The sequence below is a fragment of the Rattus rattus genome, chromosome 1 (genome assembly GCF_011064425.1).
Source record: "Rattus rattus isolate New Zealand chromosome 1, Rrattus_CSIRO_v1, whole genome shotgun sequence".
Taxonomy (NCBI): Eukaryota; Metazoa; Chordata; class Mammalia; order Rodentia; family Muridae; genus Rattus; species Rattus rattus.
Window position 1 is genome coordinate 161,953,389 of NC_046154.1, and position 72,089 is coordinate 162,025,477.

At 37.5% G+C, this 72,089-nt stretch overlaps 1 protein-coding gene and 3 pseudogenes across 1 annotated transcript; 2 read left to right on the forward strand and 2 right to left on the reverse strand.

Moving 5' to 3' along the window:
• The first annotated feature begins 3,556 nt into the window (after positions 1 to 3,556).
• LOC116889963 lies at positions 3,557 to 4,529 on the forward strand (annotated as a pseudogene).
• Positions 4,530 to 49,106: 44,577 nt separating this feature from the next.
• LOC116889964 lies at positions 49,107 to 53,348 on the forward strand (annotated as a pseudogene).
• Positions 53,349 to 54,364: 1,016 nt separating this feature from the next.
• LOC116889965 (olfactory receptor 6C74-like) lies at positions 54,365 to 55,312 on the reverse strand. The gene has a single exon (XM_032890763.1). It carries the CDS (start codon positions 55,301 to 55,303, stop codon positions 54,365 to 54,367), a length of 939 nt encoding a protein of 312 aa, XP_032746654.1. The 5' UTR covers positions 55,304 to 55,312.
• A 12,592-nt stretch (positions 55,313 to 67,904) lies between these two features.
• Positions 67,905 to 68,859, reverse strand: LOC116889966 (annotated as a pseudogene).
• Positions 68,860 to 72,089: the final 3,230 nt, after the last annotated feature.

Consider the following 72,089-nt stretch of genomic DNA (forward strand, 5'->3'; position numbering starts at 1 on the left):
AGGAGCAATGTGTGCTTTGAACTTTAGTAAGATTTCTTTTATTTATGTAGTTGCCCTTGTATTTGGAGCATAGAAATTTAGGATTGAGAGTTCATCTTGGTGGATTTTTTTTTCTTTGATGATTATGACGTGACTTTCCTTATCTTTTTTTTATGATCTTTGGTTCAAACTGGATTGTACTCGATATTAGAATGCTACCCCACTTGCTTCTTCAGACCATTTGCTTGGAAAGATGTTTTCGAGCCTTTTACTCTGAGGTAGTGTCTGTCTTTGTCTCTGAGGTATGTTTCCAGTAGGCAGCAAAATGCTGGGACCTCATTACGTATCTGGTTTGTTAATCTGTGTCTTTTTATTGGGGAATTGAATCCATTGATATTAAAATGATTCCATAATAATCATTATTAAAGAATAATGATTATTGCTTTCTATTATCTTCATATTTGTAGGTATGGTTATGTTTGTGTGCTTGTCTTCTCTTTGTTTTGTTGCAATACAATTAGTTTCTTGCTTTTTCTAGGGTGTAGCTTGCCTCCTTTTGTTGGGCTTTACTATTTATTATCTTTTGTAGGGCTGGATTTGTAGAAAGATATTGTGTAAATTTGGTTTTGTCATGGAATATCTTGGTTTCTCCATCTATGTTAATTGAGAGTTTTGCTGGATATAGTAACCTGGGCTGGCATTTGTGTTTTCTTAGGGTCTGTAAGACAACTGTCCGGGATCTTCTGGCTTTCATAATCTCTGGTAAGAAATCTGATGTAATACTGATAGGTCTGCCTCTATGTGTTATTTGACCTTTTCCCCTTACTTCCTTTAATATTCTTTCTTTGTTTTTGGCATTTGGTGTTTTGACTATTATGTGACAGGAGGAGTTTCTTTTCTGGTACAATCTCTTTGGAGTTCTGTAGGCTTCTTGTATGTTTATGGGGATCTCTTTCTTCAGGTTAGGGAAGTTTTCTTCTATGATTTTGTTGAAGATATTTACTGCTCCTTTAAATTGAGAGTCTTCACTCTCTTCTATACTTATTATCCTCTGTTTGATCTTTTCTTTGTGTCTCATTGTGTTTTGGGCCAGTAGTTTTTTTCCGTTTTACATTATCTTTGACAGTTGTGTCGATGATTTCTATGGAATCTTCTGCTTCTGAGATTCTTCTATCTCTTGTATTCTGTTGCTGATGTTTGTATCTATGGCTCCTTTTCTCTTCCTTTGGTTTTCTATATCCAGGGTTGTCTCCCTTTGTGCTTTCTTTATGGTTTCTCTTTCCATTTTCAATTCCTTCACCTGTTTGATTGTGTTTTTCTTTAATTCTTTAAGAGGTTTTTGTGTTTACACTTTAAGGGCTTCTACTTGTTTACTTGTATTTTCCTGCATTTCTCTAATGGAATTCTTTATGTCTTATGTAAAGATATCATCGTGATCAAATATGATTTTAAATCTAGATCTTTCGTTTCTGGTGTGTTTGAATATTCATTGTTTGCTTTGGTGGGAGAATTGGCCTCTGATGATGCCATGCAGTCTTGGTTTCTGTGGCTTAGGTTCCTTCCCTTGTTTTGCTATTTCTGACAGTTGATTAACTTTCATGTAGGCCTGTGTGTGAGGAATGCTGTAGACCTACTTTTGTGTTTTCTTTCATCCATTTATGGGAACAGAGTGTTCTGCTTTCATGGGTATAGTCATTCCTCTCCACTGGCTATCAGCTGTCCCTGTGGGCAGGAACCAGAAGGGCTTGCCCCTCCTTCTCCTTGGTCCCTGTGCACAGGGAGCCCAGATGGCACTAGGCATTTTTCTCTTGAGTCAGAAATGTGGGCAGAGAGTAGTCTCCTCTGATTTCACAGGTATGTCTGCCCCTCTGAAGGTCTACATTTCCCTCTCACAGGATTTGGGTGCAGGAAGCTCTTTGGCAGGTCTGTTCAGATCCGGTTGCAGTCTGGACTGCAGGGCTCCTGCAGCTTGATTACCCCTATCTTTCTGTGGCCAGAGGCCCTATACAGTTTTCTCTTGTGCCAGGGATGTGGGAAAAGGTGGGCAGAATGGAAATCTCTCCTGCCCTGCAGTCTCAGGATTGCCCACATATCTGGGCCATCAGCTTTCTCTCCCACAGGGTTTGGAAGCCAGGATCTGTGGGCCAGGATCAGCAAGGTTCAGGTACCAGCTAGAAAATGGAAGTGCTTGGTCCCAGAGGAATTTTGCCTTTGTGTGTCCTAAGCCAACCAGGCAGGTCACTTGAAGCAGATAAGTTGGTCTTACCTCTGGTCTTGGGCCTGAAGTCTCTCCTTGGGGCTGGGTTTCAGCTCTCTGTGAGGGCAGCAACTAGAAAGGCCTGCCTCTCCTTCTCCTGGGTCCTTGTGCACAGGGGGCCCATATGGCACTAGGCGTTTTCCTCTAGAGTCAGAAATGTGGGCAGAGAGTAGACTCCTCTGGCTTCCCAGGCGTGTCTGCCCCTCTGAAATTCTAGCTCTCCCTTCCACTGGATTTGTGTGCAGGGAGCTGTTTGACCGGGTCCGTTCCATTGGTAAATATTTTCATGTTGTTTATATTCGATGTTTCAGCTTTTTTTTACTATCCTCTTATGCAGTTTATTTATAGCTCATCTTCACATACATACATGTGTGTGTGTGTGTGTGTGTGTGTGTGTGTATGCATACAGTGGATATCATATATATATATATATATATATAAAATGTGCATTATCTTAATTTTTTAGTATCAGTAATTTACACGGAACAAGTCAATTTCATATTACTGATACAAGTATTTAAGAGAGTACTAAAGATTATATTAAAGTATCTTTATATATCAGTCATAATTATGAATTATTGTTATATGATGTAAAAATACTTTCTTTCCTTGCCGTTTGGTGCCTAACTAAATTTTAAAACTTTTTAAAGCAATTTCATACACATCAACCAAAACTGACATAAAAGCTGAATTTAATGAGAAAGAACCTTTTTATTACAGAAATAAGAATGTAGGTAAAAAATTGAAAGTCTACTATAATACAAGAAGACAAAATTTATACTGGAATTTTTAAAGGAATGAGGATATGATTTAATTGTTTAAAATACAAAAGTACTGACATCATTTTCTTAAGAAAATACATATTGAAGCTACACTGCTTACTTTTCTAGTTTGATATTTAGACTATCTCTGTATATAATTAAACTGATCACTGATTTTCTCAATGATCAAGAACTTTGTTTTCTAGAAAAGGTTACATAAGAAAGGCATAATAATATTAAAGAACTAGATGAATTTACATTGAACTACTATGTTTTATACAACAGTAAGTGTAACAGATGGTGGCAGAATGAAAAGAGAAAAAAATGTGGCTTCAAACATAGAAGATGAATCTTCAGAAAAATGTTCGACAGAGTGAGACCAACACAAGGGTACACATGCACACACACACACACACACACACAGAGAGAGAGAGAGAGAGAGAGAGAGAGAGAGAGAGAGAGAGAGAGAGAGAGACTCAGAGACAGAGACAGAGACAGACAGACAGACAGACACATCTATCCTTGTTTTGTGGCTCATGTTCATGTATTCATGTTTTCTATGTGGATTTTCTCAATTAGATTTGTTGTAGACAAACTGTCTGAGATAAAGAACAGAACTTCAGTGACAGACTTCATCCTTCTGGGTCTGACAGACGATCCTGAGCTTCAGGTTCTGATTTTCTTTTTTCCGTTTCTCACAAATGTGCTGAACATTACTGAAAAATTAAGCATCATTGCACCCATTCTACTGGATTCCCACCTGAAGGCCCCCATGTATTTCTTCCTTAGTAACTTCTCTTTATAAAAATCAGTTACTTCTGTTACCCTAGGTTTTTGGTCAGCATCCTAAGGACAAGTCAATCTCCTATAATGCTTGTGTTGCCCAACTATTTTTCTTTATCTTCCTTGGCTCAACAGAGTTTTTCCTTCTGGCATCCATGTGCTGTGATCACTATGTGGCAGTTTGCAAGCCCCTGCACTATACAATCATTATCAATATCAAAATCTGCCACTGGCTCATCATCAGCTCCTGCATGGCTGGTTTCTGGGTAATTTTTCCTCCACTGGCCATGGGCTTAGAGTTAGATTTCTGTGACTCTATTATTTTTGACCACTTCACATGTGACTCTGCCCCTTTGCTGCAAATATCCTGCAACGACACTAGCACTTTGGAGCTCATGAGCTTCATATTAGCTTTGGTCACACTTATGACCACACTGATGCTGATAATTCTTTCTTACACCTGTATTCTCAGAACTATTTTGAAATATCCCTCAATCATACAAAGGGAAAAGGCCTTCTCAACCTGTTCCTCACCCATGTTTGTTGTCTCCATATCTTATGGAAGCTGCATCTTCATGTATGTGAAAACATCTGCTAAGGCTGGCGTTGCTTTGACAAATGGGGTGCTATGCTCAACACCTCTGTTGCCCCCATCCTGAATCCTTTTCTGTACACTTTAAGAAATGACAAAGTGAAAAGCATTTAAGGATCTTGTGAGAAGAAAGCTTGCTTTGAAAGTGCTTATCTGATATAACTTACAAGTGAATTGTTGAGCCGTAAAACTAATGAACATATCCTTGTTTTAGTTCATCTCAGAAATAAAATTGTATGCTACTCTTAATGGAGTTACTTTACTCATGTTTCAATTCACTTTAATGTTTGCTTTGAATTTCTCAGCATGATTATTATGGGATGATTTTATTAATACATTATATTATAAATCAGGGGTGAAATAATTTTAAATTATAATTTATATATCTCAAGTAATACATATGTCAATGGCATCATACATATTTTTGGAAAGATTAAAACATTGAGCCTCCTTGTGAATCACGTGTATGTTATAAGTCCATTTACTATAAGATAATACAGAACGGATATTATTCTTTTTTGTAGGCAGACAACCCCCATTTAAAGAATCTAAAAAAAAAAAGTCTCCTCCAAATGAACTCATTTATTCTATGACAGCCTGTTTTTAGACTTGCAAGGTTTGTAGTTTTAAAGCACACAGAACAGAAAATATCTGAATCAGTCTTTTTATCAGTAGCAAATACTAATACCTAACTTCTTTTACTGTAAGTTTCACTATCTAATCTATAAAGTAGGAAACGTTTTATTTTAATCAATGTACCCTATTTACTGAGTTTTGTTCTTCCAAGAATGTACCCTGTTGACCCTCTATCTTTAAACTGCATTTTCAGAAAGTGCTAAGCCTATAATGAATACAGACCTTAAATCTGTAACCTATTCTCCTGGCCTAGAAGAGTTTGTCATTTGTCTCTGTTTACTCCTCACCATTTATACTGTTTGACATTGCTCAGTCACAGATATGCTAAGTAAGTTCCTAGAGTCTCATCTAGCTATGTGCTTATCTGTGCATAATGATCTCAAAGCATAAGGAAGCTTTCCAAATAGTGGCCATAAAAAGTTAATTTTAGAATTTTCCTAAAAGACTCATAAGTAATTTTCTCAGGAAAAGAATAAAATGAGTTATAGTGCAGAAAATCCCCCACAATGCAACATGCAGAGAGCAAAACCTAAAAGTTAGAGAAGGAAGGACAATTGTAGCAATCTGCTCTATTTTGATGGAACTGTGTGAAGCAGCTGTGCTGGCTTCATGACTCTTGCTGTTTCCAAAGTTAATGGCGGTGCCAATTCAGATGTATGATATGGGAATTACCAATACATAAAGAGAACGTTAAAAGTGTGAAGTTCTTGAAAGAGAAAAAATGAAAAATAAAATAAATTAAAATGCTATGTTAAATGGAAAAAGAGATGCTAATTTTTGAACTGAACTGGAAACAATTTAAAACCTCTTACAGGGAGTATTCTGCTAGCAGCCTTCAGATGAAGATGTAGGACTCTCACCTCCTCCTGCACCATGCCTGCCTAGATGCTGCCATGCTCCCACCTTGATGATGATAGACTGAACCTCTGAACCTGTAAGCCAGCCCCTATTGTGTTGTCCTTATAAGAGCTGCCTTAGTCATGGTGTCTGTTCACAGCAGTAAAACCCTAACCTAAGACAGAAGTTAGTACCAGGGACTCAGGTATTGCTGTGATAGGCCTGACCATGCTTTGGAGTAATATGGATCTTGGGACTTTGGATTTGGAAAGCAGTGGAATGCTTTAAAGGGGGGGTTAATGGGCTATTTTAGTTGGAAATATGGAAGACTTGGTTGCTGAGGGTGATTTGAATTGTGGAAGCCTGGCTCTACAGGTTTCAGAGAAGAATTTTAATATGTGGCCAACAGACTGTTTTTGTGACATTTTAATGAAGAATGTGACTGCTTTTTGCCCTTGTCTGAAGAGCCTACCTAAGCTAAGGTAAAGAGATTTATATTGTGTGAGTTGTCAGACATTCACACGGAAATCATCACTCACTGATTTCATGTAGAAAACTTGCCTCTGGAGAGACATGGATCAGCAGTTAAGAGCATCAGAGTATTGCCAGTTGTTCACAGACAAACTGGCAGGGACATGTAGATCCCCAGCCCCATACCACCAAGCTCCACTCCTCTCCACTCTTCCCCCTCCCCACACACAGGGAGGAGGCATTGTGGGGGGCGAAGGGAGGTGGAGAAGTTGAGGGAGAATTGAGGTCTCTCAAACAAATAACTGGAACGAGAGAGAGCGAGAGAAAGAGAGAGAGGAGAGAGAGAGAGGAGAGAGAGAATTATATTAATTGCATTGACAAAGGAAGTCTCAGAAACGCCCATCATAGATTTGATTCTCTGGTTAAGTCTCATGAAAGCCGTTTTGAACAAGCATAGGAAGCTTAGGAAAAATATAAAATATATGGTTTAAATATTAAAGGGCACCAGGAAGTAGATTGGAGCTAAATCCTATGTTCTAGGAGATAGCAGATAAAGGGAGTGGGACTTTGGGGCAAGATCCTACCCAGCTAAACTTAGATCCAGGCATGGTGGTGCACACCTTTAATCCCTAGAGATAAAGCCAAATAGATCTCTGAGTTCAAGGCCAGACTGGGACAGAACAAGTTCTAGGTGGAAAAAAACTTTTAAGTCCAGGTGTGGTACACACCTTTAATCCTAGCATTGATAAAGTTGAATGGGGGTGGGGAGGGCAGAGCGGCAGCCATGTTCAGCCCCACCAAGCATCAGAACTCAACAGTTTCAGCCGTTTGGCTCTGGCTTTAGAATCGAGTATAGAAGGTACGACTGGGACAATGGAAGCTGGTGAGCTGGAGCTAAGAAATTAGCAGTGACTAAGAAGAGACCAGCATCACTGAGGTGAAATCTCCTGCCAAGTGTTTTCTGAGAGCACAAAGGAGCTGTGTTCCAGAGATAGCCAAGGTTGTGCCTCATGCTGCAGCTGGACGTGGTAATGTGTGAGAGTCACCCAGGTGGTACTGGTTTTGACGACATGAGGGGGTCGTGAAGAACAGCTGAGGCTCGGCACTGTGAGAGGCCATGGAAGGCCATTGATGAAGCTCAAGTCCCAGTTGTAGTGATGGCCCAGGACTGAAGGGGTCATGTAGAGAAGGTGAGGCTCAGCACCATGAAGAGAGCCTGTGAGAGGCTATTGGTGAAGCCAAGTTTTAGCGGAAGATCCCAGTGTATTGCAGACGCCAGTACCATGGGATGACCACAGAACAGCAGCAATGGAGTGGATCAACCTGAGCTTAGTGTGCTACAGAGGGCAGAGCTGGAGAAGTGACGTCAGCATTTTGGAAGAGAACAAAAGATGATGTGTGGATCCCAGGCATTGGAATAAGCTGTAACACTGACATTGCCTTGGAGACCTCAAGATGTTTGAGATGCCAAGCCATGAGATATCTGCTGAGGAAAGCTGCTAGCAGGGAGAGGAACCAGCCCAGGAGAAAGAAGTTTGTTGCAGTCAACAAAGATGAAAAGGAGTAGAGATCTGAAGACCGCTTTGACATCAGACATGGAGATGCAGAGTTTGGAGTTTACCCAACTGGTTTCCTGTCTTGCTTTGGGAATTACAGTTAAGTGGTTGGATGGATGTCAGAAGTGACTTTGAACTTTGGACTTTTAAGACTGTTGAGGCTGCCATAAACTGTGGGGACTTTTGAAATATTTTGCATTATGCTATGTTTAGGTATGGCCCCATAGACTCATATGTTTGAAAAAGCCTATGGGGGCCAGGGAATGGAATGTGATGATTTGTACATGCTTGGCCCAGGGAGTGGCACTATTAGAAGGTGTGGTCCTGTTGGAGTAGGTGTGTCACTGTGGGCATGGGCCTTAAGACCCTCATCCTAGCTGCCTGGAAGTCAGTCTTCTGCTAGCAGCCTTCAGATGAAGATGTAGAACTCTCAGCTCCTCCTGCACCATGCCTGCCTGGATGCTGCCATGTTCCCACCTTGGTGATACTGGACTGAACCTCTGAACCTGTAAGCCAGCCCCAATTCAATGTTGTCCTTATAAGAGTTTCTTTGGGGGGCTGGAGAGATGGCTCAGCGGTTAAGAGAACTGGCTGTGGGTTTGGGGATTTAGCTCAGTGGTAGAGCGCTTGCCTAGCAAGTGCAAGGCCCTGGGTTCAGTCCCCAGCTCCGGAAAAAAAAAGAAAAAAAAAAAAAGAGAGAGAACTGGCTGTTTTTCCAGAGGTCCTGAGTTCAATTCCCAGCAACCACACAGTGGCTCACAATCATCTGTAATGGGATCCGATGCCCTCCTCTGGTGTGTCTGAAGACAGCTACAGTGTACTTTATTTATTATACATAAATATTTTTTAAAAAGTAAAAAAAAATAAAAAATAAAACCTCTTACAGGCTGCTTAAAGCTTCACAAGAGAACCCAATCTATGGTGACGATTACACATTAATATTTACTTTTGCAAATTATTGTTTTTATAATACTCTTATATTTACTGTGGTTTTAATTATTACTTATAGTAGCTTAAACAACAACACAATGCAGTAGCAAATTAACAATAATTTATTAATTATAATTTTTACAGGAAGAAAGCGAAGTGAAAGTGGTGATTCTGATTCTATGTAAATATATTGGAAAGAGAATTATTGAATAATTGTCAAAAGTTTTCCAATTATAACTGTTACACTCATTACACAAATAAATGGGTGATAACACATTTTTTATTAAAACTTTTCCTAAATGGTCAAAAAATCTGAATCTTTGAACTAATCCTGTCTAGGAACTTTCTTTACCAAGGGATGTGATTTAGTAATCAATATTTGTACTGTGCCTTTGATAACTCTATTTTCTTCATTTCAGGTATCCTAGTCTGCTTTTGAAAGATTGTATATTATAGCATATTAAAAATATTGGAATTAGGCAATAGTGGCCCACACCTTTAATGACAGAATGTAGGAGGCAGAGGTAGGTGAATCTCTGTGAGTTCAATGCCAATATAGTCCACAGAGTGAGCTGCAGGACAGCTACTCATCAAAGGAGAAACCGTTCCCCCAAAACCATACACACACGCACATGCACACGCACATGCACACACAAACACGCACGCACACACACAATATTTCTAAATAAACATTGAAAATAATCAGAAATGAAGCAAAATACAATGAGATCAATTGAAAATGGAAGGAAGAAACTGATCCTATCCCACAGCTCCCTGCTCCAAAATACCATGAGGTAGAGAGCTGAAAACCCAGAAGTTCAGATCATTCTGAGACCACAGGACAGATGACCAATTCTGCCCACCTTTGCCCAAATGCCTGGCCCAAGAGGAAATTGTGTAGTGCCTCTTGACACAGGAATAGAGGGGCAGTCAGCAACAGGTACCTACAGTTCTGGTCTGTGCCTAGAACTGAACTGAAGGGGTCCAACAACTCCATGCACCCAAATCCCATAAGGGAGATGTCTGGACCCTCAGAAGTGTGGACTCTCCTGAGAAATCAGAGGAGACTACCCTCTGCCCAGATTCCCAACCAAGAGGGAATCCCCTAGTGCCATTTTTCCCCTGGGTACAGAAACCTAGGAGCAGTCAGGGGCAGGACAATTCCAATTCCTGCCTGCACTAAGAGCTGAAAGACTATCACCATGAGCACCTACACACCCGGGAGCAGAGCACAATGTTCCCATAAATGGCTGAAAGAAAACAGGAATACAGGTCTACAGGAATGCTGACACATAGGTCTACAGGATTGTCAAGTCACTGTCAGAAACAGCAAGACAAGCTAACACCAGAGACAACCTAATATTAAGAGGCAAGCACAGAAACAGAAATCAATACTTTAGCATCATCAGAGCCCAGTTCTCCCACCAAAGCAAATACTAGATATCCAAACATGACCAAAAAGCAAGATTTAGATTTAAAATCATACTTTATGATGATGATAGAGGACTTTAAGAAGGACATAAATAACTCCCTTAAAGATATACAGGAAAATACAAGTAAACAAGTAGAAGCACGTAAAGAAGAAACACAAAAATCCCTTAAAGAATTACAGGAAAACACAACCAAAAAGGTGAAGAAATGGAACAAAGCCTTCCAGAATTTAAAAATGGAAATAGAAAATACAGAAAGCAAAAAGGGAAACAACCCTGGAGATAGAAACCCTAGGGAAAAGATAGAAAAGAGAATCACAGGGGAAGAAGATACCAAAGAACACTAGATGCAACCATCAAAGATAATATAAAACGCAGAAGCTCCTAGCCCAAAACATCCAGGAAATCCAGGACACAATGAGAAGATCAAACCTAATGAAAATAGTCTAGAAGAGAGTGAAGGACCAGTAAATTTTCTTCAATAAAATTATACAAGAAAACTTCCCCTAACCTAAGAGAGATGCCCATAAATATACAAGAAGCCTACAGAACACACAATAGATTGGACCAGAAGAGAAATTCCTCCCATCACATAATAGTCAAAACACCAAATGAACAAAACAAAATACGAATATCAAAAGCAGTAAGTTAAAAAGGGCAAGCAATATATAAAGGCAGACATGTAACAATTACACTAGACTTCTCATTGGAGACTATAAAAGTCAAAAGGTTCAGGGAAGATGTCATATAAACCCTCAAAGAACACAAATGCCCAGGTTACTATAGCAAGCAAAACTCTCAATTAACATAGATGGAGAAACCAAGATATTCCATGACAAAACCAAATTTACACAGTATATTTCTACACCTCCAGTCCTACAAAGAATAGTAGATGGAAAGCTCTAACACAAGAAGGGAAACTACCCAGTAGAAAAAGCAAGAAAGTAATCTCCTTGCAATGAAACCAAAAGATGAGTTATACATAAATATAATTCCACCTCTATATATGAAAATAACAGGAAGCCACAATCACTATTCCTTAATATCTCTCAACATCAATGGACTCAATTCCCCAATAAAAAGGCATAGAATAACCTACCGGATACATAAAGAGGACTCAGCATTTTGCTGCATACAGAAAACACACCTGGAGAAAAAGACAGGCACTACCTCAGAGTAAAAGGCTGGAAAACAAACTTCCAAGCAAATGATCTGAAGACACAAGCTGGATTAGCCATTCAAATGTATTGAACAAAATCAACCTTCAACCAAAAGTAATTGACAAGGATAAGGAAGGACACTCTATGTTCATCAAAGGGAAAATCTACCATGATGAACTCTCAATCCTAAACATCTATGTTCCAAATGCAAGGGCACCTACAGTTATAAAAGAGATCTTGCTAAAGCTCAAATCACACATTTACCGCACACAGTAATAGTAGGAGATTTCAATACCCTACTCTCATTAATGGAAAGAACACAGAAAAATAAATTACACAGAAACATAGAGAAGTGAACAGGAGTCATGAACCAAACGGATTTAACATATTTATAGAACATTACATCCTAAAACAAAATGTTATACTTTCTCAGCACCTTATGGTATCTTCTCCAAAATAGATGAAAAAAATTGGTCATAAAACAGGCCTCAGCAGATACAGGAAGATAGCAATAATCCCATGCATCCTATCAGATCAGCAAGGATTAAGGCAGGTCGTTAATAACAACAATCATGGGAGAATACCCACATACACATGGAAATTAAACAATTCAATGACAACATGGTCATGGAAGAAAAAAATGAAATTAAAAACTTCTTAAAATTTAATGAAAATGAAGATACAACATACCCAAAATTATGGAACACAGGGAAAGCCAAGCTCAGAGGAAAACTCATAGTTCTGAGTGCCTGCAAAATGAAACAGGAGAGGGCATACATCAGCAGCTTGACACCTAAAAGCTCTAGAAGAAAAAGAAACAAATACATGCAAGAGAAGTAGAAGGCTGGAAATAATCAAACTCAGTGCTTAATTCAACCAAGTATAAACAAAAACAACGGTACAAAGACTCAACAAAACCAGGAGCTGGTTCTTTGAAAATATTAGCAAGATAGATAAACCCTTACCAGACTAACTAAAGGTCACAGAGAGTTTATCACAATTAACAAAACCAGAAATGAAAATGGAGATGTAGCAACCGAATCTGAAGAAATTTAAATGATCATCAGATCCTACTACAGAAGCCTATATTCAACAAAACTGGGAAATCTTGAGGAAAGGGATAATTTTCTAGATAAATACCAGGTACCAAAATTAAATCAAGAACAGATAAACCATCTAAACAACCCCATGATTCTTAAAGAAATAGAAGCAGGTATAAAAAGTTTCCCAACAAAAAAGATCCCAGGAACAGATTGTTTTAGTGCAGAATTCTAGCACACCTTCATAGAAGACCTCATAGTAATACTGTCCAACTATTCCATAAAATATAAACAGACAGAGCACTACCACATTCCTTCTATGAAGCCATGATTACTCTTAGTCCTAAATAACACAGAGACCTAACAAACAAAGAAAACTTGAGTCCAATTTCCCTTATGAGTATTGACAAAAAATACTAAATAAAATTCTTGCAAACCATAGGAAGAACGTATCAAAAGGATCACACATCATGATCAAGTAGGTTTCAGCCCAGTTATGCAGGGAAGGTTCAATATATGGGAATCTATCAACATAATCCACTACATAAACAATCTCAAAGAATAAAACTAAATGATCATTTCATCAGATGCTGAGAAAGTATTTGACAAAATTCAACACCCCATCATTATAAAGTCCTGGAATGATCAAGAATTCAAGGCCCATATCTAAGCATAGTAGAAGCAATATAAAGGAAACCAATAGATAACATCAAACTAAATGAAGAGAAACTTGAAGCAATCCCACTAAAATCAGGGACTAGACAAGGTTGCCCACTCTCTCCTTACTTATTCAATATAGTATTCAATGTCCTAGACAGAGCCATCAAAAGACAAAAGGTTGTCAAAGGGATAGAAATTGGAAAGGAAGAAGTCAAAATATCACTATTTGAAGATGATATTTTAGTATATTTAAGTGTCTGCAAAATTTCCCCAGGAAAACTACTAAACCTAATAAACACCTTCAGCAAAGTGGCTGGGTATAAAATTAACTCAATATATCAGTAGCCTTCCTCTACTCAAAGGATAAACAAGATGAGAAAGTAATTAAGGAAATGACACCCTTAACAGTTTTCCCAAATAATATAAAATACCTCAGTGTGACTATAACCAAGGAAGTAAAAGATTTTTATGAGAAGATCAAGTCTCTGATGAAAGAAATTGAAGGTCTCAGAAGATGGAAAGATCTCCCATGCTCATGGATTGGCAGGAATAACATAGTAAACTTGGCCATTTTGCCAAAAGCAGTCTATAGATCCAATGCATCAATAACAAAATTCCAACTCAATTCTTCATAGAGATAGAAAAAGCAATTTGCAAATTTATTTGGAATAAGAAAAATCCCTACAAAGTGAAAACTATACTCAACAATAAAAGAACTTCTGGAGGAATCACTATCCCTGACCTCAAATAATATTACAGAGCAATAGTGATTAAAAAAAAAACCTGTATGGTATTGGTACAAAGACAGGCAGATAGATTAGTGGAATAGAATTGAAGATGCAGAAATGAACCCACACACCCATGGTCACTTGATCTTTGACAAAGTAGATAAAATCATCCAATGGAAAAAAGATAGCATTTTCAATTAATAGTGCTTTTTCAACTGGTGGTCAGCATATAGAAGAATGCAAATTGATTCATTGTTATCACCCTGTACAAAGCTTAAGTCCAAGTGGATCAAGGACCTCCACATCAAACCAGATATACTAAAACTAATAGAAGAAAAAATGGGGAAGGGTCTTGAAAACACGGGCACTGGTACAAATTTCCTGAACAAAACAACAATGGCTTATACTTTAAAATCAAGAATCAACAAATGGGACCTCCTAAAAGAGCAAAGCTTCTGTAAGGCAAAGGACACTGTCATTAGGACAGATTGGCAACCAAAAAATTGGGAAAAGGTATTTTCCAATCCTATATCTGGTAGAGGACTAATATCCAAAATACACAAAGAACTCAAGAAGTTAGAATTCAGAAACCCAAATAACCCTATTAAAAATGAGGTACAGAGCTAAACAAAGAATTCTCAGCTGAGGAATATCAAATGGCTGAAAAGCACCTAAGGAAATGTTCAATATCCTTAGTCATCAGGGAACTACAAGTCAAAACAACTTCACACCGGTCAGAATGGCTAAGATTAAAAAATAATAATAAAACAACTCAGGTGACAGCAGATGCTAGTTCAGATGTGGAGAAAGAGGAATACTCCTCCACTTCTTTGAGACTGCAAACTGATACAACCACTCTGCAAATCAGTCCGGAATTTCCTCAGTAAATTGAACATTCCCCTACCTGAGGATCCAGCTATACCTCTCCTGGGTAAATAACCACAAGATGCTCCAACATACAACAAAGACATATGTTCCACTGTGTCCAGAGCAACCTAATTTAAAATAGCCAGAAGCTGGAAAGAACTCAAATGCCTTTCAACAGAAAAAGGCATACAGAAAATGTGGTATATCTACATAATGCAGAACTGCCCAGCTATCAAAAACAGTGACTTCATGAAATTCATAGACAAATTGATTGAACTAGAAAATATCATCCTGAGTGAGGTAACTCAATGACAGAAAAATATACTTGGTATGTCCTCACTGATAAGTGGTTGTTAGCTGAAAAACTCGAATTACATAAGATGTAATCCCCAGACCACATCAAGCTCAAGAAGAACAATGACCAAAATGCAGTTGCGTCACTCCTTCTTAAAAGGGAGAACAAAAATATCCATAGGAGTGGATATGGAGGCAAAATTTAGAGCCAAGAATAATGGAATGGCCATTCAGGGCCTGCCTCACATGTGGCACACACACACACACACACACACACACACACACACACACACACACACACATATATCAAACATATATATCAAACATATATATGTACATATTTCAAACATATATATATATACATATATATATATATGTATATGTATATCAAGAAAGGTCTCAGGCACAATGACTAACATGTCTTGGGCACAGAAGCCTCCCTTCTCACCTTCTCAGCTAAGGAGGTGAAGGTTCCTCAGAAAATAGGAAATAGACCTAACCAGCGATACAGAAATCCCACACTTGGGAATATACCCCAAAGCTGCCTCAACTTTCCACAGAGGCTCATGCTCCACTATGTTTATAGTGGCTTTATTTGTGATAGCTGGAAACTGAAAACATCCCAGATATCCCAGGACAGAATAATGAATAGAGAAAATGTGGTTCATTTACACGATGGAATACTACTCATCTATTAAGAATGAGAACATCCTGAGTTTTGCAGGAAAATGGATGGAACTAGAAAATGTCATCCTGATTGAGGTAACTCAGAACTAAAAGGACATGCAAATATGTTTTGAACAGTAAGTAGATATTAGTACAGAATGCCCAAGATACAGTCCACTGAACCCAAAAAGTTCAACAAGCATAAAGGCCCAAGTGAGGATGCCTCAGTTCCACTTGGGAGGGAGAAGAAAGCAACCACAAGCGGGGAGGGATAGGAGTACAGGGGAGGGAAAGGGGATCGGGATGGGAGAGAGAGGAACATGATCTGCTATTGGGTGGAGGAAAAGAACTGAAACCCTGAGTGTCAGTAGAAAGAATGGAAACAGGCAATTTTGGCAGGAAGGGGATTGGGAAGACCCTCTAGAATATACGAGAGATCTGGGAAGGGAGAGACTCTCTCAAACGTGTGTATCCTAGATGCTTTCATCTACAGTGGGGAGAGGGAAATTTTTGAATTCACCTCCAGCAGAAAAACAGGGCATCAAGTGAGGGATAGTGTTGCTATCTCACAGCCAAAGCTCTGACCCATAATTCTTCCTGTCTGAAAGAAATGCAGGCATGGAAATGGAGAAAAGCCTGAGAAAAAGAAGTTCCAGTGGCAGGCCCACAGTGTGTTCCAGCTCAAGAGGGGGCCCCAGGACCTGACACCATTACAGAAGTTATAGGTGTTCACAAAAAGAGACCTACCATGACTGCTCTCCAAAAAACCCAACAAGAAGCTGAAAGACTCAGATGCACATATGTGCACCCAACCAACTAACCACCCTGGCTGAATTAGAGAAAAGCTGGAGGAAGCTAAGGAGAAGTACAAACTTGTAGGATGACAAGCAGTCTCAGTTAACCTAGATCCCTGAAATCTCTTAGACGCTGGATCACCAACCAGGCAGCATACACCAGCTGAGATGAGGTCTCCAACACATATACAGTAGCAGACTCCCTGGTCTGTTTTCAGTCAGAGAAGATGCACTCAGGAAGGCCCCAGGAAGTTTAGAGGTTTGGTGGGGTGGGTGAGGTGGGGAAATCTTTGTGTATTTGTGGAGACTCGGGTGGAGCATGGGAGAGGGGCATGGAGGAGGTATGGGATGTGGAAACCTTGGGGGATGGACTGGGAGAGGAATAAAATCTGGAGTGTAAAAATAAGTAAGTAAGTAAGTAAACAGATAGATAGATAGATAGATAGATAGATAGATAGATAGATAGATAGATAGATAGATAGATGGATAGTGTATCTCATTTTCTCACTATATTTTATTGCATGAATCCATTTGTACCATATGCATATATTCCTAAATAAAACCTGCTCAGTACATACAATGTTACTTGTATGTATGTTTTCAGAGATGACCATTTGTCATTAGAAAACAAACTGGTGTACTCTTCCCCAGTGATACACCTTTCCTGTACACAGATGCCCTCAATTGCTTCTAGTTTTATTGTGTATGGTTGAATACTTCTGGCACTTTGGCATTTTTCCCAATCCATGACGGCATGCCCTTTGGTGTCTGTAGTCATATGTTTTCCCACCTGGCCATTTTGTTCCTAGAATATTGACTCTGAGAATAATCTTCTTTAATAAATGACTAAGCTCTAAGCTTTGGCTTGCTTACTGACTAGCCTTTAACTTACTGAAACTGTCTATTCTATGTCTTCCACATGACTAGTTACCTGTCCTCAGATTCATGCATCCAGTTTCCTCAGTTCTGGACTAATCGCCTATGAATGACTCTTTCTCCCCTCCCCTCCCATCCCCCTCCCCCCCCCTTCCTCCCCCCCTCTTTTTCCCACTTTCTAATGTTTCTTATTCTTCTTGGCTATAGAATTTTTATTTACAGTTGATGCTTCCAAACAATACTCAAGATATTCTTTCCACAGGTATCCTCTTTGTTGAGCTTGGTCTGGGTGATTATTTTGGTGAGAGTATATTGGCTTTGCTTCTGATCTCACAGGAAACTACCTGATTCTTTGGCTCCTATGGCCTTTTAATCCACTCTTTTACAATAAACACTGTCCTGAGCCTTTGGTAGGGAGGAGTCTTGTACATGTTTCCTCTGGGACTGGAATTCTTCCTGTTGTTAATAAATAGTATGCCCTATAAAAAATGCAGTGTCCTCACTTTTAAAGTTCCCTGTCTCTAACAACTGTAATGAAACTGAATTGATATATTAAATATTCCATGTAGTTAACACATGAGACCATATTATCTGCTGCAAGTACAAATCCATGCAAGCATTATTATAGTCAGTGTTAAAAACAGAAAGGGCAACAACAATAGATTTAGTCTAAATGTCACAAAACTAAAATGTAGAGCATAATAAACATTATATTGTTAATATAACAAGCTTATTAGAATTGCAAAATTGATATCAGAGATCTTCAATAAATTGGAATTAAGTGATTTATTACACAAAATATGAAGTATTCTTTAAAATAAATAATTTTCCTATTAAAATACTTAAATGAAATAATTAGTTAATTGATAGACAAAATTCATTACGTTTTTGCAGATTTGGTTTGGCATTTAGAACATATTGTTTTATATATATGAAACATGACCAAGGGGACCCCTCCCAGTGACGTCAGATAAGGCAATCCTCTACTACATATTCAGTTGGAGCCATGTTTCCCACACATGTGTACTCTTTGGTTGGTGGTTTAGTCCCAGAAAGCTATGGGGGTTCTGGGTGATTGGTATTGTTGTTCTTTTCATGGGGTTGCAAACCCCTTCAACTCCTTCAGTCTTTGCCCTTACTCCTCCATGTCCTCACAGTCCAATGTTTGACTGCGTTCATTCGCATTTGTATACGTCAGGCCTTAGAAGAGACTCTCAAGGAACAGGTTTACCAGGCCCATGTCTGCAAGCACTTCTTGGCATCAGTTAAATTATATCTAAGTAAACTTGAACATAACCAAAATTAGGGAAATTCAAAATAAACAACTTTAATGTTTGGGGGATTTTTGTTTATTTTTGGTTTCATTTTTGGTCTCTCTCTTTTATTTTTTTTTTGTCTGATTCATAAAGAAATTTCCTTTTATTGCTTATTTTATTACTTTATATTCCAGATGTTGCCATTCCTTCCAGTCTCCATTTCCAGGAACTCTTTGTCACAAATCCCCTCCACTTTGCCTCTGAGAGGATGCCTCTGCACACCTGGGGGCAACAAGGATTAGGTTTATCCTCTCCAACTAAGGCCATACAAGGGAGTCCTCTGCTATATAATATGTCTGGGGCCTCAGAACAGCCAGTGATGCTCTTTGGTTGGTGGCTTAGCCTCTGGGGGCCTCCAGGAGTCTTGTTTATATGCTCTTCTTATAGAGATGCCCTCTCCTTCAGTTATTCAATCCTTCCCCTAGCTCTTCCATAGGGGTCTTCAACCTCAGTTGGATAACCTTATCTGCACCTGTCATAACTGCTGGTACAGTCGTTCAGAGGACATCCATGCTAGACTCATATTTGTAAGAACAATATAACATCAGCAATATTGTCATGGTTTGGTGCCCACTCATGGGATAAATCCCAAATTGAGCCAGTCACTGGACAGCCTTTCCTTCAGTATCTGCTCCATTTTTGTCCCTACATTTCCTTTAGACAGGAGATATTATGGGTTAAAAATTTGAAGGTGGTTTGGTGACCCCATCCATTCACTAGGGGGTCCTATCTATCTATTACTGGTGGTCTCTTCGGGTTTCCTCTCCCTGCTGTTGAGTATTATGTCTAAAGTCATTCCCATTGTCTCCTGGGAGCCTCTCACATGTCAGATTTCTGAGACTTTCTAGAAGTTCCCACATGCCCCCATGCCCTCTTCTTGTTGCAAAGTTCCATTCATTCTCCTGGCCCTCTGTGTTTTCTGATGTTTTCTCCCCTGCCTGATGATGCACCTCTTCCCTTCTCCCTCCCACCCTCAGTCTCTTGTGCTTATTTTGTTCATGCTTCTAAGTGGGATTTAAGTATCTTTACCTGGGCCTTTCTTCATGTTCAACTTCTTAGGGTCTGTAAGTTGTATCCTGGATATTCTGTACTTTTTGGTTAATATCCACTAATCACTGAGTACATACTATGCATGTCCTTTTGAGTCTGGGTTATCTCACTCAGGATATTTCCTAGTTCCATCCATGTGCCTGAAAAATTTATGGTGTCCTTGTTTTAATAGCTGAATAATATTACTTTGTGTTAGTGAAACATTTTTTGTATCCATACTTTGATTGAGGGTCATCTGGTTTGCATCCATTATCGGGCTATTATGAATCAGACTGCTTTGAATAAAGTGAAGCATATGTCCTTATGTTATGGTGGAGCATCTTTTGAGTATATGTCCAGGAGTGGTATAGCTGGTTTCTTAGCTAAAAATATTGTCAAATATCTGAGGACCGACCAGATTGATCTCCAGAGTGGGTATACCAGTTTGCAATCACACCAGCAATGGAGAAGTATTCCCCTTTTCTCCTCATCCCCATCAGAATGTGCTGTCACTTGAGTTTGATTTTAGCCATTGTAATGAGTATAAGGCAGAATTCCCTGGTCTTTTTGACTTGCATTTCCTTGATGACTAAGAAGGATGTTGAACATTTTGAAAAATACTTCTCAGTTATTCAAGATACCTCTGTTGAGAATTCTCTGTTTAGCTATGTACCCCATTTTTAATTGGCTTATTTGGCTTTTTAGAGTTTAACTTCTTGAATTCTTTATACATTTTGAATATTAGCTGTTTATGCAATGTAGGGTTGGTGAAGATCTTTTACCAAACTGTAGGTTGCCATTTTGTTCTATTGACTGTGCCCTTTTTATAGACGCTTTACAGTTTCATGATGCCTCGTTTGTCAGTTGTTGATCATCAAGCCTGAGCCATTGGTGTCCTTTTCAGTAATTTTTCCCCATGCCAATGCATTCAAGTCACTTTCTCAATTTTTTCTAATATTAGATGCAGTGTATCTGATTTTAGGCTGAAGTTCTTAATCCACTTGGACTTTAGCTTTGTGCAAGGTAATAAATATGGATGTACTTTCATTCTTCTACATGCAAACTGCCAGTTAGACAAGCACCATTTATTGAAGATGCTATCTCTTTTCAACTCTATTGTTTGGCTTTTCTCACAAATGAAAAGGTCACTGAAACAGAACTTAAACAGGAATACATTGAAACTAACAGAAGTTATGACCCAAACAAATTTAATACATATCTACAGAACTTTTCACCCGCAAACAAAAAATAACTTCTTAGTACCACAGGGAACCTTCTCTGAAATTGACTATATAATTGGACACAAAGCAAGCCTCAGAAGACAAAAAAAGATTGGAATAATTCCATGCTTACTATCATATCACTATGAAGTAAGGCTGGAATCCAATAACACAAAATCAACAGAAAGTTCACATACTCGTGGAAACTCAAAAAATCTCTATTCAAGTATAACTTGGTCAGGGAAAACTAAAGACAGAAAATAGAGATGTTCAAGAATTCAATGAAAATGAAGGCAATGCATTTCCAAAATTATGAGACACTGTAAAAACACTTTTTTGTTTTTCTTTTTTCTTTTGGTTTTGTTTTGTTTTGTTTATTCAAGTTCAGGTCTCAGATCCCAGGCAATGCTGATGTACAGCAATAGTGGGCTTTTCTTTTGCTTTTTTTTTTTTTTCTTTATTTTTTATCTACCCCCATTTTTGAGATTGTGCTATTTTGTTCCTGTTTTCTTTTTCTTTTTCTTTTTTTTCATCTTTATTAACTTGGATATTTCTTATTTACATTTCGATTGTTATTCCCTTTCCTGGTTTCCAGGCCAACATCCACCTAACCCCTCCCCTTCCCCTTCTATATGGGTGTTCCCCTCTCCATCCTCGCCCCATTACCCCACTCCCCTCAACAATCACATTCCTTGGGGGTTCAGTCTTGGCAAGACCAAGGGCTTCCCCTTCCACTGATGCTCTTACTAGGCTATCCATTGCTACTTATGCGGTTGGAGCCCAGGGTCAGTAAATATATGGTCTTTGTGTACTGGCTTAGTCCCTGGAAGCTCTGGTTGTTTGGCATTGTTTTTCATATGGGGACTCAAGCCCCTTCAAGCTCTTTCAGTCCTTTCTCTGATTCCATCAACCGGGGTCCCATTCTCAGTTCACGGGTTCCCTGCTGACATTCGCATAAGTATTTGCCTTATTCTGGCTGTGTCTCTCAGGAGAGATCTACATCCGGTTCCTGTCCTCCTGTACATCTTTGCTTCATCCATCTTATCTAGTTTGGTGGCTGTATATGTATGGGGCAGTCTCTGAATGAGTGTTCCTACTGCCTCTGTTCTACACTTTGCCTCCCTATTCCCTCCCAAGGGTATTCTTGTTCCCCTTTTAAAGAAGGAGTGAAGCATTTACATTTTGGTCATCCTTCTTTAGTTTCTTGTGTTCTGTGCATCTAGGGTAATTCGAGCATTTGGGCTAATATTCACTTATCAAGGAGTGCATACCGTGTGTGTTTTTCTGTGATTGGGTTACCTCACTCAGGATAATATTTTCCAGTTCTATCCATTTGCCTATGAATTTCATTAAGTCATTGTTTTTGATAGCTGAGTAATATTCCATTGTGTAGACGTACCACAATTTCTGTATCCATTCCTCTGTTGAAGGGCATCTGGGTTCTTTCCGGCTTCTGGATATTATAAATAAGGCTGCTATGAACATAGTGGAGCATGTGTCATTGTAGCATGTTGGAGCATCTTTTTGATATATGTCCAAGAGAGGTATAGCTGGATCCTTAGGTAGTGCACTGTTGAATTTTCTGAGGAACCTCCAAACTGCTTTCCAGAATGTTTGTACTAGTTCACAATTCAACCAACAATGGAAGAGTGTTCCTCTTTCTCCACGTCCATGTTCTCCTGGGCTGTCACCTGAGTTTTTGATCTTAGCCATTCTGACTGGTAAGAGGTAGAATCACAGGGTTGTTTTGATTTGCATTTCCCTTATGACTAAAGATGTTGAACATTGCTTTAGGTGTTTCTCAGCCATTCGGCATTCCTCAGCTGTGAATTCTTTGTTTAGATCTGAACCCCATTTTTAATAGGGTTATTTGTCTCCCTGCAGTCTAACTTTGTGAGTTCCTTGTATATTTTCGATATAAGCCCTCTATCAGTTGTAGGATTGGTAAAGATCTTTTCCTAATCTGTTGGTTGCCATTTTGTCGTAATAACAGTGCCCTTTGCCTTACAGAAGCTTTTCAGTTTTATAACCCATTTGTCGATTCTTGATCTTAGAGCATAAGCCATTGGTGTTTTGGTCAGGAAAATTTCACCAGTGCCCCTGTGTTGGAGATTATTCTCCACGTTTTCTTCTATTAGTTTGAGTGTATCTGGTTTGATGTGGAGGTCCTTGATCCCCTTGGACTTAAGCTTTGTGGACTTAAGGGTGATAAGCATGGATCGATCTGCATTCTTCTACATGTTGACCTCCAGTTGAACCAGCACCATTTGCTGAAAATGCTATCTTTTTTCCCTTGGATGGGTTTGGCTCCTTTGTCAAAAATCAAGTGACCATAAATATGAGGGTTCATTTCTGGGTCTTCAATTCTATTCCTCTTGTCTACCTGCCTGTCTCTGTACCAATACCATACAGTTTTAATCACTATTGCTCTGTAATACTGCTTGAGTTCAGGGATAGTGATTCCCCCGGAAGTCTTTTTACTTATGAGGATAGTTTTAGCTATCTTGGGTTTTTTATTATTCCAGATGAATTTGCAGATCGTTCTGTCTAATTCTATGAAGAATTGGATTGGAATTTTGATGGGGATTGCAATGAATCTGTAGACCGCTTTTGGTAAAATGGCCGTTTTTACTATCTTAATCGTGCCAATCCATGAGCATGGGAGATCTTTCCATCTTCTGAGATCTTCTTCAACTTCTTTCTTCAGAGGCTTGAAGTTCTTTTCATACAGATCTTTCACTTACTTGGTTAAAGTCACACTGAGGTATTTTATAATATTTGGTACTATTATGAAGAGTGTTGTTTGCCTAATTTCTTTCTAGGCTTGTTTCTCTTTTGTGTAGAGGAAGGCTACTGATTTATTTGAGTTAATTTTATACCCAGCCACTTTGCTGAAGGTGTTTATCAGGTTTAGTTGTTCTCTGGTAGAACTTTTAGGATCAATTAAGTATGCAATCATGTTATCTGGAAAAAGTGATATTTTTACTTCTTCCTTTCCAAACTGTATCCTTTTGATCTCCTTTTGTTGTCTGATTGCTCTTGTTAGATTTCAAAGACTATATTGAATAAATAGGGAGAGAGTGGTCAGGATTGTCTAGTGCCTGATTTTAGTGGGATTGCTTCAATGTTCTCTCCATTTAGTTTAATATTAGCTACTGGTTTGCCGTATGTGGCTTTTACTATCTTTAGTTATGGGCCTTGAATTCCTGTTCTTTCCAGGACTTTTATCATGAAGGGTTTTGAATTTTGTCAAATGCTTTCTCAGCATCTAATGAAATGATCATGTGGTTTTTATCTTTCAATTTGTTTGTATAGTGGATTACGTTGATGGTTTTCCATATATTAAACCATCTGTGCATTCCTGGAATGAAGCCTACTTCAGCATGATGGAAGATTGTCCTGATGTACTCTTGGATTCGGTTTGCAAGAATTTTATTGAGTATCTTTGCATCAATATTCATAAGGGACATTGATCTGAAGTTCTCTTTCTATGTTGGGTCTTTGTGTGGTTTAGGTATAAGAATAATTGTAGCTTCATAGAAGGAATTCGGTAGCACTCCATTTGTTTCAAAGTCGTGGAATTGTTTGGATAGTATTGGTATGAGTTCTTCTATGACGGTCTGATAGAATTCTGCACTGAACCCATCTGGACCTGGGCTCTTTTTGCTTAGGAGACTTTTAATGACTGTTTCTATTTCTTTAGGAGTTATAGGGTTGTTTAAATGTTTTATTCGTTCCTGGTTTAACTTCGGTACCTGGTATCCGTCTAGGAAATTGTCCATTTCCTCCAGATTCTCAAATTTTGTTTAATATAAGTTTGTGTAGTAGGATCTGATGATTTTTTGAATTTCCTCTGGCTCTGTTGTTATGTCTCCCTTTTCATTTCTAATTTTGTTAATTTGGACACACTCTCTGTTCCTCTGGTTAGTCTTGCTAATGGTTTATCTATCTTGTTGATTTTCTCAAAGAACCAGCTTTTGGTTTTGTTGATTCTTTGTATAGTTTTTTTTTTTTTGTTCCTACTTGGTTGATTTCAGCTCTGAGTTTGATTATTTCCTGCCCTCTACTTCTCCTGGGTGTGTTTGCTTCTTTTTGTTCTAGAACTTTTAGGTGTGCTGTCAAGCTGCTTATATATGCTCTCTTTTGTTTCTTTCTGCAGGCAGTCAGAGCTATGAGTTTTCCTCTTAGCCCAGCTTTCATTGTGTCCCATAGGTTTGGGTATGTTGTACCTTCATGTTCATTAAATTTTTTTTTCTTGTCTTTTTTTTCCAGAGCTGGGAACCGAGCCCAGGGCCTTGTGCTTGCTAGGCAAGCACTCTACCACTGAGCTAATTCCCCATCCCCCATGTTCATTAAATTCTAAGAAGTCTTTAATTTTCTTTATTTCTTCCTTGACCAGGTTATCATTGAGTAGATTATTATTCATCTTCCATGTATATGTGGGCGTTCTTTCCTTATTGTTATTGAAGACCAGCTTTAGCCCATGGTGTTCTGATAGGACGGGTTGGATTATTTCTATATACCTGTATCTGTTGTGGCCTGTTTTATGACTGATTATATGGTCAATTTTGGAGAAAGTACCATGAGGTTATAAAAAGAAGGTATATCCTTTTTATTTTAGGATAGAATGTTCTATAAATATCTGTTAAATCCATTTGGTTCATGACTTCTCTTAGTCTCTGTCTCTGTTTAATTTCTGTTCCCATGATCTGTCCATTGATGAGAATGGAATGTTGAAATCTACTATTATTGTGTGAGGTGCAATGTATGCTTTGAGCTTTAGTGACATTTCTTTTATGTATGTAGATGCCTTTGTATTTGGAGCATAGATATTTAATATTGAGAGTTCATCTTTGTGGATTTTTCCTTTGATGAATATGAAGTGTCCTTCCATATCTTTTTTGATGACTTTTGGTTGAAAATCGATATTAGATTTATTTGATATTAGAATGGATACTCCAGTTTACTTCTTCAGACCATTTGCTTGGAAAGTTGTTTTCCAGCCTTTTACTCTGAGGTAGTGTCTGTCTTTGTCTCTGAGGTGTGTTTCCTGTAGGCAGCAAAATAATGGGTCCACATTGTATAACCAGTTTATTAATCTATGTCTTTTTGTTGGGGAATTGAGTCCATGAATGTTGAGAGATATTAAGGAATAGTGATCATCTCTTCCTTTTATATTAGTTTTTGGATGTGAGATTATGTTTGTGCTTGCCTTCTCTTTGTTTCGTTGCAAAACGGTTAGTTTCTTGCTTTATCTAGGGTGTTGTTTGCCTCCTTATGTAGGACTTTACCATTTATTATCCACTGTAGGGCTGGATTTGTAGAAAGATATTGTGTTAATTTGGCTTTGTCATGGATTATCTTGCTTTCTCCATCTATGTTAATTGTGAGTTTTGCTGGATACAGTAACCTGGACTGGCATTTGTGTTCTCTTAGGGTCTGTATGACATCTGTCCAGGATGATCTGGCTTCCATAGTCTCTGGTAAGAAGTCTGGTGTAATTTTGATAGGTCTGCCTTTATATGTTACTTGACCTTTTTCCCTTACTGCTTTTAATATTGTTTCTTTGTTTTGTGTATTTGCTTTTTTTGACTATTTAACCTGAGGAGTTTCTTTTCTGGTCCCATCTATTTGGAGTTCTGTAAGCTTCTTGTATGTTTATGGGCATCTCTTTCTTTAAGTTAGGGAAGTTTTCTTCTATGATTTTGTTGAAGATATTTACTGGTCCTTTGAGCTGGGAGTCTTCACTCTCTTCTATAACTATAATCCTTAGGTTTGATCTTCTCATTGTGTCCACATATCCTGTATGTTTTGGGCCAGTACCTTTTTCCATTTTCCATTATCTTTGACAGTTGTTTCAATGATTTCTATGGAATCTTCTGCTCCTGATATTCTCTCTTCTGTACCTTGCATTCTGTTAGTGATGTATAGCAAGAATTATAATAAAAGGCTATTAAGCTCCATGAAATAATATTTATTCTTCTGGACAAGAAAATTAACATCAGTGAATCTTTCATCTTAACTAAAAGCAGATTACTAAAATGTGTATTTTTAAAAATAAAGTGACCTTTATTTTCAACCACATCTCTGAAAAGCTTAGATTTTGCCTTAGACAACATTTCCTTTTAAGTCACTTTTTAAAATGTCAAAGATATGAGTTAATACATACGTGTCCAATCAATTTAATCTTACATTTTCATTAAAATAGTGGTAGCTGAAATCATCCCCTGGAAATTAGTTTCTATCATTTCCCAGTTTTTTAAACAGCAAAATAGCCTATGATAGGAAACCTAAATGGACATTGTCCCTAATGAAAAGAAAGAAAAAAATTAAAAACATGGAAAACAATTTTCAAAACATCTTATTTATCAGTGAGCTAAAATAATTTAGTAGCTATATGCTGTGATGTAGGAGGGAGCTTAATTTGGAAGATGGCAAGTTCAATTCATGTTATTTACACGGTGAGACTTTATCTTAACAGTTAAAGCTCTAAGAACCTGAGGCAGTGGATTATGTTGATGGGTTTCCATATAGTGAACAATATCTGTGCCTCTCGGGTGGAACCTACTTTATCATGATGAATGATCATTATGATGTGTTCTTGGATTTAGTTTGCAAGAATTTTATTGAATATTTTTGCATCAATACTCATGAGGGATATTGGTCTGAAGTCCTCTTTCTTTGTTGGGTCTTTGTGTAGTTTGGGCATTACTGTAACAGTAGCTGCATAGAATGTATTTGGTAGTGTTCCTTCTGTTTCTATTTTATGGAATACACTGATAAGCTTTGGTTTTAGGTCTTCTTTGAATATCTGATAGAATTCTTCACTAAAACCATCTGGTCCTGGGAATTATTTGGTTGTGAAACTTTTAATGACTTCTTCTATTTCCTAGGGGTTATGGGACAGTTTAGATGGTGTGGCTGATCCTAATTTAACTTTGGTACTTGGTATCTGTCTAGAAAATGATCCATTTCATCTAGATTTCCAGTTTTTTTGAGTAAAGGTTTTTTTTTAGTAGGATCTGATAATTTTTAAATTTATTTGGTTTCTGTTGTTATATCTCCATTTAACATTTCTGATTTTGTTAATTTGCATACTATCTTGGGTCCTCTGACTAAGCTAAGTGTTTATTTATCTTGTTGAGTTTTTCAAAGAACCAGCTAATGGTTTGTTGATTCTTTCTGTAGTTAAATTTGTTTGTTTCTATTTGGTTGATTTTAGCTCTGAGTTTGACTATTTCCTGCTGTTTACTCCTCTTCCTGTATTTGCATCTATATGTTCTAGAGCTTTGAGGTGTGCTGTAGGGCTGTTACTGTACGCTAGTTTCTTTGTGGATGCACCGAGAGACATGCATTTTTCATTTATCATTATTTTTTATAGTATACCATAAGTTTGGGTATGTTGAGCCTTCATTTTCATTACATTCTGAGAAGTCTTTCTTTATTTATTCCTTGACCAAGTTATCATTGAGCAGATACTTGTTCAACTTCCTCGTGTATGTTGGCTTCATGTTATTGTTGTTATTGTTGAAGACCAGCCTTAGTCTGTTTTGGTCTGATAGGATGCATATGATCATTTCAATCTTCTTGTATTTGTTGAAGCTTGTTTCATGTCAGTTACAGAGAATGTACCATGAGGTGATGATAAGAAGTTATATTCATTTGTTTTAGGATGAAATGTTCTGTAGATATCTGCTAAGCCAACTTGGTTCAAAACTTTTGTTAGTTTCACTGTGTTTCCATTTAGCTTCTGTTTTCATGATCTGTGCATTGTTGAGGGTGGGGTATATGGATATCCATCAATGTTATCCAGAATATAAACAAACACACAGGAAAAAAATCACAAGATCAACTCATTAGATGCAGAAAAAAACAACAACAATCCTTTGACAATACAATAAACTTTCATGCTTAAATTATTGGAGAGAATAGAAATTCAAACTCTATAACTAAATATAATGAAAGGAAAATACAGCGAGCCAATAGCTAATATCAAGCTAAATATGGAGAAACTTAAAGCAATCCTACTAAAATCTGGAACCAGATGAAGCTGCCCACTCTCCCACTATCTATTCAATATAGTCCCTGAAATTCTAGCCAAAGGAATTAGGCCACAAAAGGATATGAAAGGGATACATATTGGAAAGGAAGAACTCAAGATATCATTATTTACAGATGATATATTAGTACGCATAAGTGATTTTAAAAAGTCCATAAGAGAACTTCTACAGATGATGAACAACTTCAGCAAAGTGTTTGGATACAAATTTAATTCAAACAAATCAGTAACTTCCTGTACTCAAATGATAAATAGGGTGAGAAAAAAATTAGAGAAATGGCATCCTTTACAATATTCACAAGTAGTATGAAATATATTGTTGTGATGCTTTCCAAGAAAGTGAAATATTTATATGACAAGAAGTTCATGTCTCTGAAGAAATAAGTTGAGAAGATCTCAGAAGATATAAAGACCTCCCATGCTCATGGATCAACAGGATTACCATAGCAAAAATAGCCATGTTACCTAAAGCATTCTAGAGAGTCTATGAAACCCACCACCAAGATTTCAACTCAATTCTTCATACAGTTAGAAAGAGCAGTTCTCAAAATGTATCTGGAATAACATAAACCCAGGATATCAAAATCCATTCTAGTGCCTGTGGCCCAACTTCTCTGATCCGAGCCCATAGCTCCCTGCTCCCAAATCCTGTGGGAGGGAAAGCTAAACACTCATAAGTGTGAGCAATCCTTAGACTGCAGGGCAGGACAGACTGCTACTTCTTCCAAATTTTGCCCACATTCCTGACCCAAGAGGAAACTGCATAGTGCCTGTGAACAAAGGAATATAAGAGCAGTCAAGCTACAGGAGCCCCAGGGTTCAGATCTGCACCCAGATCTGAACTGAACCAGTCAAACTGCTCCCTAAACCCAAATCCCACATAAGGAGGAGAGCTAGACCCTCAGAAGTATGGACACTCCTGTTACATCTGAGGAGACTACTCTCTGTCCACATTTCCAACTCAAGAGGAAAAAGCCTAGTGCCATCTGTGCTCCTTGTGCAAAGGGACCTCGAAGCAGTAGGAGCAGGACCCTTCCAGTTGCTGCCGTCATGGAGAACTGAAAGTCAGCTGCCAGGAGTGACTACACACCTGAGAGCAGAACACTCTGTTCTCATAAGTGGCTGAAAAAAAATGAGGAAAACAGGTGCAGGAAACAAAACAAAAGAAAACAAGATTATTTGGCATCATCAGAGCCAGGTCTCCTTACCAAAGCAAACACTAGATATCCAAACACAGGATAAGCACGATCTAGATTTAAAATCATTTTATCATGATGGTGGAGGACTTTAAGAAGGTCATAAATAACTCCCTTAAGGAAATACAGAACAACATAAGTAAGCAAGTAGAAGCCCTTAAAGAGGAAACAAAAAAATTCCTTAAAGAACAACTGGAAAAAATAACCAAACAGGAGAAGAAAATGAACAAAACAATCCAAGAGTAAAAATGGAAATAGAAAAAATAAAGAAAACCCAAAGGGAGACAACCCTGGAGATAAAAAAGACCTAGGGAAGAGATCAGGAGACATAGATGTGAGAATCAAGAACAGAATACAAGAGGTAGAAGAGAGAGTCTCAGGAGCAGAAGATAACTTAGAAAACATCGACACAACTGTCAAAGATAATGGAAAATGGAAAAAACTCCTACCCCAAAACATCCAGGAAATACAGGACACAATGAGAAGATCAATCCAAAGAATAATAGCTATAGAAGAGAGTGAAAACTCCCACCTTATAGGGCCAGTAAATACCTTAAACAAAATCATAGAAAACGTCCCTAACCTAAAGAAAGAGATGTCCATAAACATACTAGAAGCCTACAGAACTCCAAATAGATTGGACCAGAAAAGAAATTCCTCCTGTCACATGATAGTCAAAACACCAAATGCACAAAACAAAGAAAGAATATTAAAAGCAGTAAGGGGAAAATGTCAAGTAACATATAAAGGCAGACCTATCAGAATTAAACCAGAATTCTCACCAGAGATTGTGAAATCCAGAATATTCTGGACAGATGGCATACAGACCCTAAGGGAACAAAAATTTCAACCCAGGCTCTTATAGCCAGCAAAACTATCAATTATAATTGAGGGAGAAACCAAGATATTCTTTGACAAAACCAAATTTACACAATATATTTCTAAAAATCCAGCCCTACAAAGGATAAAAAATGGCAAAGCCCAACACAAGGAGGTAAACTACACCCTAGAAAAAGCAACAAAGTAATTTTCTTGTTAGAAAAACAGAAGAAGAGAAGCACATAAACATAATCCCACTTCTAATTATAAACATAACAGGAAGCAACAATCACTATTCCTTAATATCTCTCAATATTAATGGACTCAATTAGCCAATAAAAGGACACAGATTAACAGACTGGATATGGAAAGAGGGCACAGCATTTTGCTGCCTACAGGAAACACACCTCAGAGACAAAGACAGACACTACTTCAGAGTAAAAGGCTGGAAAACCATTTTCAAATCAATTCGTCTGAAGAAACAAGCTGGAGTAGCCATTCTAATATTGAACAAAATCGACTTCCAACCAAAGGTCATCAAAAAAAGATAAGGAAGGAGACATATTCATATTCATCAAAGGAAAAATCCACCAAGATGAACTCTCAATCCTAAATATCCATGCTCCAAATACAAGGGCACCTACATACATAAAAGAAACCTTACTAAAGCTCAAAGCACACATTGCACCTCATACAATAAGAGTAGGAGACTTTAACATCCCACTCTAATCAAAGGGAAGGTCGTGGACACAGAAATTAAACAAAGACATAGAGAGAATAGCAATAGTTTCGACCAAATTGACTTAATAGAAATTTAAAAACCATTCCATCCTAAAACAAAAGGATATACCTTCTTCTCAGCACTCATGGTACCTTCTCCAAAATAGAACATATAATCGGGCACAAAACAGGCCTCAAAAGGTACAGAAAGATAGAAATAATCCCATGCATCCTATCAGATCACCATGTGTTAAGACTGGTCTTCAATAACAACAATAAGGAAAGAACGTCCACATATACATGGAAGTGGAACAATGTTCTACTCAATGGTAACTTGGTAAAGGAAGAAATAAACAGAAATTAAAGACGTGTGAATTTAATGAAAATGAAGGTACAACATACCCCAACCTGTGGGACACAATGAAAGCTGTGCTAAGAGGAAAACTCATAGGTCTAAGTGCTGGCAGAAAGAAATAGAAGGCAGCATGCATCAGCAGCTTGACAGCAAACTAAAAGCATTAGAATAAAAAGTAGCAAATACACCCAAAGGAGTAGAAGGCAGGAAATAGCCAAACTCAGAGCTGAAATCAGCCACGTAGAAACAAAAAGGACTGTACAAAGAATCAACAGAACTAAAAAGTGGTTCTTTGAGAAAATCAACAAAATAGTTAGTCCCTTAGCCAGACTAAGCAGAGGGCACAGAGAAAGTGTCAAAATTAACAAAATCAGAAATGAAAGGGAGACACAGCAACAAAATCTGAGGAAATTAAAAAAAAAAATCATAAGATTCTACTACAAAAGTCTATATTCATTAAAACTGGAAAATCTGGAGGAAATGTTCAGTTTTCTAGACAAATACCTGGTAACAAAGTTAAGTCAGGCACAGATAAACTGTTCAATCAACCCCATAACTCCTAAAGAAATAGAAGCAGTCATTAAAAGTCTCCCCATGGGAAAGGCAGCGCATATCTTCCTGGTTGCTGCCGCTGCAGAGAGCTTGTGGGCAGCACCCCACGAGCAAACTTGAGCCTCGGGACCACAGGTAAGACCAACTTTTCTGCTGCAAGAGTCCTGTCTCGTGAACTTGGGACACACAGAGGCAGAATTCCTCTAGGACCGGGCATGCCCTGTGTTTACTGGGAGTTCCACACCCTCGATCCCGGCCCGCAGCAGCTCTCTGCTCCCAGAACCTGTCGGAGAGAGACCTCACCGCCTGGTCAGGTGGGCACTCCTGAGGCTGCAGAGCGGAAGAGACCACCAACACTGCCCACCCCTGCCCACATCCCTGGCCCAAGAGGAAACTGTATAAGGCCTCTGGGTTCCTGTGGGGGAGGGGCCAGGAGCTGCAGGACCCTTGCGCCTGAGACATCGCCGGAACCTGAAGGAAACAGACCTGATAAACAGATCTCTGCACCTAAATCCCGTGGGAGGGAGAGCTAAACCTTCAGAGAGGCAGACACGCCTGGGAAACCAGAAGAGACTGCACTCTGCACACACATCTCGGACGCCAGAGGAAAACACCAAACGCCATCTGGAACCCTGGTGCACTGAAGCTCCCAGAAACGGTGGCACAGATCTTCCTGGTTGCTGCTGCCGCAGAGAGCTCGTGGGCAGCACCCCTCGAGCGAACTTGAGCCTCAGGACCACAGGTAAGACCAACTTTTCTGCTGCAAGTGACCTGCCTGGTGAACTCAAGAAACAGGCCCACAGGAACAGCTGAAGACCTGTAGAGAGGAAAAACTACACGCCCGAAAGCAGAACACTCTGTCCCCATAACCGGCTGAAAGAAAAGAGGAAAACAGGTTTACAGCACTCCTGACACACAGGCTTATAGTACAGTCTAGCCACTGTCAGAAATAGCAGAACAAAGTAACACTAGAGATAATCTGATGGCGAGAGGCAAGCACAGGAACCCAAGCAACAGAAACCAAGACTACATGGCACCATCGGAGCCCAATTCTCCCATCAAAACAAACATGGAATATCCAAACACACCAGAAAAGCGAGATCTAGTTTCAAAATAATATTTGATCATGATGCTGGAGGACTTCAAGAAAGACATGAAGAACTCCCTTAGAGAAACACAGGAAAACATTAATAAACAAGTAGAAGCCTAGAGAGAGGAATCGCAAAAATGCCTGAAAGAATTCCAGGAAAACATAAATAAACAAGTAGAAGCCCATAGAGAGGAGACACAAAAATCCCTGAAAGAATTCCAGGAAAACACAATCAAACAGTTGAAGGAATTAAAAATGGAAATAGAAACAATCAAGAAAGAAGACATGGAAACAACCCTGGATATAGAAAACCAAAAGAAGAGACAAGGAGCTGTAGATACAAGCTTCACCAACAGAATACAAGAGATGGAAGAGAGAATCTCAGGAGCAGAAGATTCCATAGAAATCATTGACTCAACTGTCAAAGATAATGTAAAGCGGAAAAAGCTACTGGTCCAAAACATACAGGAAATCCAGGACTCAATGAGAAGATCAAACCTAAGGATAATAGGTATAGAAGAGAGTGAAGACTCCCAGCTCAAAGGACCAGTAAATATCTTCAACAAAATCATAGAAGAAAACTTCCCTAACCTAAAAAAAGAGATACCCATAGGCATACAAGAAGCCTACAGAACTCCAAATAGATTGGACCAGAAAAGAAACACCTCCCGTCACATAATAGTCAAAACACCAAACGCACAAAACAAAGAAGGAATATTAAAAGCAATAAGGGAAAAAGGTCAAGTAACATATAAAGGCAGACCTATCAGAATCACACCAGACTTTTCGCCAGAAACTATGAAGGCCAGAAGATCCTGGAATGATGTCATACAGACCCTAAGAGAACACAAATGCCAGCCCAGGTTACTGTATCATGCAAAACTCTCAATTAACATAGATGGAGAAACCAAGATATTCCATGACAAAAACAAATTTACACAATATCTTTCTACAAATCCAGCACTACAAAGGATGATAAATGGTAAAGCCCAACATAAGGAAGAAAGCTATACCCTAGAAGAAGCAAGAAACTAATCCTCTTGGCAACAAAACAAAGAGAAGAAAAGCACACAAACATAACCTCATATTCAAATATGAATATAACAGGAAGCAATAATCACTATTCCTTAATATCTCTCAACATCAATGGCCTCAACTCCCCAATAAAAAGACATAGATTAACAAACTGGATACACAACGAGGACCCTGCATTCTGCTGCTTACACACCTCAGAGACAAAGACAGACACTACCTCAGAGTGAATGGCTGGAAAACAATTTCCAAGCAAATGGTCAGAAGAAGCAAGCTGGAGTAGCCATTCTAATATCAAATAAAATCAATTTTCAACTAAAAGTCTTCAAAAAAGATAAGGAAGGACACTTCATATTCATCAAAGGAAAAATCCACCAAGATGAACTCTCAATGCTAAATATCTATGCCCCAAATACAAGGGCACCTACATATGTAAAAGAAACCTTACTAAAGCTCAAAACACACATTGCACCTCACACAATAATAGTAGGAGACTTCAACACCCCACTCTCATCAATGGACAGATGATGGAAACAGAAATTAAACAGAGACGTAGACAGACTAAGAGAAGTCATGAGCCAAATGGACTTAACGGATATTTATAGAACATTCTATCCTAAAGCAAAAGGATATACCTTCTTCTCATCTCCTCATGGTACTTTCTCCAAAATTGACCATATAATTGGTCAAAAAACGGGCCTCAACAGGTACAGAAAGATAGAAATAATCCCATGCGTGCTATCAGACCACCACGGCATAAAACTGGTCTTCAATAATAATAAGGGAAGAATGCCCACATATACGTGGAAATTGAACAATGCTCTACTCAATGATAACCTGGTCAAGGAAGAAATAAAGAATGAAATTAAAAACTTTTTAGAATTTAATGAAAATGAAGGTACAACATACCCAAACTTATGGGACACAAAGAAAGCTGTGCTAAGAGGAAAACTCATAGCGCTGAGTGCCTGCAGAAAGAAACAGGAAAGAGCATATGTCAGCAGCTTGACAGCACACCTAAAAGCTCTAGAACAAAAAGAAGCAAATACACCCAGGAGGAGTAGAAGGCAGGTAATAATCAAACTCAGAGCTGAAATCAATCAAGTAGAAACAAAAAGGACCATAGAAAGAATCAACAGAACCAAAAGTTGGTTCTTTGAGAAAATCAACAAGATAGATAAACCCTTAGCCAGACTAACGAGAGGACACAGAGTGTGTCCAAATTAACAAAATCAGAAATGAAAAGGGAGACATAACTACAGATTCAGAGGAAATTCAAAAAATCATCAGATCTTACTATAAAAGCCTATGTTCAACAAAACTTGAAAATCTACAGGAAATGGACAATTTCCTAGACAGATACCAGGTACCGAAGTTAAATCAGGAACAGATAAACCAGTTAAACAACCCCATAACTCCTAAGGAAATAGAAGCAGTCATTTAAGGTCTCCCAACCAAAAAGAGCCCAGGTCCAGACGGGTTTAGTGCAGAATTCTATCAGATCTTCATAGAAGACCTCATACCAATATTATCCAAACTATTCCACAAAATTGAAACAGATGGATCACTACCGAATTCCTTCTATGAAGCCATAATTACTCTTATACCTAAACCACACAAACACCCAACAAAGAAAGAGAACTTCAGACCAATTTCCCTTATGAATATCGACACAAAAATACTCAATAAACTTCTGGCAAACCGAATCCAAGAGCATATCAAAACATTCATCCACCATGATCAAGTAGGCTTCATCCCAGGCATGCAGGGATGGTTTAATATACGGAAAACCATCAACGTGATCCATGAAATAAACAAACTGAAAGAACAAAACTACATGATCATTTCATTAGATGCTGAGAAAGCATTTGACAAAATTCAACACCCCTTCATGATAAAAAAGTCCTGGAAAGAATAGGAATTCAAGGCCCATACCTAAACATAGTAAAAGCCATATACAGCAAACCAGTGGCTAACATTAAACTAAATGGAGAGAAACTTGAAGCAATCCCACTAAAATCAGGGACTAGACAAGGCTGCCCACTCTCTCCCTACTTATTCAATATAGTTCTTGAAGTTCTAGCCAGAGCAATCAGACAACAAAAGGAGGTCAAGGGGATACAGATCGAAAAGAAGAAGTCAAAATATCACTATTTGCAGATGATATGATAGTATATTTAATGATCCCAAAATTTCCACCAGAGAACTACTAAAGCTGATAAACAACTTCAGCAAAGTGGCTGGGTATAAAATTAACTCAAATAAATCAGTAGCCTTCCTCTACACAAAAGAGAAACAAGCCGAGAAAGAAATTAGGAAACGACACCCTTCATAATAGACCCAAATAATATAAAGTACTGTGTGACTTTTTAACCAAGCAAGTAAAAGATCTGTACAATAAGAACTTCAAGACTCTGAAGAAAGAAATTGAAGAAGACCTCAGAAGATGGAAAGATCTCCCATGCTCATGGATTACAGGATTAATATAGTAAAATGGCCATTTTACCAAAAGCGATCTACAGATTCAATGCAATCCCCATCAAAATACCAATCCAATTCTTCAAAAGTTAGACAGAACAATTTGCAAATTCATCTGGAATAACAAAAAACCCAGAATAGCTAAAACTATCCTCAACAATAAAAGGACTTCAGTGGGAATCACTATCCCTGAACTCAAGCAGTATTACAGAGCAATAGTTATAAAAACTGCATGGTATTGGTACAGAGACAGACAGATAGACCAATGGAATAGAATTGAAGACCCAGAAATGAACCCACACACCTATGGTCACTTGATTTTTGACAAAGGAGCCAAAACCATCCAATGGAAAAAAGCTAGCATTTTCAGCAAATGGTGCTGGTTCAAATGTAGAAGAATGCAGATCGATCCATGCTTATCACCCTGTACAAAGCTTAAGTCCAAGTGGATCAAGGACCTCCACATCAAACCAGATACACTCAAACTAATAGAAGAAAAACTAGGGAAGCATCTGGAACACAGGGGCACTGGAAAAAATTTCCTGAACAAAACACCAATGGCTTATGCTCTAAGACCAAGAATTGACAAATGGGATCTCATAAAACTGCAAAGCTTATGTAAGGCAAAGGACACCGTGGTTAGGACAAAACGGCAACCAACAGATTGGGAAAAGATCTTTACCAATCCTACAACAGATAGAGGCCTTATATCCAAAATATACAAAGAACTCAAGAAGTTAGACCGCAGGGAGACAAATAACCCTATTAAAAAATGGGGTTCAGAGCTAAACAAACAATTCTCAGCTGAGGAATGCCGAATGGCTGAGAAACACCTAAAGAAATGCTCAACATCTTTAGTCATAAGGGAAATGCAAATCAAAACGACCCTGAGATTTCACCTCACACCAGTGAGAATGGCTAAGATCAAAAACTCAGGTGACAGCAGATGCTGGCGAGGATGCGGAGAAAGAGGAACACTCCTCCATTGTTGGTGGGATTGCAGACTGGTACAACCATTCTGGAAATCAGTCTGGAGGTTCCTCAGAAAATTGGACATTGAACTGCCTGAGGATCCAGCTATACCTCTCTTGGGCATATACCCAAAAGATGCCCCAACATATAAAAAAGACACGTGTTCCACTATGTTCATCGCAGCCTTATTTATAATAGCCAGAAGCTGGAAAGAACCCAGATGCCCTTCAACAGAGGAATGGATACAGAAAATGTGGTACATCTACACAATGGAATATTACTCAGCTATCAAAAACAATGACTTTATGAAATTCGTAGGCAAATGGTTGAACTGGAAAATATCATCCTGAGTGAGCTAACCCAATCACAGAAAGACATACATGGTATGCACTCATTGATAAGTGGCTATTAGCCCTAATGCTTGAATTACCCTAGATGCCTAGAACAAATGAAACTCAAGATGGATGATCAAAATGTGAATGCTTCACTCCTTCTTTAAAAGGGGAACAAGAATACCCTTGGGCAGGGAAGAGAGAGGCAAAGATTAAAACAGAGACTGAAGGGACACCCATTCAGAGCCTGCCCCACATGTGGCCCATACATATACAGCCACCCAATTCGACAAGATGGATGAAGCAAAGAAGTGCAGACCGACAAGAGCTGGATGTAGATCGCCCTGAGAGACACAGCCAGAATACAGCAAATACAGAGGCGTAATGCCAGCAGCAAACCACTGAACTGAGAATAGGACCCCTGCTGAAGGAATCAGAGAAAGAACTGAAGAGCTTGAAGCGGCTCGAGACCCCCATATGTACAACAATGCCAAGCAACCAGAGCTTCCAGGGACTAAGCCACTACCTAAAGACTATACATGGACTGACCCTGGACTCTGACCTCATAGGTAGCAATGAATATCCTAGTAAGAGCACGAGAGGAAGGGGAAGCCCTGGGTCCTGCTAAGACTGAACCCCCAGTGAACTAGACTGTCGGGGGGGAGGGCGGCAATGGGGGGGGTGGGAGGGCAACACCCATAAGGAAGGGGAGGGGGGAGGGGGATGTTTAAAAAAATAAATAAATAAATAAAAGTCTCCCCACCAAAAAGACCTCAGGACTGGACAGGTTTAGTACATAATTCTACCAGACCTTCCTAGAAAACCTCATAGAAATACTTTGAAAAGTATTTCACAAAATTGAAACAGACAGAGCACTACCAAATTCCTTCTAATTACTCTTATACCTAAACCACACAAAGACCCAACAAAGGAGAACTTCAAACCAATTTCCCTATGAATATCGCTGCAAAAAATACTCATTAAAATTCTTGCAAACAAAAAAAAAAAAAAAAAAAAAAAAAAAAAAAAAAGCATGTGTCGCCACAAAATTCTTGCAAACTGAGTCTTAGAGCACATCAAAAGGATCACCCAGCATGAGCAAGTAGGCTTCATTCCAGGTATTCAGGGACAGTTCAATATATGGAAAACCATCAACATAACCCACTATACAAATAAATACAAAGATAAAAAACACATGATCGTTTCATTAGATATTGAGAAAGCATTTGACAAAATTCAATCACCCTTCTTTTTTGTGGTTTGCCCTGGAGTTATCTGTATTCTGATGCTAATTCCACTGCCCCAAGGACAGTTGCCTAGAACTCAGGTGACTTCTCCAGAACCTTCTCCCCATTTAATTTGTAAAATACAGGTGAGGGCAGGTACAGGATAGAAGGGGGCCTGTCATTGGACTAGAAGGAAGGATGAGTGGTAGAGAAGTTTAAAGGAAGGGGAGGAGACTGGAATGGAAAGAGGAGAGACAGGAGGGACAGAGACCATAGTCATGGTGAAAAGAAAATGGAAGCTGACGTTCATATTCCACTCTGTGTTACAGATTTACAGATTGTTATTAATGTTCTTAAGAGATGGGGTCTGAGGGGTTGGGGATTTAGCTCAGTGGTAGAGCGCTTGCCTAGCAAGCGCAAGGCCCTGGGTTCAGTCCCCACCTCCAAAAAAAAAAAAAAAAAAAAAAAAAGATGGGGTCTGTATGTTTAGGTGGCAATTATATCTTTTTTTTTTTTATTAACTTGAGTATTTCTTATTTACATTTCGAGTGTTATTCCCTTTCCCAGTTTCTGGGCAAACATCCCCCTAATCCCTCCCCCTCCCCTTCTTTATGGGTGTTCCCCTCCCCATCCTCTCCCCATTGCCGCCCTCCCCCCAACAATCACGTTCACGAGCAGCAATTATATCTTATCAATTGGGTCAAAGGTTATTGTGTTGTGTAATCTTTTATGTGACAGTTTGAGTGTAAGAAAGTGTGTGACAGCTGGATACACTGGGCCACTATGGAATTGAGATGTGTGTTTCTGGCATGGAATCCTGTTTTGGGAACTACATACATAGAGAGATTGTTGCCAGGCTCAGAGAGAGGTCTTCGACATTGTGATATGAGATGGAGCAAAGTGGGTGAGAGACTTTGTGGACTGGGAATTAAGAAATCTAGCAGAATCTGAGGTGCTGGTCCTAGTGGGGATAAAAGACTGTTATATTTTTATATTTTTACAACAACAGTTCATGACAAAAGTCCTGGAAAGAACAATATTTTGAGGCTATAGCGAAACATAGTAAAAGTCATATAAACCAAACAAGTAGCTAACATTAAACTAAATGGAGAAAAACCTGAAGCAACCCCACTAAAATCAGGGACTAGACAAGGCTGCCCACTCTCTCCCTACTTATTCAATATAATTCTTGAAGAACTAGCCAGAACAATCAGACAAAAAAGGAGGTCAAAGGGGTAAAAATTAGAAAGGAAGATGTCAAAATATCATTATTTGCAGATGATATGATAGTATACTTAAGTGACCCCAAAAGTTCCACCACAGAACTACTAAGTCTGATAAACAACTTCAACAAACTGGCTGGGTATAAAATTAACTTGAACAAATCAGTAGTGTTCCTCTACTCAAAGGAGAAACAGGCTGAGAAGTTAAATTCCAGAGTACCAAATAGCCCTGTTAAAAATTGTGTACAGAGCTAAACAGAGGATTCTCAAATGGCTGAATAGCACTGAAAGAAATGTATAATATCCTTAGTCAGCAGAGAAATGCAAATTAAAGAACCATGAGATTTCACCTCACAATAGTCAGAATGGCTAACACCAAATCTCAGGTGACAGCAGATGTTTGCAAAGATGTGGAGAAAGAGTAACATTCCTTCATTGGTGATAGGATTGTAAATTGGCTTAACCACTCTGGAAATCATTCTGTCAGTTCTTCAGAAAATTTGAAATAATTCTACCAGAGGACACAGCTATACTAATCCTGGGCATATACCCAAAAGATGATCCAACATATAACACAGACATATGCTCCACCATGTTCATAACCTTGTTTATAATAGCCAGAATCTTGCAACAACCTAAATGTCCCCCATCAGGGGAATTGGTACAAAAATTGCAGTATATTTACACTCAGCTATTAAAACAATAATTTCATGAAATTCACAGGCCAAGGGATAGAATTTGAAAAAATCATCCTGAGTGAGGTAACCCAGGCAGGTAAGAACAGACATGTACTCACCGATGATTGGATGTTACTCAGAAAGAAGTTTAGAATACCCACAATACAACTCACAGATCTTATGAAATCCAATAAGAAATAAGATTCCATCAAGATGGTAAAGGGTAGAGGGGGCTTGTAGAGGGGAAACTGGTAATGGGCATAATATTTGAAATGCAAATATAATATAATATTATATATTATATTATATTATATATTATTATAATATAATAACCAATAAAAATGAGAAAAAAGGAAAAGCAAAATCAAAATACAAAATACAAAAAACAAACAAACAAAAAACAAAAGAAGCTGAGGCAGGAATATTGTCACAGCTATCAGTTAATACTAGGTTATATAGTGATTACCAGACCATCAAGGACTAATATACTACAAAGTTTCATAAACATTCATTTTTACAAGTATAGTGATGTGATATCCTACATTAAAACACATTTGGGGACTAGGGAGTGGTCCAGTAGGGACTATATTACTAGGTTAGTGTTCTTCCTATGCAAGCACCAGAACCTGAGTTTGCATCCCCCAAATCCACGTAAGAGCTGAATACCATGTGTCGGTTACCTAGGGATGCTGATCCAGGAATCTCATGCACTGGTGTACCAGCCAAGCAAAATCAAGGACCTCCAGGTTCAATAAGAAGTTGTATCACAAAATATAGGACAACCCATCAAGCAAGGACATCGTGATATTAGCCTTTGACCTCTATACATGACTGTATGTGTGGCTGCAGGCAAATACATCCATCATTGCCCTCCATACATACTGAAATTTATAATACATTCAATATCATTGTAGAAACACTGTAGCAAGCATGAAATAATATTGTATTCTATGACAATCATTATTTTGGAATTGATGCCAAATTAATCCCTTCTGAGCAATAATTACTGTGAGGGTTTATGTTTGTGTTCCAGTGGGTGACTTTATCTATAAGAAAATGGCATCCAAGTGTCCAATAGAAACATTTCTCCTATATATTTTCTCAAAAGATATAATATTCTGTATTAATGAGTCAACTGAAACTGCACAAAATGTGACTTTGGTATGAATATTGGAATATATTTAATAATTCATATCTTCATTTAGATTACATCACAGCATATCTGTAAGACCAGAGCTATCTACTGTGTACTCTTGCCAGCCCTAAGTTTGGGATAATTTCATCAATGATCTATGGACACCTAAAGGCAAACTTTATTCAGTTAATAATTGTTATAATGTCTATAAGATACTTATTACTACTTTAGCACTTTTTATTCATTTTCATTAGTTATTCTACTAGGAAAATTATTATAATTATAAATATTTTTGGATTTTGAAAATACAGAGAAATTGTATATAGTCATGGAAGAATCTAGAAGTTATGAAGAAAAGTTACAAGGAAACCTCTGATATAAGATATAGCTTAAAATGAATTATTGAGGAACAATACAGCAAGTGGTCAAATTGATGATTAGGGAATAAAATACAAGCACATAGAAGATATTTAATAATATCTAATCTTAAATAATTGCTAAGAGAGACTACAGAAATAGATTTGTAGGTAAGAGATCTTGATGTACAATACTTGTAATACTTTTTTTAATTGGGTATTTTTTATTTACATTTCAAATGCTATCCCTTTTCACGATTTCCTATCCATAATCTCCCAATCCCATCACCCACCCCTCTGCTTCTATGAGGGTGTTCCCCCTTCACAACAACCCATCTCTTACCACATCACTGCCCTGAAATTTTTGCTTCACTGGGTCATCAAACCTTGGCAGAACCAATGGCTTCTCTGTCCCAATAAGTCCACCCTCTGCCACATATGCAACTGTAACCATAGGTCTGTCCATGTGTACTTTTTGGATGGTGTTTTAGTCCCTGAGAGCTCTGATTGGTAGGCATTGTTGTTCTTATGGGGCTGCAAACCTCTTCAGCATCTTTAATACTTTTTCTAACTCTTCCAATGGGAAGCCATTCTCAATCATTGTTTGGCTATGAACATCTGCCTCTGTATTTGTCATGTTCTAGCACAGCCTCTCAGGAAACAGTGATACCAGGCTCCTGTCAGCATGCACTTCTTGGAATCAGCAATATTGTCAGGGTGTGGTGGCTGTATGTACATGGGCTGGATCCCCAGTTGGGGTAGGCTCTAAATGGCCATTCATTCAGTCTCTGCTTGAAATATTGTCTCCATATCTCCTCCTATGAATATTTTTGTTACCTCTTCTAAGAAGGACCAAAGCATTGGAGGTTGGTCATCCTTCCTCTTGAGTATTCTTAACCATAAGTTTAAGTTCTCAGTAACTATCTAAAACTCTGTGTGTCACCACATGTGCCTACTACCCCAGCATAGAGGGGCATGGAGACAGGAAGTTGCTGTGCCTTACTGAAGACTTCTCTGGCTTTAGATCAGTTAAGAGAACTTCTCTAAACTAAAAAGATAAAAAGTGATAGATCAGGACACTAATCTTGTGCATATACAACAAACATAGATGTGCAAGCACTAAATTATTATACAGAATAAAAAGGGTAAGAAATAATACCTGGTGGTATACAAATTTGACAATACATTTAACCTATTACATAGATTTAAGGTTGGAACAATAATAGTATACTGGCCTAAGCCCAGGGAAATTCAAACTTTAAAATTTAAAACATGTTTTTTAAGATTATTTTTAGATTATAATTGCATAGTTTCCCTTTCCTCATTAACTCCCTCTAACCCTCCCCCCATACCCCTGATTTATTCTGTTTCAAATTCATTGATTCTTTTTAATTCACTAATGATGTACATAACAACTATTTAGATTATGGGATTGAAGTTGGGGACCCCTATGGAGGAATTGAAGGACCTGAAGGGTAGGGTGACCCATAGGAAAACCAAGAATCTCAAGTAACCTAGACTCCTAGGAGATCCCACAGATTGAACCACAAATCAGGCAGAGCCCATGAGCTGGTCCAAGGTCTCTGGCACATATATAACAGAGGACTGCCTAGTGTGGCCTCAGTGGGAGAAGATGCACCTAATCCTGGAGAGATTTCAGGCCCCAAGAGTAGGAAAAGAGGGGAAGCATAATTTCAGAGGCAAGGCTGAAAGGGAATGGGGTTAGGCAATGTATGGGGATGAACAGGGGAAGGCAATGAATATAAATATATAATATATAATATATATCCAAACAAAATTTAAAATAAAATTGCTACTAAAAGAAGATTTTAGATTTTTACTTTTTTAATTGACTTTTTCACTGACTAAACACAGGTGTGGTGAGTATGCAGAGCCCAAGGAGTGGCAATATTTGGAGATGTGGCCTTGTTGGAGTAGGTGGGTCACTGTTGTCCTGAGCCTTAAAAACCCTCATCCTAACTGCTTTGGAAGTCAATCTTCTCCTTGCTGCCTTTAGAAGAAGATGTAGAACTCTAAACATCTAACAGTTGCTTTGGTCATAGTGCCTGTTGACAGCAGTACAGCCCTACCTATGAAAATGGGTTGATGTTAGCAGGAGATAACTTAAAAGGATTGTTTGGCATTCCATAAGTTGGCTCAGTGAATGAGAATGTAGAGGAATCTTAATCCAACCACACGGCTACCCTGGCAAAGAACCACGTACAAGGAATCACAAACAAAGATCTGTGAGACCCTGCAGGTTGTACACTCACATGCCTTTAATATTCATTTTTAATCCTTCTGGCTGGAATAGAGCTCTGTCTTAGTATACAACTTTATCTCAAACAATTAAATCTAATGAAGGACAGAGAATATGACAAATCAGAGAAAATTTTGACAGAATAAATCAGAAATAAGACAGGCCCAACTCTCATGAGAACATACAGGAAAGAATACATAAGAACAGAGAGGGAGAGAAGAGAGTTCAGTTTGATAAGTTCATTTCCAATAGTTTAGGGGCAGTTTTTCCAAAAGAAACTGCAAGTTTCTGCCAATTGTCAGGAGTCCTTGAGAGTAGCCAGAAACCACTAGCATGCCATGAAAATTTTTAAGTTCTATTCTCTTTAAGAGTTAACAATAAGCTATGATCAGTGAAGAAGACAAAGGGAACCAATGCCACATGATCATCAGGTAACACTAGCATCAGCAAAGCCCAATAAAGACCAGTGAAGAGTGACAAGGTTAAGCAATGCCAGCACATTATCTGCTGTCTCTTGGGTTAACTTATACCTTTCCAAACATCAAGTCTCTTCTCAAGCATCTGCTCTAGCAAAACAACACATGCAGTCTTTAGGCAGCTTCTAGAAAAAAACATCACATGTCTATTTTCAACAAAATTATCCTCCTACATGCCTGCTTCAGCAAAACATCCTTTCATAAGACAGCCTCCAGAAAAATATCACATGATACCACTGAGTCTCCAAAGAAATGAGAAATCTACATTTCACACACAGACACACACACACACACACACACACACACAGAGCCTTAAATGTGATAAAAATTTAATCTATTGTAAAATTATTTTGTTTAATATAGTAAAAATATTGAGGCTACATTTCCACTGAGATATGTACAAATAAAACATTTATGCTGAAAAGATATAAGGCCCCCAAATACATATACAGCAGAGGATGCAGGGTCTGGACTCTGTAAGAGAAGATGCACCTAAACCCTCAAGAGGCTGGGGTGAGGGTCAGGAGGGCAGAGAAATCCTTGTGGAGAAACGGACTGGGGGAAGGAGTTATGGGATGTGGAAAAGGCAGAGGGTGGGTCAAGAGGAGGAAAAAAATCTGGACTCTAAGAAGAGATTAAATAATATTTTAAAAGATAGGACAAAATTATAAAAAGGAATCATATGGCTTATTAATCATAAATGTATATATATGTATATAATTTACAGAAGTGATCTTCCTATGTAGCCCACGTTAACTTCAGATTTCTGATTAGCAGATGTAAAAGTTCATGACTCTTTTTTTTTTTTTTTCCGGAGCTGGGGACCGAACCAGGGGCCTTGCGCTTCCTAGGCAAGCGCTCTACCGCTGAGCTAAATCCCCAACCCCAAGTTCATGACTCTTATTCCAAGAATGAGGTAGCAACATCAGGCCAGGAAGCAGGTCCTATCAATGCCTGAACATTTCTTGACACCAGCCTTATGTCACAGGAGGAAGCTCCGCAGAAGCCAGACTTGGGAAGCACATGCAGACTCTTTTTGATGGCATGGGATGAACATATCTGCAATCTAAGTAAGAGTTTAGTACTATGAACCAAGTCACAAACAGTCTGGGCCATAGAACAGTTTCAGGAGTGACAAAATACCAGTCTGCCAGGAGCCCACACATTTGTTTACTTGGTAGAAGCTTGACATATATGAGTATTCTAGTAACAATGATGTGTGTTTTCCTTTTCTCTCAGATGTCAACCAAACAGCTGAATCTAGTGTTTGCTCTCTCTATCTCTTTGAGCAGTACCACTCCTTGGACACTTACCTATTGATATCAACAAAAAAATTTAGATTGGATTTTGGAATTTTTAAAAGAATGATTTCTTTTTGTTTAAATATTATAATATAATGAAATCACCTCTCTATCCCCTTTCTCCATCCAATCCTTGCCTTTTTAAAGTCATGGCCTCTTTTATCATTAGGTAATTGTTATATACAATCTCATCTATCTATTAGGATCATGTGATTTACACCAGAAAAATAAACCTGATAAGGATAAATTGCCAGTAGATTATTAAAATTTAAAATTAGGACAGTTAGTAATGTAATATAAAACATACTAATGAATCCAAGGTAAGCATAAAGTGGAATTTACATGTTAACTGTTTATCTAAATACTAATCATAGATCTCTGCTTTTTCTAAAGAGTTGGGATTGCATTAAAGGTCCCAGTTTTAAAATGATGTCATTTTACCATTTTATGAAATTAAAAATATTTTAAAGCCCAAAAAGATCCAAAGTTTTAAAACATTGGTTAAAATACTATGTTGAGAATGTAAATATACTGATAAAAATGATAAAAAAATATGTAAAAATACAGCTTATTATCCAGTGTTAAACGATTCTCATTAGGATGCAGAAATTTAAATTTAGGTCTCCAATAGCCTTTGACTTATAACAGAGAAGTCTTGTAAAAAGATTAAAATCTTAAAATGCTGTGTTTTCACTGATGGGATGTAAATCAGCATACTGGGATATTGATATGTGTGCCATTCTGTTAAGGTACATTAAAGATATGTCTGCTATATAAAGTTGATAAGCAATGCAGGTAGTAGCTTCCTAATTATGCTCATATATACCTATGTAATAATGCTAATAATAATAAAATAAACAGTCTATAAATTTGAGAGTGAAAAAAGAAATGGGAGGATTTACAGGGAAGAAGGGAAAGGGGAGAGTGTTATAATCCTTTTTTATTTAAAATGGATTAAACTAATAAATGCATACAGTTATCATTATCTTTTTATGTTTAAAATTTGTTGGAAACTATAATATAATCACATCAATTATAATTTCTCTTTTCTCCTCCCATACATCTCCAAATACCTGCTTTTTTTTAAGTTATGACCTCTAATCTTTATATATACAACATATTCATATACATCATGTACATATTAATATATAAATATATAATATATAAACACATTAATACATGTATTCCTTAAGGAATATAGTACATAATATTTTTCAGGGCTGATCATTTGGAATTGGCTAACAAATTGGTGTGACTTTCCTCATGGAAGATCATTACTCTATACCTCAACGTTACTTAGTTGTTGCAGTTTTTTGTTCAGTGGTGATGCAACATGAACATTTTCACCTCATTGTTAGCATGTCTAGTGGTATTTTCCTTATTCAGGTCATGTTCAGCTAGTCTTGTTGTTCAGACTTACAAATATTTGTCTATACATTTACAGATCATTATATTTGATCTTTTTTTAAGAGAACAGAATTTCGATATGCAGAAATATTCAAAGAAAAGTATAGTGGAGGAAAATTGGGAATTTTGGTGCTGAGTCCCATTAAATACATCTGTAGCAGAACTGCAGTGTCTAAACCTCAAGGTTTCTTGCAGAAGAGAGTGATGTTTTTAAGAGTCAGATGAAAAAGGGTTTGCTATAAGACTCTGTCTTCCAGAAATGTCATTAGCTACACACATGTGTTGTCATACTGGGCTGCTTAAGCATTGTTCGTATTTAGTAAACAACCAAAAATACTTTCCAGATAGGATGAAGGATATCTTGCATCAAACAAAGAATATTTGGAAGTTTTCATAAAACAAAAATGCATATAAACGCATGCATATACACATGCATACATCACACACACAAAAATATATACTCACAGTTATTTAATTGCTGTTTCATGGTACACAAACATGCTTAACATATTTCTTCTTAAAAAGATAAAATCTGCACTTTTGAGGCAGCGCCAAGTGATGAACATCTCTAGGGACGACTGGCACAAGCACAGTAAAAACAGGGTAAGAGAAACCCCACCACAAGAAGCAGAAGTGTGAACTAGCTTGGCCTGCTGCCAATCCTAAGATTGGTCCTTGCTGCCTACACACCATCCATGTTCGAGGAGCCAATAAGAAGTACATTTCCTGAGGTTGAATGTGGGGAAATTTTCCTGGGGCTTTGAGTGTTGTACTTGCAAAACAAGGATCATGGATGTTGTCTACAATGCATCCAATAATGAGCTTGTCTGAACCAAGACCCTAGTGAAGAACTGCATTGTGCTTATAGACAGTACACTATACCAATAGTCCCACTATGCATTGCCCCTGGGCCACAATAAGAGAGCAAAGCTAACTCTTGAGGTGAAAGAGATTTTAAACAAGCAAACAAACAATCAAACAAACAAAAAATGGTCAAGGAAAATTCAAAAGAAATATGTCAAAAGGAAAAAGAATGCCAAAAACAGCAGTCTTCTGGAGGAGCAGTTCGAGCAGGACAAACTTCTCATCTGTACTGTCTCAAAACCAGGCCAGATACAGCCTCTGGTTTCCCATAGAGGAGGGCCCAGGAGCAGCAGGTCCGCTGCATCTGAGACACCACCTGAACCTGAAGGGACCGACCGGATAAACAGTTCTCTGCACCCAAATCCCATGGAAGGGAGAGCTAAACCTTCAGAGAGGCAGACATGCCTGGGAAACCAGAAGAGATTGCACTCTGCACACATTACTGATTCCAGAAGAAAACACCAAATGCCATCTGGAACCCAGGTGCACGGAAGCTACCGGAAAAAGCGGCACAGATATTCCTGGTTGCTGCTGCCATGGAGAGCTTGTAAGCAACACCCCACGAGCAAACTTGAGCCTCGGAACCGCAGGTAAGACAAACCTTCCTATGCCAAACAAACTGCCTAGTGAAGTCAGGACACAGGCCCACAGGAACTGTGTTACAGCTGAAGACCTGTAGATAGGAAAAACTACACGCCCAAAAACAGAACACTCTGTTCCAATAACTGGCTGAAAGAAAACAGGAAAACAGGTCTACAGCACCCCTGACACACAGGCTTATAGGACAGTCTAGCCACTGTCAGAAATAGAAGAACAAAGTAACACTAGAGATAATCTGATGGCGAGAGGCAAACACAGGAATCCAAGCAACAGAAACCAAGACTACATGGCATCATCGAAGCCCAATTCTCCCACCAAAGCAAACACTGAATATTCAAACACAGAAGAAAAGCATGATCTAGTTTCAAAATCATATTTGATCATGATGCTGGAGGACTTCAAGAAAGAAGTGAAGAACTCCCTTAGAGAAACACAGGAAAACATAAATAAACAAGTAGAGGCTGAGAAAGCATTTGACAAAATTCAACACCCCTTCATGATAAAAGTCCTGGAAAGAATAGGAATTCAAGGCCCATACCTAAACATAGTAAAAGCCATATACAACAAACCAGTTGCTAACATTAAACTAAATGGAGAGAAACTTGAAACAATCCCACTAAAATCAGGGAATAGACAAGGTTGCCCACGATCTCCCTACTTATTCAACATAGGTCTTGAAGTTCTAGCCAGAGCAATCAGACAACAAAAGGAGGTCAAGGGGATACAGATCGGAAAAGAAGAAGTCAAAATATCACTATTTGCAGATGATATGATAGTATATTTAAGTGATCCCAAAATTTCCACCAGAGAACTACTAAAGCTGATAAACAACTTCAGCAAAGTGGCTGGGTATAAAATTAACTCAAATAAATCAGTAGCCTTCCACTACACAAAAGAGAAACAAGCCGAGAAAGAAATTAGGGAAACGACACCCTTCATAATAGACCCAAACAATATAACGTACCTCGGTGTGACTTTAACCAAGCAAGTAAAAGATCTGTACAATAAGAACTTCAAGACTCTGAAGAAAGAAATTGAAGAAGACCTCAGAAGATGGAAAGATCTCCCATGCTCATGGATTGGCAGGATTAATGTAGTAAAAAAATGGCTATTTTACCAAAAGCGATCTACAGATTCAATGCAATCCCCATCAAAATACCAATCCAATTCTTCAAAGAGTTAGACAGAACAATTTGTAAATTCATCTGGAATAACAAAAAACCCAGGAGAGCTAAAACTATCCCTCAACAATAAAAGGACTTCAGGGGAATCACTATCCCTGAACTCAAGCAGTATTACAGAGCAATAGTGATAAAACTGCATGGTATTGGTACAGAGACAGACAGATAGACCAATGGAACAGAATTGAAGACCCAGAAATGAACCCACACACCTATGGGCACTTGATTTTTGACAAAGGAGCCAAAACCATCCAATGGAAAAAAGATAGCATTTTCAGCAAATGGTGCTGGTTCAACTGGAGGTCAACATGTAGAAGAATGCAGATCGATCCATGCTTATCACCCTTAAGTCCACAAAGCTTAAGTCCAAGGGGATCAAGGACCTCCACATCAAACCAGATACACTCAAACTAATAGAAGAAAAACTAGGGCAGCATCTCGAACACATGGGCATTGGAAAAAAAATTCCTGAACATAACACCAATGGCTTATGCTCTAAGATCAAAAATCGACAAATGGGATCTCATAAAACTGCAAAGCTTCTGTAAGGCAAAGGACACTGTGGTTAGGACAAAACAACAACCAACAGATTGGGAAAAGATCTTTACCAATCCTACAACAGATAGAGGCCTTATATCCAAAATATACAAAGAACTCAAGAAGTTAGACTGCAGGGAGACAAATAACCCTATTAAAAACTGGGGTTCAGAGCTAAACAATGTATTCACAGCTGAGGAATGCTGAATGGCTGAGAAACACCTAAAGAAATGTTCAACATCTTTAGTCATAAGGGAAATGCAAATCAAAACAATCCTGAGATTTCACCTCACACCAGTGAGAATGGCTAAGATCAAAAACTCAGGTGACAGCAGATGCTGGCGAGGATGCAGAGAAAGAGGAACACTCCTCCATTGTTGGTGGGATTGCAGACTGGTACAACCATTCTGGAAATCAGTCTGGAGGTTCCTCAGAAAATTGGACATTGAACTGCCTGAGGATCCAGCTATACCTCTCTTGGGCATATACCCAAAGATGTTCCCAACATATAAAAAAGACACGTTCTCCACTATGTTCATAGCAGCCTTATTTATTATAGCCAGAAGCTGGAAAGAACCCAGATTCCCTTCAACAGAGGAATGGATACAGAAAATGTGGTACATCTACACAATGGAATATTACTCAGCTATCAAAAACAATGACTTTATGAAATTCGTAGGCAAATGGTTGGAACTGGAAAATATCATCCTGAGTGAGGCAACCCAATCACAGAGAAACACACATGGTATGCACTCATTGATAAGTGGCTATTAGCCCAAATGCTTGAATTACCCTAGATGCCTAGAACACATGAAACTCAAGACAGATGATCAAAATGTGAATGCTTCACTCCTTCTTTAAAAGGGCAACAAGAATACCCTTGGCAGGGAATAGAGAGGCAAAGATTACAACAGAGACAGAAGGAACACCCATTCAGAGCCTGCCCCACATGTGGCCCATACATATACAACCACCCAATTAGACAAGATGAATGAAGCAAAGAAGTGCAGGCAGACAGGAACCCCATGTAGATCTCTTCTGAGAGACACAGCAAGAATACAACAAATACAGAGGCGAATGCCAGCAGCATACCACTGAACTGAGAACAGGACCCTCGTTGAAGGAATCAGAGAAAGAACTGGAAGAGCTTGAAAGGCTCGAGACCCCATATGAACAACAATGCCAACCAACCAGAGCTTCCAGGGACTAAGCCACTACCTAAAGACTATACATGGACTGACCCTGGACTCTGACCTCATAGGTAGCATTGAATATCCTAGTAAGATCATCAGTGAAAGGGGAAGCCCTGGGTCCTGCTAAGACTGAACGTGATTGTTGGGAGGAGGGCGGCAATGGGGGGAGGATGGGAAGGGGAACACCCATAAAGAAGGGGAGGGGGAGGGATTAGGGGGATGTTGGCCCGGAAACCGGGAAAGGGAATAACACTCGAAATGTAAATAAGAAATACTCAAGTTTAAAAATAAAATAAAATAAAATAAAATAAAATAAATAAAAATAAAAAAGACCAGGCCAGAGTGACAGAACAGGTGGTCATGTGCTTGGAGGCAAGGAGCTCGAGTTCATTCTGCTGAAAATCAAAGTCCAAAAAGGCAAGTAAACCATCATGCATTGCTCATGTAATAAAAGTGTTTCCTGTCCTGTACATAAAATCAAAACTAAAAAGATAAAAATATACTTGTAAAATATAAAAGGATCTTCACCCATAGAGAAAATGAGTGATGGGCCAGGGTAAAGGAATACTGAGAGTTTCCCCACCTGCTCAGAGGAGAACAGGAACAGGGATGTGAGATGGATTATAAGAGTGATGACCAGGTGACCAGGAGGAAGCAGTGAGCAAGTTGTAAAGTGAATGAGTAAAATCATAATAATGAATGAAAAATAGATCAAAAGCAAGAAAATAAGTGATTGAGGATTGGGAATTTAGTTCAGTGATAGAGCGCTTGCCTAGCAAGCACAAGATTCTGGGTTTGGTCCCCAGCTCCGAAAAAAAAAGAAAAGAAAAAAAAAAGTAAAAGAAAATGAGTGATTACTTTCCATGGAATGTTTGACAACTTCTCAGACCTTTGTCTATACATGAGCATCAAAAGTGATGGAAAAACTTAGAATAATATTCTTGTAATTTAAGTAAAATACATATAAAACTGATAAATTCAAAGTTAATATTATTTCACCTTGTTTGTTCATGGTAATAAATATATGAAAATATAATGACTTTTGCATTATAATTCAGTTCAAATATAATTTGATACAAGACCATATTTTTTAATTTTAACTAGAACTTAAAACTGAATTTTGCTTGCATTCTGCATGCTGTGAAGGCATTCTAGTATTATATCATGCTGCAAGTTATAACCTGGATTCTAAAAGACTGAAAAGACATTGAAAATGTATATTTAACTTCCTCTATATAATTAAAAGCATAGTCAATTTAAATATCTCTTAGAAAATAGAAAAATTCTTCCTTTCATTAAAGTTTTTCACTGAAAAGGTAGCTTGAAATAATATTTTGTGAAAAGAAGTACAAAAGTCAAAATGGAAAAATCCTCTTCAAAACTCTACTAGTATTATATTAATCTCCTTTCTTCATTTCCTTCATATAATTAAATAAAACAGTCATTTCTTTGAGAAAGATGCAATCCTGTGCGCTGTATTAATGAATGCATTTTTCACTTGCTGATTCCTCAGGGTATAGATAAAAGGATTCAGAAGTGGAGCCACTGAGGTATTGAGCACAGAAATTCCCTTGGAAATAGATACCCTCTGCTTGACTGATGGTTTAAGATACATGAAGATGCAGCTGCCATATGAGAGGGTTATCACAATCATGTGAGACGAGCATGTAGAGAAAGCCTTCTTCCTCTGGCTGTTTGAGGGGATTTTTAGAATCGTCATAGCAATGTAGGTGTAGGATATGATCACCATTACCAATGTGAGTAAGAGTGTCACCAGAGCTGAGACAAATCCCATTGTCTCCAGGAACTGTGTGTCTGTGCAGGAAAGCTGGATGAGTGGAGTGGTGTCACAATAGAAATGATCAACAATGTTGGAAGCACAGAAGTCAAGATTCAATCCTAACACAAGTGGTGGAAAGATGACAAAAAAACCAGCAAGCCAACAACTTAGGATCAGCTGCACACAGACTTTATTGTTCATGATGGTCATGTAATGCAGGGGCTTGCAGATGGCCACATATCTGTCATAGGACATGGCAGCCAGTAAATAAAATTCTGATGCTCCAAATAGGAAAGCAAAAAACACTTGAGTGAAACAGTTACCATAAGAAATGGTTTTGTCTCCAGTTGCCATAATAACAAGTAATTTGGGTATGCATGTAGTAGTGTAGGAAATCTCTAAGAAGGAAAAATTCCGAAGAAAAAAATACATGGGTGTCTTCAGGTGAGTATCCACCAGGGTGAGTGTGATGATAGTCAGATTGCCAGTGATGCTGAGCAGATAGGTAAGAAGCAAGAAAATAAATAACACAGCTTTCCACTGTGGGTCATCAATCAAACCTGCTATGATGAAAAATGTCACCCTTGTGTGGTTCTTCATTGTGATTTTCTGACTGTTAGACGGTCTAATGGAAGAGAGAGATGGTGGGGAAGAGGTTATTACTACAGAACTGTACTAGTGATAGGTCGTGTTGAAGAACCATAAAAATTGCAAGAGCCCATTTTCAGACACAGCAACATCTCTAACTAGGGCTATACTGGAAAAATAGTTTATATAGTTTCATAGGCATATTAAAGTTATTAATTTACAATACCAATTTTGGATAACTTATGATATTATTTGTTTATCTCTTATATGAATTCACATGGTGAAATTAAAGGAACTGAGAAATATTGTTTCCATGCTTAAACCTTAAAATTGAGATGTTATTTTGTTTTGTTAATTTTGTTTGAATAAAATATTAAAAGTTTGCATATAAATTCAAATTCACTTGAAATGCAGTAGTGTGTATTTTCAGCTCTCCCCTTTCTTCCTTTTTATCCCCTACACATAACACACACACACACACACACACACACACACACACACACACACACACTATCGTTATATCTTAACATAAAGTACTACCATTACTGTAATCAATTTTGTAGAAGAATATCAATCATATCAATACTTCCATGACTGTTGTCTTATATCAGAAGTCTAAATGAAGCCTAGGAATTGATTTCCTTGCACTTTCAATATATTTCAACTGCTTCAATTTTCATTATTATCCTTTATTCTAAGCACTCTCCATTCTAATACAAAGTCATTAGAAATAGACTGGTAAATTCACTGTGAAAAATAAACTATTGTGGTTGTCTTCTGGTGTGGAAGTATTGATAACACAAGTGTTATAAATCAATATCGGGGTGAAAAACACCAAAAATGTAAACATAGAAATATGGGATTAATTTTATTTTAGAGGCAGAGGATATAAAGACAAAGCCATATGGAAATGTATTGAGATAAAGATTTTTAGAGATGAAACATGAGCTTAAAGGAAAATCTCAGTGAATCTGAATTATTAAGTAAGAGAAACATGGAAAATTTCTCCACCAGTTGCTCGTTCTTTAACATTTTCCTTCTTAGAGTAAATATTTTAACAACCAGTGATTTTAATATATGTGTGATCTTAAAAGCAGGAGCTGAGTTTCAAAATCACTGAGTAGGAAATCATAAGTTTTAAAAAAATGTATAAATCTCTGACCACCATTGAAATAAAAAGAGGTTAAGGAACCAAGGGCATAGGTCAGTATTGCAGTCCTACATTAGCCTGTACAAAGTCCCAAGTCTGATGCTTCTCACAGAAAGAGTGTGCACGTACCTCCAGAGGGCATATTGACAAGTAGATAACTATGTAGTATATCTTGACAGTGATATTAAGAAACAAAATTGTGACTGGCCAGGCAAACAGGTTAATGCCTTCCTCAGCCAACATCAGAAAAACTTCCTCCTGCAACAGATGGGAACAAACACAGAGACTCAGAGCCAGACTTTATGGACAGAGTGAGAGACCTTTGAACACTGAGTCCTAAATGAGATGTCTGCATCAAAATGATCCTGGCAGAGCTAAGGGAACATCAAGGAGGTAATGATAAAAGTATAAGGGCCAGAGGAAAAGGAGAAACCAGAAGAAGGTTCTTTAAATCAATATGTACAGTTACTCACAGAGACTCAAGTAGCAAGCTTATGGCCTGAATGTGTACGTACGAGGTTATCATCACATATTTATATTATGACTTTAACTGCAGTGTTTTTTTAATTCCTGAATATAGGAACAATGGGGTCTCTGATCCTTGTACAACCTCTTGGTCATATTTCCTTCTGTTTATTTGGTTCAATCCCAATATATTATTATTTGTTTCAAATTTTTATATTTTGTTTTATTTTATTATAAAATATAAAAATTACCCATTCCATGGAAGAAATCTAATTGCTTAGTTTATTCACAGAAAATATACTGAAGTTGAGAATTAAAAGTAATAATTGTTCTAGAGACAATTTTTCTTGGGGAGTCTTCATGATCAAACATGTAAATAAGTTAATTTTTCAATGGATCATGACAATATCTGACAATACTTACTTTCTAAGTATTGTCAAGATCGTCAAGACGATCACTTACCATCTTTAAAATATGCATTAATACTAAAAATGAAATATTTTAATACTAATATAAAAATAAAATAAGTATTTGAGAAGAAATTAACCTACCTTATGATAATATCAGTCATGTTTTAAGGAAAATGTTCTAGACTTTATTGTAGGTGTAAGATTAAGAAAAGATACTCCAGGAATGCCTACACAGAAGATATGTGACTCAATCATTTCCTTTGGTACAAGAAATAGAGTTGATGCATGTACAATAATGAGAGAAAGGAAATGTTATTTCTGTAGGACATTCCTTTTACATTCAGATACTTGTAAAGATATCACTTACAGAGTTTCCAGACTTACTCAAATACCCTCTTGACACCAACAACAGCTGAAATATAAAACAAGAAATAAAACATGTAAAAGCATATTTTAGTTGAACTTCTACAGTTACATTGATCAACTGTTTCTGGACATACTGTGTCAAAATCAAATTTGCACTAGAAATTGAATGTATGAATGAAACTTTATCTAACTATATTAGTAATAATGAGTATCAAGTTAATATAAAAAAGTCTTTTATTTTAAATTATCATTAGTCCATAGTCTAATCTATTCTTGTGTAAGATTCAAAATGTTGAATAAAACTATGAAGCTTAAAAAATACAAATTACAATAGACATAGCAGGAATTGTTGTATTTTAATTTGGCCAACATTACTTATTTTCATCTGTTTAAATTTAAAACAAGTTCATCAAAAAAATTTAAAATACAGATACTTGATACATAATAATATTCCTTAAAGGAATATATGTCAAGTCACACTTGAACAAGATGATCTGATTCTTCATATTTAAGTATCTTACCATAATGCTGACTTGAGCACAGTCCCTCTTCTCCTCGCTGAATCCATGTAACTAAACCAGAGACTATGGCTTGTTTCTCTCACTGTAAGGGTAATCTTCATTGCCTAATTTATTTCATAATTATAGTTACGTACTCATATAGTTTAAGTCATTTCCTACTCATTTCTGTCATGGCCACAAAATGAATTATTCATGGTCTTTGAGAGTTTTCCTGATCCTGTTGCCCAAGTGAAATGGTCAAGAGGGAATAGATACTCTCCTGAGAATTTGAGATCAACATTAACATTTCCCAAGAAAATATGAGTTTTTATGTTAAGAATGTCTTCCCCACACCCAAATATGTGTTTAAATGTTGCTCCTTCAAAGATTACTATAAACAATTCCTCCAACAACTGCAAAGCACATTATCCTAATAAGTGTTCAGGCATTTGAAAAAACAAATTAAATAAAAACTATTATTTTTATGAAACTTAAGTAAAATTGGGCTCCTATATGTACCTTTACTCAAGATCGAGTAATTTATAAAGCAACTGATTTTACTTAAGCTGATGTTTCTAAAGAACAGTAGGCCCATCCCAAATCTAGTGGCCCCATAACAAGTCTAATTGTTCTTTAGCTAGTGGCAGAGATCAAGAGGAAAGGAGCTCAAGTAGAGGGATAAAGTTGTGAGAATTTACCCTCTCCTATGAAAAATTGATTAATTCACTTCAATGATCCAAGCCCATTTTTCAGTCCTACCTCTTTATACCTATGCATTGAAGAATGAAGTTTCTGTCACAGGAGTGTCATAGGACCTTCTCAAACAGGAAAAGTTTGTTTATGTTCAACTTTCCACCCAAAGATATGCCAGATTGATTTCAGTTTTCACTGAAAGGATACATGCATGTTCTGGAATAGAACCTTAATTTTCAATATGTTTGTGTTGAGTCTCTCACTTCATTTTCTCTTCACTAGTACCAAGGAAGATGAGTTGAGGAGTAGCTTACCACTAGATCCACTGGCAGCTCTTACTTTTGGTTCATGTATCTGATAAAAAGATTTGTCCACCTGCTGACATTATAATTCATGCATGATTCTGCATATTTTTTTCATTTTGCTAGTAAATAGATCAACTTAGTTATTAATATTTCAAATCTTAAAATAGCATCGTTAATTTATTACACATACAAAGAAAGCCATTATAGTTGTAAGCTATCAATATACATTAGCAAGTGGGAGAATAGTTCACCGTCCTACTTAGAACCATCATTTTTATGTTAACTGTCTTATGTTCTTATGTTAACTGGCACACAAGTATATAAAATAAACATCTCTTCCTGGAAACGTATACCTATAATTCATTAAAAACACATTTAAACCAAAATGAAATTAAAGATTCTATGTTTGTATTATTCCTTGATTTAAGCTTTGATTTTTGTCACTTAGTCACCTATATGACCTAATGCTTATTACTTACCTTTATATTTCTTTATTACTTTTTGTCTTCAAAGGAAATAGCTAACTAATATCTACTATGCATATTGAGGATTTAATTATATAATTCATCTAAAATATATCACGTTTCTGTAGGTATCGTCATGTAGGACTCATCTTTCACAAATTTCATGTTAATTATCTCTGTTTCTGTCTCTGTCTCTGTCTCTGTCTTTCTCAGTCTGTCTCTCTGTCTGTCTGTCTGTTTCTCTCTCTCTCTCTCTCTCTCTCTCTCTCTCTCTCTCTCTCTCTCTCTCTCTCTCTCTGTGTGTGTGTGTGTGTGTGTGTGTGTGTGTGTGTTGTCTGGTTAGTAGACAACCCTAAGTATGAATGCCAGAGTTCAACTCTGTACGTATTTCTCTATCACTCACCAACTTCATTTTTGACGGTGATATTAGTATAGGGATATACCACATAAGCCTATCAATTCATTTATTAAACAAAATATGTATTCATTATGTATTTTGACACCAATGAATCAATTGCCTTCTAATTCCTATGAAGACATTTATGTATAGATGTAAACATTTGGTAAATAATGAGGAATGGGATGTTTATGTTGCATACAGTGAACATTTACTTCTGTAAGAAATTACTAAATTGTGGCAAGATGTGACTACATTATATTCATTTTTAAACTGTTATGGTTTGAATATAAAATATTTCTCATAGATTCATGTGCTAAGGCTAGTGTACCCAGAATGTGGCCCATTGGTGAAGGAAGTCTAATCATTAGAAGATAGGTATCTGATGCAGGTAATAGGTCACTGTAGGGATATCATTAGGTATATCTTGTGGTATGTAGATATCTGTTTATGTGTGGTACATGCTATATGTGTGTGTTTGTGTAGTATGTGTGCATATGGTGTAATATGTGTGTGTTATATGTAGACATGAATGTACAGGTGTGTGTGCCTGTGTGAGTATATATAAGCCAGAAGAGAATGCTGGGTGTTCTACTCTATCACTATATGTCTTGTTTCCCTGAAATGTCATTTTGAACTGCATGTAATGGTAGCAAACAACAGTGATTTTTCTGTCTTGGCTTTACACAGTGTTTGTTCCTCTGTCCTATACTTCTGCTATTATTCTCTTTGACAAAGTGCCCATGGAATAACCCCTTTAAGACTATGAGTTAAAATATTTGTCATGTCAGTATCAACCTTATGCTTAGATAGGACATAGTTCATGCAGGAGAATCTAACACTCTTCAGCTGGTAAATTATAGTGACTCTATTTTAGAGTTCTTTTATAACAATAATAGCCTTTTATTCCCATGATCCATGTAGTAAGCCACCTCTGAGAAGCTTTTGCTTGAAGTAGATGCAAACACTGAAACTGCACAAACTATAGTGAATAATATAGATGTTCATCCATTTCATTTTCAATGGTCTATTCTTTACTGTGTCAATTTGAATTTCTGAGCCATGTCATTGTTCTTCCTGAAGCATGTAAAAAGCATGTTTGTCATGAGGTTTATATGCTAGTTATGAGTTACCTAATTCTATTTTTGTAGTTAGATATTTTTATTACCTTAGAAGAGTTATCTCATGGTATATGTAGTTCTTAGATAGTAGTTGATGATCACTTAAAATATTTATTCAGATTTACATACGTTCAAACATGTATATTATTTAAATGAGACTGGATTTTGTATCGCATTTTAATTTACTGAATTTTAGGTAATTCTTTTAAAACAAAGAAGAATATCTTCATTCATTTAGTAAAATAGGCATTATTTAAAGCATTGTTATTAAGTAAATTTCAAACTATTAAAATTTTAGCCCTATTATCTGGAGTTCTATTTTGATTTCTCCTGAGAGCTTCATCTTTGGGAATTTAAATATTCTAGACAATTAGAGTATTATTAAGATCAGTAAAAGAATAACTATCACTTGGATATTTTTATCATTTATAATTATACACCAAAAAAAGAGCTTAACTATACAGTTCCTTAGTAAACAATGTCATAGTCATTTCTGAAATCGCAAAGGAAAAGCAAAACACTTCTCCAGAGTGTCATGTCACCTTGGTTCTAGTACAGAGGGACTAATTTAATTTGTTAATACTTGAATGTTAAATTTCAGTGGTTAGTAAGTTTGGCTAATATATGCAGTGGTGAGAAAGGAATGGAAGAAAAAATTTCTGACACTCCAAATACTGATAATTGTCTAAATCTTAATTCTCTATTTAATAGCATATTTCTTTTACTAGATATTAAATAATATACATCTAAATATATAATCAATAAAAATAAACATTGATTGTCAAGAAGCAGTATTAAATTTTTGACTTCTATGCAAAGCAAAATTGAGGGCTCTATTTCCAAAAGTCAGGGTGGATGAGTGAACACATGAGTGCATGGGGGATTTCTGTTTCAAAGGTCTGTGATTCGTTGGGAAAATTAGTTTATTTCAGATAATCCTACAGTACTGGTCTTATTTCACATGGAAAATAAATTGATCTTAATTCAAGATGTGTTTCTTTTGTTCTGTTACTAAGCTAGATGTACTTTATCCTAAAACTTTTCCAAAGAAAAGCTGACATTACCCTGTTAGACAACATTTCTCAACAGAGCATCTGCAAGATCTGAAAGAACATTATGGATAGTGCCTAAACATTCAAATGACCATGAATTTTAAAAGGAACATTATGATATAGGATTGTTAAACAAGAAAATGCCAAATATATCTTGTTCGTTACAGCCTGTCTCTAGCTCTGAGTAGAGAAGTGACAGAAGCCAAGACTTGCTATGTCTGAAATGTTTTTTTGTTTTGTTTTATTTTTGTTTCTGTTTCTATTTTTCAAAAGACAACAGACACATTCAAACTGTTCTGTCTATATATTACTTTGCTTATTGTCAAAGACCCATTACTGAGCAAATAATTACCAGGTAAACATTAATTTGGCTTTCCTACCTGGGTTTTAAAACAGAGGAAAAACTGGGACACTGCTTTTGAGAGTCCTTTTCTTATGAGTGCTTTGTTGCTAATTAACAGTCAATGAAATGATTTAAACAAAATGTGAACGTGGAGTGATAGATTGAGGCTACTGTTAGGAAAGGCCATTGGAAGATAAAAAGATGGCATAACGTGAGGGCTGTAGTTCATTTTAATAAGAATTTGAGAACAGAGAATATGAGTGTAAAGTTTACTAGAAAGATATCTTCAAGACAAGATTAACTGTTATCAATTTCCTTTAACATTTCTCTGTACAAGGCAGGGCTGCAAGTTCACATTAGTTCCTTAAATATTCTCCCAGTAGCTCTCAGACTTTAACTTCCTTTATTACTCTTTACAAGAGTTTGAGTTGGGAACCAGAAGAAAATATGTGAATTGAGTCAGAATTTCCACCTGATATGTGTACAAAGATGAACAGCAGAATGTTGACTGTACACCTACATAGTTTCATTCTTATTCATTAAGACAAATTTGTGGACTTTTTGCCAAAAGAATTGGCCTGGAAAGTTTAATTTCCAAAACAGGTTGATCAACTTGCTCATAATCAATTACTGATTATCAAGCAGATGTTCTATTTAATTTTTCCACAAAGGCATCATAGAAAATAGAGACTTACAGCAAGTGTATTCTCTTTTTCTCACTTATACACATTGATGTGATGACACATTCTTCTAGATCGATTTTTCAAGAAATGAAATTAACAGTTATTGAGATAAAGATGGGAAAGTTGGACATTAGAAGATGGAGCACTACCGAATTCCTTCTATGAAGCCACAATTACTCTTATACCTAAACCACACAAAGACCCAACAAAGAAAGAGAACTTCAGACCAATTTCCCTTATGAATATCGACGAAAAAATACTCAATAAAATTCTGGCAAACCGAATCCAAGAGCACATCAAAACAATTATCCACCATGATCAAGTAGGCTTCATCTCAGGCATGCAGGGATGGTTTAATATACGGCAAACCATCAACATGATCCATTATATAAACAAACTGAAAGAACAAAACCACATGATCATTTCATTAGATGCTGAGAAAGCATTTGACAAAATTCAACACCCCTTCATGATAAAAGTCCTGGAAAGAATAGGAATTCAAGGCCCATACCCAAACATAGTAAAAGCCATATACAGCAAACCAGTTGCTAACATTGAACTAAATGGAGAGAAACTTGAAACAATCCCACTAAAATCAGGGACTAGACAAGGCTGCCCACTCTCTCCCTAATTATTCAATATAGTTCTTGAAGTTCTAGCCAGAGCAATCAGACAACAAAAGGAGGTCAAGGGGATACAGATCGGAAAAGAAGAAGTCAAAATATTACTATTTGCAGATGATATGATAGTATATTTAAGTGATCCCAAAAGTTCCACCAGAGAACTACTAAAGCTGATAAACAACTTCAGCAAAGTGGCTGGGTATAAAATTAACTCAAATAAATCAGTAGCCTTCCTCTACACAAAAGAGAAACAAGCCAAGAAAGAAATTAGGGAAACGACACCATTCATAATAGACCCAAATAATATAGTGTACCTTGGTGTGACTTTAACCAAGCAAGTAAAAGATCTGTACAATAAGAACTTCAAGATTCTGAAGAAAGAAATAGAAGAAGTCCTCATAAGATGGAAAGATCTCCCATGCTCATGGATTGGCAGGATTAATATAGTAAAAATGGCCATTTTACCAAAAGCAATCTACAGATTCAATGCAATCCCCATCAAAATGCCAATCCAATTCTTCAAAGAGTTAGACAGAACAATTTGCAAATTCATCTGGAATAACAAAAAACCCAGGATAGCTAAAACTATCCTCAACAATTAAAGAACTTCAGGGGTAATCACTATCCCTGAACTCAAGCAGTATAACAGAGCAATAGTGATAAAAAACTTCATGGTATTGGTACAGAGACAGACAGATAGACCAATGGAACAGAATTGAAGACCCAGAAATGAACCCACACACCTATGGGCACTTCATTTTGGACAAAGGAGCCAAAACCATCCAATGGAAAAAAGATAGCATTTTCAGCAAATGGTGCTGGTTCAACTGGAGGTCAACATGTAGAAGAATGCAGATCGATCCATGCTCATCACCCTGTACATAGCTTAAGTCCAAGTGGATCAAGGACCTCCACATCAAACCAGATACACTCAAACTAATAGAAGAAAAACTAGGGAAGTAACTAGAACATATGGGCACTGGAAAAAATTTCCTGAACAAAACACCAATGGCTTATGGTTTAAGATCAATAATTGACAAATGGGATCTCATAAAACTGAAAAGCTTCTGTAAGGCAAAGGACACTGGGGTTAGGACAAAACAGCAACCAACAGATTGGGAAAAGATCTTTACCAATCCTACAACAGATAGAGGCCTTATATCCAAAATATACAAAGAACTCAAGAAGTTAGACCGCAGGCAGACAAATAAACCTATTAAAAATGGGGTTCAGAGCTAAACAAAGAATTCACAGCTGAGGAATGCCGAATGGCTGAGAAACACCTAAAGAAATGTTCAACATCTTTAGTCATAAGGGAAATGCAAATCAAAACAACCTTGAGATTTCACCTCACACCAGTGAGAATGGCTAAGATCAAAAACTCAGGTGACCGCAGATGCTGGCGAGGATGCAGAGAAAGAGGAACACTCCTCCATTGTTGGTGGGATTGCAGACTGGTACAACCATTCTGGAAATCAGTCTGGAGGTTCCTCAGAGAATTGGACATTGAACTGCCTGAGGATCCAGCTATACCTCTCTTGGGCATATACCCAAAAGATGTCCCAACATATAAAAAAGACATGTGCTCCACTATGTTCATAGCAGCCTTATTTATTATAGCCAGAAGCTGGAAAGAACCCAGATGCCCTTCAACAGAGGAATGGATACAGAAAATGTGGTACATCTACACAATGGAATATTACTCAGATATCAAAACAATGACTTTATGAAATTCGTAGGCAAATGGTGGGAACTGGAAAATATCATCCTGAGTGAGGTAATGCAATCACAGAAAAACACACCTGGTATGCACTCATTGATAAGTGGCTATTAGCCCAAATGCTTGAATTAACCTAGATGCCTAGAACAAATGAAACTCAAGAGGGATGATCAAAATGTGAATGCTTCACTCCTTCTTTAAAAGGGGAACAAGAGGGGTTGGGGATTTAGCTCAGTAGTACAGTGCTTGCCTAGGAAGCACAAGGCTCTGGGTTCGGCCCCCAGCTCCGATAAAAAAGAACCAAAAAAAAAAAGTGGGTGGGGACAAGAATACCCTTGGCAGGGAATAGAGAGGCAAAGATTAAAACATACACAGAAGGAACACCCATTCAGAACCTGCCCCACATGTGGCCCATACATATACAGCCACCCAATTAGACAAGATGAATGAAACAAAGAAGTGCAGGCAGACAGTAGCCAGATGTAGATCTCTCCTGAGAGACACAGCCAGAATACAGCAAGCACAGAGGCATATGCCAGCAGCAAACCACTGAATTGAGAATAGGACCCCAGTTGAAGGAATCAGAGAAAGAACTGGAAGAGCTTGAAGGTGGTTGAGACCCCCATATGTACAACAATGCCAAGCAACCAGAGCTTCCAGGGACTAAGCCACTACCTAAAGACTATACATGGACTGACCCTGGACTCTGACCTCATAGGTAGCAATGAATATCCTAGTAAGAGCACCAGTGGAAGGGATGCCCTGGCTCCTGCTAAGACTGAACCCCAGTGAACTAGATTGTTGGGGGAGGAGGCAATGGGGGGAGGATGGGGGGGGAACACTCATAAAGAAAGGGAGGGGGAGGAAGATGTTTGCCCGAAACAGGGAAAGGGAATAACACTTGAAAAAATGTATATAAGAAATACTCAAGTTAATTAAAAAAAAAAAAAAAAAAGAAGAGAACAGTCGCTACACTGCTACAAAATCAGAGCAGATTCATGGAGAAGTATACGGAACTGAAACATCTAAACTGAAAAATACAGAACGCTGAGCTATTTCAATTTTTGAATTCATAAATGTGAGTGTAATGTACACATACCCAAGATTTCCAGATTGATATGGATAGTAGCACACAACCACAATAATAGCCAGTGGGAACAATTTACTATAGTACCCTCTAGTTATATGGGTATGAATATGTGCCTATACTTTCAATTAAAATGACCATATAGTAGTGTTTTAAGATATATATTATTTATAAAAACTGACACAGGAAGAATTGATAATAGCATTTTAATTACTAAATCGTGTTCAATAGATAGAAATTTCTCCAAAACCAGATGCACATTATTAACAAATGGAAGAATATCTCTTTTGTGTTAACATCTCCTTTAAAATTTAGAAATTGTACTCCAAAATACAAATTTTCAACAAATTATGTGTTGAATTATCTTAAACAGTATGTTATTTAATTAAGGAAACAAAATTATGTTTCCTCCACTAACATACTTATACAAGAGAATGATTTTAGCAACATTCCAACCACTTGTCTTATTTTATATCACTCACCTTAGACACTTTTCCCTGGTTAATGCTTCAGCATTCAACACGAATGATCTTTGATCTTAGGTTATTAATTTCATTTTTCAAAATACTAAAATTTTAATTTGTTATGACATCTTCAATTATTTTTCCCTTCATCATAACTTGGTTTTTTCCTTTATTGGATATTTTTTGTTTACATTTTAATTGTTATCTCCTTTCCTGGTTTCCCCTCCAGAAACCTGATATCCCACTGCCCCTCCTTCTGTTTTGAGGAGGGTGCTCCCCCACCCACTTGCACACCCCCTCCCTCCTCCCTGTCCTGATATTCCCCTACATTGGGGCATCGGATATCGAGCCTTGACAGGACTAAGGGTCTCTCCACCCCTTGATACCTGGCAAGGGCATCCTCTGCTACACTTGTGGCTGGCATCATTTGTCTATCTCTGGGTACCCTTAGGATGGTGGATAATTAGATTTGCTCTGCCATTTACAATGTTCAAAGTAGCCCAATGATTTGATTTTTTTTTCAAACCTAGCAAGGTTCAGTTGGATGCAACATAAAAAGCTATATGAAGAGAATTTATTCGTATACATAGAGTTTAAGATTCTGGTTTTTAAAGGTAGTCACATTCTGTAGTTAAGGAGATGTACTAAAATTATAGATGATGAAAAAAAACTTAATTTGACTTAAATCCTCAATGAGTCAAATGGGTCATATCACAACCAATCCAATTGAGAATTGCTGTCCATTTTCCCATCGGTGTTCCAACAGCATGTTATTTATGTCTAAACCTTGTCTCACTGTTTTGTAGAGAACAAAATCTATGAAGTACATGTTTGAAAGCATCTTTTGCCTGCTAGTTCTTTAGGGTGTAAATGAAAGTGTTTAGAAAAGGGATTACAGAATTGTTGAGTACAGCTACACCTTTATTTAAAATTACCATCTCCTTGGTTAATGTTTTCATGTACATGAAGATACAACTTACATAAGTAATGGAGACAACAACCATGTGTGAGAAGCAGGTAGAAAAGGTCTTTTTCCTCTGTTGAGTGTAAAGGAACTTTATGATAGTTTTTATGATGAGTGTGTAGGAGAGAATTACTAAGACCAAGGTAATGACAACTGTCATGACCGCTAAAACAAAATCCAATAACTCAATAAAATGGGTATCTGTACAAGACAGCTGCAGCACAGAAGTATTACACAGAAAGTGGTCTATTGTTTTTGAGGTACAGAAATCCAGTTTGAGTTCCAGGAGCAAAGCAGGGAAGATAACTAAGAACACAGTTCCCCAGGGGCTGAGGACAAGCAAGTGACACACTTTGCTATTCATGATGATGGGGCAATGCACTGGTCTGCAGATGGCAACATAGTAATCATAGGCCATGGCAGCCAGGAGTTAAAACTGTGCTTCCTAATAAGAAAAACAAGAATAATTGAGCTGCACAAGCATTGTAGGAAATTGTTTTGTCTGCTGAGAGAATGCTTATCAGGAACCTGGGAATGCACACTATGGTGAATGCAATTTCTAAAAGAGATAAATTCCTAAAGAAGAAATATATTGCATTCCTTAGATGGGGATCAGGCAGGGTGAGAAAGATCATCAGTAAGTTATCCATCATGCTTAAGATGTAATTGAAAAACAGAAACAGGAAAATCGGAATTTGTAGCTGAGGGTCATTTGTCAAACCAAGCAAAATGAACACTATCTTCCCTGATTGGTTCTTCATTTGTTTTGTTCTAGCAAATCATAAGAAGATATTAAACTAAAATTACATCTAGAAAAGCATATTTCTTCTTTCTTGGCCATAGAAAATTAGTATTAATAACTTTAATCAATGCATGAATTTTTTTTTTGACTTGAGTATTTCTTATATACATTTCGAGTGTTATTCCCTTTCCCGGTTTCCGGGCAAACATCCCCCTTCCCCCTCCCCTTCCTTATGGGTGTTCCCCTCCCCCCATTGCCGCCCTCCCCCCAACAGTCTAGTTCACTGGGGGTTCAGTCTTAGCAGGACCCAGGGCTTCCCCTTCACTGGTGCTCTTACTAGGATATTCATTGCTACCTATGAGGTCAGAGTCCAGGGTCAGTCCATGTATAGTCTTTAGGTAGTGGCTTAGTCCCTGGAAGCTCTGATTGCTTGGCATTGTTGTACATATGGGGTCTCGAGCCCTTCCAGCTCTTCCAGTTCTTTCTCTGATTCCTTCAACTGGGGTCCTATTCTCAGTTCAGTGGTTTGCTGCTGGCATTCGCCTCTGTATTTGCTGTATTCTGGCTGTGTCTCTCAGGAGCGATCTACATCCGGCTCCTGTCGGTCTGCACTTCTTTGCTTCATCCATCTTGTCAAATTGGGTGGCTGTATATGTATGGGCCACATGTGGGGCAGGCTCTGAATGGGTGTTCTGTTTTAATCTTTGCCTCTCTCTTCCCTGCCAAGGGTATTCTTGTTCCCCTTTTAAAGAAGGAGGAAGCATTCACATTTTTGATCATCCGTCTTGAGTTTCATTTGTTCTAGGCATCTAGGGTAATTCAGGCATTTGGGCTAATAGCCACTTATCAATGAGTGCATACCATGTATGTCTTTCTGTGATTAGGTTAGCTCACTCAGGATGATATTTTACAGTTCCGACCATTTGCCTACGAATTTCATAAAGTCATTGTTTTTGATATCTGAGTAATATTCCATTGTGTAGATGTACCACATTTTCTGTATCCATTCCTCTGTTGAAGGGCATCTGGGTTCTTTCCAGCTTCTGGCTATTATAAATAAGGCTGCTATGAACATAGTGGAGCACGTGTCTTTTTATATATTGGAGCATCTTTTGGGAATATTTTAAACAGCGAGTTCAAATTCTTCCCACAAACATTTGCTCAACCACATTACTTGACTGATGAGAACTCATATTCTTTTCATGTACATATGTGAGTCAACACCTGTTCCAATTATTGAAGGCATGTTATTCATTTGAAACATTTTTCAGTTTTATGAGTGTTTATCTCTGTCTTTTTTCAAATATTTTTCTAGGACTTATTCAATATTTAGCATTATGTAATATTATTAATATCTCAAGCTATTTTGCATCTAAGTGATAATGATTAAATTATTTTATGAAATGCTTTGATTCACAATGGCTTCAATAGTTAACAATGCTGTCCAACTGAACAGGACTTTATATACAACAGAAGAAAAAATTTCTCAGACATAATTAATTGAAAGGGAGGAATTTCCAAAATAGTAGCCAGGTAAAGATCCATGATGAAGAAGATGATGTGCACACATTGTTAGAACCTTGAAAATGATTGAAAAGAAACAAGATACTTCAAATTTCAATAGTGTATCATGAGTACCAACTTCTATAAGAAATGGTGTTTGTGAGATACAGTTCTCCACTACTACCTTTTGGATCAAACAAGATTGAATGTGGAAGAAAAAATTAGTCAGGAGAAATAACAATTCTATTTAATGTGTGCTGCAGTTAGAAAACTGATATTCAAGGTACAAACATGAAAATACTTTCTGTCTTAAAGTTTATGCTTGTATATATTGTTTGTATCTCCGAATAATTAAATGTTCATTTTAAGTACAATAATGCTTTAGCTATATATTGTTTGTATTTCTGGATAATTTAGGCTTATTAAAAACACAGTAATATCGCTTTAAGCCTATGAGTTTAATCACTATTTCTTATATTTGTGATGCAATGGAAAATCCTTAAAGTAAAAAAATGCTCTTTATTCTTTTCTAATATATGTGAGTTAAGGTAAACTGTCCTTTTATGATTAATTTTAGATAGTGTAAAGTAAGACCCAATCTATATATTTAGAGTAAGATTAACTTGGCTTTTAAAACCCACCTTTATTGAAATGAACCTAGATTATCTGAATAATTTTGCCTATTTTATTTCAGTAGTAAGATCACAAACAACTGGATGCCTCTTTTTTATTTCTTGATTGTGAGCATAAAACGTAAGGCTTTCACATGCTAAAAAATTGGAGATACCAAACTTTACTCCCAGGACATAATTTCTTTTGTGCTTAATGATTCTGAGTTTCAGATAGTACAGAGGTAATACTTCTCTTTTGTGCCCTTTTGAAGGCTTCTAACACTGGTAGCATTTCCCTGAAATATCCTTCTCTCACATCACATTTAATTATGAATTTTATGGATGACATAGACAGCTAGAAATAGCTGATTGCCTTGTAATGAACTAAAATCATGTAGTATCTAGTGAAGTGATTTAATAAGTAAAGATGTGGCAGAGATATATAAAATGCCTTTAGGTTGTGTTATAGCAAAAGGAATTTAAAGTAAAGGGAAATCAAAGAAGGCCAAAGCTAAATGATGATATCTTTCTACATTAGGAAAATTTATACTGGAAAAAAGTAAATGACCAAAACTGTCATTGTACATAGATGATTTAAAATATTATGATAAAATATTAATATAGAATATGCCTGTATTACAAAGGTTCATTTCTCTTTTCTTTTTTTAAAAAAAATTTAGATATATTTCTTTATTTACATTTCAAATGTTAATCCCCTTCTGGGTTTCCTGTCCATAAGCAAGCATCCCCTCCCCTCCACCTACCCCATATGGGTATTCCCCCTATACATCCTCCTTATTGTCCCCCCATATTCCCAGTTCTGGGGGTCCAACCTTGGCAGGACCAAGGGGTTCCTCTTCCCCTGGTGTCCAAACAAGGCTATTCTCTGCTATATATGAAGTTGGAGCCCTGGGTCAGTCCATGTATTGTCTTAGTCCCTGGAAGCTCTGGTTGGTTGGCATTGCTGTTTTTATGGGGTTGCAAGCTCCTTCAACTCTTTCAATACTTCCTCTATTTCCATCCAAGGGGGGTCCTATTCTGAGGACTGCTGAAAGTAATTTTTATGAATGATTGAAAAGGATCTTGTGATAGGACTCTCATGCCTGTTAAAGTTAACTACAGTTTCTGTTCTCTA

Coding starts and splice junctions, on each gene's coding strand:
- LOC116889965 (XM_032890763.1), bottom strand. CDS start 55,303: ATGAAGAACCACACAAGGGTGACATTTTTCATCATAGCAGGTTTGATT.